Source organism: Phalacrocorax carbo, chromosome 1 (assembly GCF_963921805.1).
Source record: "Phalacrocorax carbo chromosome 1, bPhaCar2.1, whole genome shotgun sequence".
Taxonomy (NCBI): domain Eukaryota; kingdom Metazoa; phylum Chordata; class Aves; order Suliformes; family Phalacrocoracidae; genus Phalacrocorax; species Phalacrocorax carbo.
In genome coordinates this window covers 141,700,684-141,772,083 of record NC_087513.1, presented here as the reverse complement: position 1 = coordinate 141,772,083, position 71,400 = coordinate 141,700,684, and the positions used below count along the sequence as shown (strand labels likewise).

General features: G+C 41.8%; 2 protein-coding genes and 1 long non-coding RNA gene across 5 annotated transcripts; 2 read left to right on the top strand and 1 right to left on the bottom strand.

Annotated features, from left to right (window-relative positions):
• Positions 1-11,701: 11,701 nt before the first annotated feature.
• Positions 11,702-44,823, top strand: LOC104053324 (CD99 antigen). The gene is made up of 10 exons (XM_064437556.1): positions 11,702-11,991; positions 34,591-34,626; positions 34,989-35,036; positions 36,402-36,443; positions 36,583-36,624; positions 38,117-38,188; positions 39,495-39,536; positions 40,063-40,173; positions 40,872-40,928; positions 42,934-44,823. Exons 1-10 carry the CDS (start codon positions 11,931-11,933, stop codon positions 42,957-42,959), a joined length of 537 nt encoding a protein of 178 aa, XP_064293626.1. The 5' UTR covers positions 11,702-11,930; the 3' UTR covers positions 42,960-44,823.
• A 4,951-nt stretch (positions 44,824-49,774) lies between these two features.
• Positions 49,775-60,024, bottom strand: LOC135310320 (uncharacterized). Of its 3 annotated transcripts, none has more exons than XR_010370422.1 (4): positions 59,308-59,571; positions 58,914-59,094; positions 57,279-58,097; positions 49,775-54,289 (listed from the first exon to the last, which is right to left on the bottom strand). It is a non-coding gene; the product is annotated as an uncharacterized LOC135310320 (long non-coding RNA). The 3 variants fall into 3 exon arrangements; XR_010370423.1 differs by having other exon boundaries at positions 57,988-58,097; positions 59,308-59,568; XR_010370421.1 differs by lacking the exon at positions 49,775-54,289 and adding an exon at positions 59,927-60,024 and having other exon boundaries at positions 57,449-58,097; positions 59,308-59,500.
• A 97-nt stretch (positions 60,025-60,121) lies between these two features.
• LOC104050105 (Xg glycoprotein (Xg blood group)) lies at positions 60,122-70,999 on the top strand. The gene is made up of 9 exons (XM_009510906.2): positions 60,122-60,218; positions 60,309-60,350; positions 60,691-60,747; positions 64,629-64,664; positions 66,992-67,057; positions 68,005-68,061; positions 68,719-68,757; positions 69,046-69,165; positions 70,301-70,999. The coding sequence occupies exons 1-9, from the start codon at positions 60,122-60,124 to the stop codon at positions 70,315-70,317; spliced, it is 531 nt and encodes a 176-aa protein (XP_009509201.2). The 3' UTR covers positions 70,318-70,999.
• The last annotated feature ends 401 nt before the right edge of the window (positions 71,000-71,400 follow it).

Here is a 71,400-nt window from a genome sequence, read left to right as displayed (position 1 = left end):
GTCTTAAATGGTATTAGGTGAATAACTGACTTTATATATGTATATGTATATCAATTTAGTTGTGTGTACAAGTTTTACTTTTTACACTTGTTTATATTGTTACAGAAGAGCCTTACCGAAGAAATGCTGATAGCTGGGGAGAAGACAATTTATGGGAGAAGATAATTTACAGTATACTGTGAATTACTCCAGTAATTAGACATACCTGGAAACCCACAGGAACTAGGAATATGCTAAATGAAGAGGTAAAAGATTACATTGCCATTAATTTTCTAAATAAATAAATGCTGCTAGCCATGCGACTCTCTTTGGTAGTGGTATAAAAAGTTAAATAAGTTACATAAGTTATTATTTGTAAATAAAGATGAAGAGGCGTGTGCAAGAACAGCACAAACATGACATTCAGCTGTTGCCAAGTGAGGACAATAAAACAGTAGAACTGGTGTGCTGAGCTGATGTTTTCTTTAAATCCCATTGTGTCAAGCTTAAAAAGTTCACTGCAAAATCACCCGGCCAGAACAGAGCTTGTCAGGTCTGGTGCATGTTTGCCTGGCGCTTTACCCTCCTCATGCATCATCTCCTGCCCAGCATTACTTCTGAAGCAGAAAGTTAATTACCATAAGACAAATAGATAAACAAATCTCAATCTTCCTTCTCATCAGCCAGCTTTTAGGATGTGAACAACTAAGACTGGTGGGTAGAGTTAACGCAGCAGAGAAAAATACCATGGATGTGAAAGTGTTTCAAAACGTTTTCAGCTGTGCTTAAGACAGTAAGAAAGAGTTTATTCTACCTGCTTTTTTTCAGTGCTGTCTTCAGCAGCATGGAAGAGGAAGTGGGCTAGGGAGCTATTGTAGAGAGTGGCTGGTACAGGGTGGAGGAGACCTGATGTCTCTTTTGTACAAAGTTAAGCCTCTAGAAATCAGTGGCTCATTGTTGTTGCTATGTCAGAGAAACAACATGTTGTAAACATGTTTTTTTCTGGTGGTGTCTGTTTTGTGCTGCCCAATCCCCCCAGCACCAGAATGTAACAAGACACAGCTGAGGCTCAGCGTGCTGCATGCTCCTGCTAACTGCATAACCTCTGCAAAGATGTTGCAATAAAGTTTTGGTCAGCTTTTCATCTGTGCTAACTTAAACCGCAAAGGCTGAAATGTAGCTGTCCTGGTTCTGTACCCAGGAGGACAGAAACTACTTTTATGCCACCTGTGGTCTGCTCAAGTCATCCACTGCATCTGCCTTTGCTGCATCCAAGGATTGCACCTGGAACACTTTAGCTTGTTAAGAAAATTAGAGCTAAATTTTGAAAGTTTCAAGGATGTCAGTCCACTTGTAGAGCTAAGGAAAAAAACAAGAGGAAGAGACATGGATGTTTTCAAGATCACAAACCAGGATTAGAAACGGAAATCTCAACTACTAAGCTCCCTGTTTGCATCGCTAAACAATCGCTGTCTTTGGTTGAAATGTGGAGAGTCCTCTTTTGAACCTTTACACAAAACAAAAATCATTTTGTGCATTCTGTACTCTAATTTAAAGGTGGTGGTGCTCTGTAGGACTTGGCTACTTTAATTATGAAAGGACAGCTCATTCCCTGTAGTCACACTCCTTCACTGAATATTCACAGAGAGAGGCTAAGCGCACCTTTCTCTACTTTTCTGCTAAAATTCATCTAAACCATAGGCCACAACTGTCCCTCGTGTCCCATTACATGGCAGTCTCCTATATGAACCCATGCTAGCAGGATGCATCTGGAGGGAGGGGACTGAGGTGGCAAACATATATTTATCACTCAAAGCACAAAAGTGTACACACAATCAGTTCTTACTGATGAGCAGGAAGAAAGAAATTAGAGATTTATGTAGTATTTTGTACATTTTAAAAGATCCCCCAGCATATATACCAGCAAATGTCAACTAGAACTGGGGACCATCTATAGTAAAGTACATAATTATGGTAGAAATGTCCTGTACAGATCAATAAATTTTACCTCTCTTCTGAGATAGGAGATGTGCAACATGATACGTGCCACTATCTTAGCTGGTTTTAAAATACTAAAGTCTGTCACTGCACTCAACACAATGCAGACTGAAGCATAACAGACCACCTTAATCATTAGGGTTTGGCCTGGTTTTGCACAAGAAATGAGATACAGCATAGTCAGTGGCAATGCAAGACCTCATCAATACACACATTTTTGCTTTTGAACCCTCCTCCATGTCTGATACTGCTCTGTAGTTTTAGCTTGTTTTAAATCTCAGCAAGCATAAAGCTTCAGATTTTACATTACAAGGGTGTGGGGGAACGCTCTCCACACAAGTCTTATCCCAACGCGGTCTCCTCTCTGACTCCACAGTACTAGACGTAGCTGTGGGTGCTTGAAACTAAGGCCATAGTGGATTATTTTGCCAGCTTCTTTCTAGAGCTCTCAGCGGACAGCAAGGGCAAGCTTAAGTGACTTTTCCAATTACCCAGATACAGAAGAAAGAGATAAGGCAACAGAATGGAACAGTATATGGAAAATGGAGAAGAACGTGAAGCAATGATAAGAAAGGCAAGCAGCAGTAGCTTTGAGATTTTGAACCTGGTAATAACAAGCCCCATACACGAAAACTCTGGCCCTATCAGGACCAGTGAAACCTCACTCTAACTCACCATTCCACCCCCGCCAAAAAAAGGCAGGAGGATTTCCTCTCATTTGTTTAAGCTTTCTGATAGAACTCTTGCACTTAAGAAAAAAGCAGTGTAAAAATAAATGAGTCAGAAAAATGGATGTGGGAATGACAAATGCATGAGCTATTTTTCTCAAGTGACGCTTGCTTTCCACATGTCTTAAATTCTATGAAGAGGTTATTCACAGCTAGTGTTCCCAAGGCAGGTACAGATATGCTAGCTTGTTTTATGAACTCAAATTTTATGTGCTCAAATGGAAAACACTGTATTGTTTGACTTAACGACTTTTCCTAAACTACACAGACAGGAAAGGGGGCTGTTCCAGCTGTGTGGTTTGTATTTCACATACAATTTTTCCTTGTATTTCTTTTCTTTTTTGCCTTGATTTAATTTTTTTTCTTAGCTTTGCAAGGCAGTAAAAAAATTAGACAATCAAGAACATTTTAAGCTTAGTTTAGTAAGCTGTACTTCTTTCTTTTCTTTTAGATAATAAGAAAAAAAGAAGAATGCAATGTTGTGAACGTTCTTGCTCGGAATTACATTGTAGATCTGCCCACCCAGATCCCAGCATTAGCAACAAAATCACATATAAATAAGTCAATTTGTATTCATAAGATGACCTTTAAGGAAATAATAAAAAATAACTTGAATTATTTAGGCTTACTAAGTGCCTTTCCGTTATATGTGCTTTTTTTCTGTGAAGGAAGAAAGACAGAAGTGGGAAGGATGCAAATAAGTAGTAGAGAATTCTAGGAAAAACTCTGTCTCTGTAGTACAGAAAAAAAAATCTACAATATTAGTCCTGCCCTTCAACTGACTTTAAAACACCAGTTTCAAAAAAAGAAAGTCCAAGTATGAATCAACTGATTCATTTGTGAAATATATTATTGCTCTCTGTAAATTGAACCTTGGAATAATTTAAACTGCTTTTGGTTTCTTCTCAGCTGCACCACGACATCAATATCAGCAACTCCTCAACTTTTTCCTTTCTTCCATACAGACAAATATCTAGGCTTCCCTACCATTATACCTTTCTCTCTTCCACTGCTGTACAGACAGCTGCAAAGGAAAGGATACTAACAGTCATCTTTTGGGAACCAAGCTCAGGAAATCAAGTTTCTTCACCAACAAAGTGCACAAGAACAGCCACACATTTCTGTGTCATGGTCCAAAAAAAGCTCTAAGGGCTGAGGAGGGAGCCTCCTGAGCTGGCTAACTGGCATCATTTAGCACGAAGACACAGACTGTCATCTGCTCCTAAACAGATGACAAGAGAAATCACAAGAAAGATCCTAAAGCAGGAAATCCACTCTAATGCTGGAAATTATTCTTTGAAGAAGAATTTTGCAGTTTTCAAAAGGAAATAAGAACAACAGTTTCCTACCCACCTTTTTAAGCACCCACCCATAAGGGAGGCATTTGCCTATTTGGATTTATTTGTTCCTAAGACCAAGCATGACTAGCAATGCATTTAGCTCTCCTGTGTGTGAAAGGATTTTGATTCTGAGTGTTCCCCTATTTAAAGTATTGCAAGTTTTCTGCTGCCATGATTTTGCATTTATTTATATAGCTCTGTCTTTTTGAGAATGGACAGTATCTACCTGTCCTGGTGCACAGGCACCAAATTGAGTGTCTTTCCATACACATGCATGACTTAGTGACTTGAGCTTCTTTGGGTCACTGAGTCCATAGCCAGACTATGCAAAGATGGAGGCCACTGTCTTTCAAACTATGCCTGGGCCTGAAGTGTAAATTTAAAATATTTAATCACAGAATTATAGAATCACAGAACAGTTTGGGTTGGAAGGGACCTTAAAGATCATCTAGTTTCAATCCCCTCCTTTGGGCAGGGACACCTTCCACTAGATCAGACTCCACTAGACTACCCTTTGTCCTATCATGACACTCCCTGATAGAGAGTCCTTCCCCATCTTTCCTGTAGGCCCCCTTTAATGCCAAGTGCAACAACAGTACACTTCATAACAGACCGGAGCAGCTGCTTCTTTTATTCTGCAACACAAGACTAAAATAGCTTATGCCTGTCTTAGACTGTAGACGGCTGAAGCTGCCAACAGCATTTGCCATAGCATCTTAATGAAGGATTCCTATATGGAGATCTAAGCAAGAAATACAGAGATGTTTTTGTTTTATCAGTGCAGCTCAAAAGATTTTGCCCTGATGTGATGCATGTAGCATGCATACACAAAAATCATTATGAATAAAATGCCTTCACAACTGGCTACTAAATTCTTGCCATATTTGTCAGATCTGCTGGCCTCTTTCAAGAATCCAGCTACACCCTCACCTTGTTTATGAAACTGAGCAGTCACATAACCCATGCTACGTAACAGAGGTGGAGATACAGAAGACAAGACCATGGAAGAATAAGTAACTCTTATTAAACCTTAGCTTTCTTCCCTGCTCCAGACTGGTTGTTTCTAACCTGAGTCCTCAGCACAGCACGTAGCCTGGGGTTATCTCATCGGATAACCACTGAAATCCCTAAACCCTGGTCATCTTAAAGTTCATGCAGTTTGGTGTCAAACTAACCACGCCTCACAGCAACTGGCCCAACTCACATCTCTGGCGCAGGTGGCCTTGTGGCCCACACTGCAGGAGGCTTCAGATGAATGGATCAGAGGGCGCACAGGAAAGCAAGCCTAGGAAGCCCTAGTTACCCAGGGCTGCGTTCCCGAGGCAAGGAAGGGAAGGGGAGCACATGTGGTGACATGTATGACTGCTTCCCTCAATTTTTACAGGAAAGATATTCTTGGGAAACATGTAAACAAGCTGGAAAGGAAGGTTTTCAAGAACAGAGGAACCTTCTGCCTTTTTTTACTGTCCAGACAATGTCAGTACTGGTGGTATCACAAACGTCACGCTGTGGCTGAAAATGAAGGCATTCTAACTTTGTTTTACGCCTTGTGAATATAACAGTTCATGAAAGAGAGCTGTTTTTCCTTCAAGGAGAAAATATAAACAGCAAAACAAGTATTAAGCAGGATGTGTTCAGATAATATGGCAAGTGACAACAGTACCTGAACAACTAAAACATATACGCACATGTTCCTGTTTTAGAGAATAAAACACCTCTAATACATGTCAGGAGTGCCAAAATTGCATTCATTTAGATTTGGAAGGAGGCAGCCTAGTCAAATACTATAAACTGCCAGCAGGCAGCTAAGCACCACACAGCGTTCACTCACTCCCCAATCCCTGTGGGATGGGGGAGATAACTGAAAAAAAAGGTAAAACCTGTGGGTAGGGATAAAGGCAATTTAATAGGACAGAAAAGGAGGGGAAAAATAATAATGATAAAAGAATATATGAAACAAGTGATGCACAATGCAGTTGCTGACCATCTGCTGACTGATGGCCAGACAGTGCCCAAGCAGCAGCCCCGCCCCGGCCAACCTCCTCAGTTTTTGTTCAGTATGATGTCATGTGGTATGGAATATCCCTTTGGCCAGTTTGGATCAGCTGTCCTGGCTGTGCCCCCTCCCGGCTTCTTGTGCACCTCCAGCCTTTTCAGTTGGTAGAGCATGAGAAGCTGAAGCACTGCTCAGCAATAACTAAAACCTCAGTGTGTTATCAACATTATTCTCATCCTCAATCCAAAACACAGCACTATACCAGGTACTGGGAAGAAAATTAACTCTATCCCAGCTGAAACCAGGACAATCCTGAACAAATTCTGCAGAGGGCAATTACCTGGTCTTAGTTACCTTCTGTAAATGCCCTCTCTCTGTTGGTACCGCTTGTTCCCTTGCAGTATCAGCACTTATTGAAGTATGCCTACAGGACTTAAAGCACTAGCTTGGATCATAAGGCACCAAGTTCTATGGCAAGTGGCATCCCATGTTCTTGAAAGCTTGACCAAAAAACAACAAAACAAAGTATAAAGATCTACATATCTCCTGCAGTAGGTCCTTTCTGAAATGATCTTTGTTATTGAACAGGGCGGTTTTAAAGGAATCTAATTTGTTTCATTAGAAAGAAACACTTCGGCTGCAATGTCTTAATGTCTCTTCTGTGCTGCAAAGCAGAGAGCATCAGAAAGTGGCACACAGCAGGGGAGCCAGCAGAGGTTATGCAGCAGATTCTGGAGCCTCTTTGGACTCTGGCTCATTCTGAATGTACCCTTTGAACTGGAAACAATACTGCTGCTTCTTTAAAAAAGAAACAAACAACAAAAACCAACAAAACCAAAACTAAAACCAACTAACCAACCAACCAAACAAACAAAAAACCCAAAACCCCCAAACCCCAAACAAACCTGATGCAATTTTTATAACCTTTAACCAAAGATCAAACAGGTGTTAACTGTGTTTGTAATACACGCTTTATATTTCATCCTTTAAAAAAAACAACAACCCACAATTGTGTTGACTGACTATACCACATCAGTTTGTTTGTGGCCTTAAAACTCCAATGTGATGCTAAAATATTATGCTTATTTACAGGAAACTTTGCTGGTGGGACTAGTCCCTTCTCTTTCTCGCAGCTCAAGTATGAAAACATTGGGAGAAAATAAGGTTTCAGATGTTTGACTTTTATTTAAAAATAAAGATAAATGTGAACCTTTATATCCTCACAGCAAGAAGAATCATAAAGATCAGAACCCATGCTTCAGCAGATGCCATGACAGAAAGCAGCACCAAAACTCTGCCCTTCGGTTTGATTTCCAATTAATTAAAAAAAATAAGAGATGCCTCTGGCAAATAGCCTTCCAGTACACGCTGTTAAATGAGGCCACAACCACAACATCAACACAGCCAAATACACTCCTTACATAAGCGTGTTCTTGGCGTCAAAAACATTGCACCTGAAATAAAGAGTCATCGCAGAGTATTGCCAAATTCTGGTGAATAGTAAAAGCAAAGAAGGCAACATAATTTCCAGGGTTATTTTTGTACTCCTACCAACTTTGTAACAGTAACCGAATACGTATGTACATCAAAGGATAGCACTGCCAATACCGCCCACCTCCTTTCTTTTTTCCCCAGTGCTGTCTTTGCCCGTCTGCTTCACCATCCACTGGCAGCGGCTGTGGCCCTCTTTTTCCAAACAGTGTCCTCGAGGGACACAGCAATAAGGTTTTGACTGCTCCATGAAGACTTTTCTTTTAGCAAATAAAAATCTATTTGTCTTTTCTTTGCTTCTTTGAACATCTGGAAAGCTATGCTGTTTCTGGCATGGTTGAGAGCTCATAGGTAAAAGGGGCAAAAAAGTTATGCTGAGGCAGGAAAAGAGCTACAAGGATCTTACTTCAGAAGAAGAATTGGTGGAAACTGAGAAGAAAGGAACATTTATCTTCATAGCTCGCAAACAGCTGCAAAGGCAGCTTTTTAGCTGCTCACATCACTGAGTTTGTTCAAGAATGAAGAGTTTCATCGGGCTTTACAACTTCCAGCCTCCTTATTTTAATTCCGGCCAAACCACAGAACGTGCATGTCTTTTAAAGATACTGTTCTTTACAAATAAGTCTTAAGGTAACCTCCTCTCCTTCTGAGGCGTCTTCAGATCGAGCAAATGCCTGAGCTGTTTGCAGAGATTTCCTGGTAGAGGCTATGGGCAGGACACAGTGCGAACAACCTGCTAGGACAAGCATTGCAGGTTGAGTGGGGCGACAGGCACTATAGGAAGAAGTGGGTCTCAGATTATGCATATTACTCACACAAGCAGATAACCAGCCCTAGTACTAAATTATTTTTATTTTTACAGATCAGTTGGCTTTATGTGTGAAATGACAAAGCCTGGGTTTTTTTCTAACCAAAGTTCCACACACAGAAGAGCTGGTAACCACAAATAATGAAACTCATTTTCACAAAATGTCAGTGAAATCTTCAGATCAAAACATTAGTAAGATTGAAAAAAATTACCCAATAGTCATAAATCTGGAAATTTTATTAGCCACAAAGTGGCTAGTGCCAGCAAACTGGCACTTGCCTCAAGGATTGAACCAACTGGAAACGCCTAGCTCTAGTGCATAGAGTAGTTATCTAGAATCTGTTCTAACAGGAGGTTGCTTTTACCTCATCTGGAGATGGTAATTTTGACAAAGACTAATTTTGGAAACAGGAAGCAACAGGGCCCTGATCTGACGTGGTAATTCCAGTGAGGTAAAGAGGCTTTCTCTGTTAGTTCTGCAATCCTGGGGAAAAAAAGTGGTTTGGTATGATGTGGTTAAACAGGGAAGTGTGCAGTACTCTGAGGAGCACCAATTCTTGTTATTTGTCAAGAAAGCAACTTCTTAGATGATGCTTAACAACAGCTATAAACAAACACTCTGTTCGAAGAAATCCTTTGAGCTACATTATTAATTTCCTATGTTGCGCACACAGCATTAATGACTAGATCCACACTGCTTTATTACACAAAGCATGTGCATATATTCAACCTTACCTTCTAGGCTTGGAGTTCAGAGAAAAGGAAGATGCTAACAACGATGTAATGCTGACTTCTGTCATGGGGTAACCCCAGCCAGCAACCAAGCACCACACAGCTGCTCACTCACTCCCCCCGGTGGGATAGGGGAGAGAGTTGGGAGAGTAAAAGTGAGAAAACTTGTAGGTTGAGATAAAGACAGTTTAATAGGCAAAGCAAAAGCCACGTGCACAAGAAAAGCAAAACAAGGAATTAATTTGCTGCTTCCCATTGGCAGGCAGGTGTTCAGCCATCTCCAGGAAAGCAGGGCTCCATCACATGTTACTTGGGAAGACAAACATGATAACTCCAAACATCCCCCCCTTCCTCTTTCTTCCCCTAGATTTACATGCTGAGCATGATGTCATATGGTGTGGAATGTCCCTCTGGTCAGTTGGGGTCAGCTGTCCCAGCTGTGTCCCCTTCCAACTGCTTGTGCACCCCCAGCCCACTCGCTGGTGGGGTGGGGTAAGAAGCAGAAAAGGCCTTGGCTCTGTGTAAGCACTGCTCAGCAACGATGAAAACATCCCTGTGTTATCAACACTGTTTCCAGCACAAATCCAGAACACAGCCCCATACTGGCTGCTCTGAAGAAAATTAACTCTATCCCAGCCAAAACCAGGGCAACTCTATAAATGTTAGTGACTGGAAAAACCACCTCTTGCTGGACCTCCTGCCTACAGTCCTCAATGGACTTTCCAGTACTACTCCTGCAAAACTCAGATATTTTAAAGGAAAAGCTTAACCTTAACTTAAAATGCAGCATAATTTTAAGATTAAGTGTGTTCAAGTTTATTACTAAGTTGAACTCTTTATTGCCTCAGGTTAAGTCTAAAAATTACTTGACTAGGCACTGTCAAGGAGGAAAAAATATTACCATCAACTTATGAACTGGTGACAATGATTCACAAACTCTCTGACTTTCCACTTTTCCAGCTGGCAAGGTCCTACAAATGCTAGAGAAAAGGCACAGACCTCCCTGAGGAAGGTTTAGTCCTATGACCAGTGAATCCAAATCAACCGCTCATCTCCAGTTACCTTCTAAATCACATGCTGAGAGTCACCGAACTACTTATTATCCAGTCAACAATTGGCGCATACGTGGCAAGTGGAAAACCGGGATTTGGCAGAGGTGTTTTTCTCATACGTGCCCCTGAGCAGAGCTTAGCACAACTACATTGACACAGCTCCTGCCCTAACCTGCAGTGGCAGCACTCCAGGCTGCTACAGCAGCACGCAGGGGACTGACTGGCCCCCAGCCGAAGGTGTCTGACACAGGACATGAAACGGCCATTAGGAAAGGGGTTATAAGAAAACAAGATCTTTAACATCCATCTTCCACATCAGCAAAATTACTCAAGAAAACCCAGGGCTGTGCTGTGCGCAGGTTAACATTTGTACCTGTCAGCCGTGGGCCTGGTGTGGCATCGCTTGCAAATACAAGACTCAAAGCTATTTTACCGATTTTCTGTTCAATCAGAGAAAAAGCAAGCTTGTTACAGGCGAGATTATTAGCTGTCCTGGTGTGTTTTGCCGAGGACAAATAGGAAAAGAGAGTGCCTGGGTGAAGAGAGGGCAGCGGTGCAAGAGCGTGTGTCCCTGCTGTTAAAACCGATGGCCAGTGTTTAAGCCCTGGGGCTTATTCCATCCAGAAGACTGGGCTGCCTTTTGGGGCTTGCTGGTCAGGTGGCTCTGTGGCGCGGAAACAAACTCTACAACTCACAGAGAGTAATAAAGCAGATATACTTATTGCAGCACTGGGTGCAAGGGGATCACTCCTCCTAACTTGCACACTGTCAGATCTAATTGTGCCGGTTAAGTACATGCGCTACATACATATTCATTAGTTTTCTGAGAAAAGATATACATATTCATTATCATATGCAAATGTCATTTGCGTACACCTGTTGGCGTCTCCGGGTGGTCGTCAGGGGTCTCTGGATGAAGGATATACTCTTCCTCACTGTGTCCGCTACTTAACCCTTGCTTTCACGCAAACTCAGTTCTGAGATCACGTATATACTCTCCTTGAGGGATGGTCTGTTCTGGTTTAGTATTTGCTCTGCATTTCCTTATCTTTATGGTTCTGTACATCTGCTTTTCTTATGGTCAAATGTCGTCGTAACTTTTGTTTAGGCGCTTCCTACCTTGAGGCCTTTCTGACTCCCCCAAAGCAACAAGTTTTAGTCATCGTGCAGGCTGTTCCCCTTATCTTACAGCCCAAGGCTACCTCATTATCCTGGCTAAGTTTTGGCTCCGGGCCCCAACATCTGTTGAGCTACACTAGCTTGCATTAATAACGTTTAACTATTTATTCCTTGAATCACCCCCTTTTTGCCTAGGCAGGCTGCACAGGAGCCCTCAGGGCCGAGCAGCATCCGCCCGCACGCCCCGACGCCCTGCTCCTTCTCCGGCTCGCCAGAGCCGGGCGGGCTCGGCCCGGCCCACACGGGAAGCCCGGCTCCAGGCCGCAGCGCGACGCCTCCAGCCCGCCGGGGAACGGGGGCTCCGCCACCGCCCGTCCTCCCCGGGGGCTCGGCAACGGCGGGTAACGGCCGCCGCCCTGTCAGGCAGCGGGCGGTGCCACCGCCCGGCGGCGGGCAGGAGGGGCCGGCTCGCCCGGCGGGGAGCAGCCCCGGCGGGACGGGACCGGACGCTCTCCTCCTCCTCCTCCTCCTCCTCGTCCTGGTCCTCTTTCTCCTCCTCTTTCTCCCCCCGCGGCAAGGGGACAGCGCCCAGCCCGGCAGGGGCGGGGCCGGGCCAGGCGGGAGCGGCTGCGGCGGTTGTCGGGAGCGGCTGTCAGGGAGCGGGCGGCGTGTGCGGGGCGGGCAGCCATGCAGCGTTGGAGGCTCCTTCCCGCGGTGGTGCTCCTCGCCGTCCTGGTCCCTGCCAGAGGTGAGGAGGAGGAGGAGGTGGAGCGGGTGGGCGGCGAGGACACCCGCCGGGCTTGGGGAGGAACCGCTCCGCTGCCCTTCGTCCGCGGTGCCGCTGGGCACAGCGGCGGGAGGGCTCGGCGGAGCGGCCCCGGGGACGAGGGGAGCCCGGGGACGAGCCCGGGAGGGAGACGGGCGCCGGCTTCCCGTGTCTGTCCGGGGCAGGGAAACGGCGCTCTCTCCCTCCAGCCCTTTTTTGGGTTGTCTTGGTGGGGTTGGTTTTTTTTTTCCTCCCATTTTAACTAACTGGAAGTGTATTCCTGGGCTTTCCGCCCGCCTCCCGCCCTGGAAACCCTGCCTTGTTTTTAATCCCCCAGTGAAAGGGCGGTGCTGGCCCCCGCAGGGCCCTCGGGGGCGGGGGGGGTCCCTGGAGCAGGCTTTGAGGGGGTTTCGGGGCGGCGGGGAGCTCTGCTGGAACTCGGCTTCCATTTTAGGAAAGAAAGCGGAGTTACGGCAATTCCAGGGCATGGCCAGAAAGTCTGCTGTCACGCGATAGCCTTTTATTTATTTATTTTTTAATATTATGGCAAAACGCAGGGCAAAACACACCAGGGTATTTTTTGAGAAGCTTCTTATGGCTTCAGTGTGTGTCAGGGACGATTTTCTTGAACCCTGATCATTTGTGTGTGTGTAATAGCACGTTGGTATTTGGTATAAGGAAGCAGTTTGGGTGGGAGAGAAAAGTAGCAAAGTTCCCAATACCAAGGTTTTTTCCAGGAAGAAGACTCCTAAACTGGAATATGCAGTGTAAACTGTCATTTGCCATTTATATGACTTATTTCTAAGAAACTTTTTTACAATGTTAATAAGCATACTCAGTGCTATGCCTAGGTATTTCCTTTCAGGTGCTTTGTAAAAGCAACACCTCAAAACTTAAATATCTATCTCTTCACTGTAAGAAAGAAGGAAAAATACCTGTTCCTAGCTTTGACTGGAAGCTGTAGATACCGTGTGCAGGTTGCCAGATACGCAGTTTGGCATTAAGCCTGATTGAATTCAGTTCTTCTGCTGTGCCTTTATTGTGGTCTTAACTGCTAGGTTAGCAAAGCTGAGCTCACAGGAAAATAGTACAATTTTACAGTAATCATCTTTAAAATTGACAGATGATTCAGGCTGCTAACATTTAGATACCATCTTTGCTAAAGGACAAGCCCAGCCCGAGCATTCACACAGTATTCTGGGAGTCGCATACATGCCACTTGAGACTAACCGCTAGGACTGGAGTCCCTTCGCAGCGGGCAGCTCCACTGAGCCAGTGGGTGCCTCTTTTTGACTCCTCACTCACACACACTCACTCTCCAGCACTTTCTCTCCTGTCAGGCTCAACCCTAGTTTCCCTGGAGCAGAGCCTCTGACATGACGTACACCAGATTAATTGAGTGATACAGCAGTAAAGAACAGCTTGACCTGGGTGCCTCCAGAGAGGGACCCCTAACAAAGAAATCCCTGGGCATTTATACGCTTACAATCTAAGTTCCCCTCCCCTCACACGACAGTTCGGTCCAATAGCAATATTTGAATCTGGGGTCTTCTTGTTCCTTGTTGGATCCTTTCTGTGTCTCCAGACAGGACATTCCTTTTCTATTGTAATGGATGCAGTTTCTGCTGATGGATGTGGCTACCTTATCTGTCTGGTTTGCACCGCTTTCAGAGACTTCCTGCATGTAGCCAAGTAAAAGTTCAGTATATGGTCAGCATAAGTGAAGGTTCATAGCTTGCAGCCTAAGGCTTTAGCAAGCCTTGCTCCTAATGCTATATATTGGATTCTGTTTGAGCTAGAAAGTGACTTTTCCAACATTCTTACTACTTATGTGGAAAACTTGCTCCTCTATGTATACAAGCAGTCCTCACGGTCATGGACAGCAAGATCTTTGGTGAGATGCTTTTAAGATGTGGAAGTATTTGGAGTCACTCAAAAATAAATAGGCTTTCTAAACTTTCTGCCAAGAAGTTTGGAGATGAGGAGAGTCGGTCTGGTTTCTGCTTCACCAGAGGGAAGGTGTGCAAAAACTCCCTTCAGGGGTTTTGTTTTGAATTCTTAGGAAAATGATGCTACATTTTTAACAGATTGCTCTTAAAAAGCTGGTTAATTTATCTGGGTACTGGTTAATGCGAATAATACGAGCCAAGTAGATAGGTTATGATTAGTTTGGACACTTCTTCCTTAAACAAAATGCGTAAGAATTTGAGAACTGTTGGGAATGTCTGCCTGGGGAGGGTGGGGCACTTCAGAGGGATTTCAGATTTGTGGTGGTGCAGTCGTAAATTAAAATGAAGACAAAATCTGAATTACATACTTTTGAAAATTTTAATTCCACTGTTGGTAGGAATTTGCAGAACTGCTAGAGCAAGTTGAGGATCTTACCTTACAAGCAGTTCAGGTGGTGTGTGACAGTTTGGAGGTGGCTGGTTTCACCGGCACTGCTTGCTTTCACAATTTAAGAGGACCAGTCTGTGCCTCAGGACTGAGAAGTTCTTATGGGATTATCCATTTTAGGCATGTGAAAGCTGTTAATGTTAAAACAATATTCAACATATCATGAGGATTTGAATGTATTATTAAGCAAGGGTGGACTTTGTTATCTGAGCTTGCTTAGAAAAAGAGCTTGCAGTTTTATCCTCAGAACTGGTATTCAAGTGTTGTCTCATTTGCCAGGTACCAGCTCTGCAAGTCGGGCAAAGCTGGAATTTAGATATCATTGGGGCTGGATCTAGGGGAAGGTTGAACATGAGTTTTTATATCATCGGTTGCTATAGGCAGTCTTAACAGCTTGCCCCTGCTATGAAGTGGGATCTTTCCATTTCTCTCCTGTGTTTGGTCTGGTGCCCATGGGGCCTGTACTGAGATGATTCAGCTTGATAAATCAGCATGTTACTAATCTGGTGCATTGAGTTTGCTCTGTGGAGTGTTTGATGGGTGTCAGAACAAGCATAGGGGAGTGGCAAGGATGATCATCAGAGAATGGAAATGAGGTGGGGGCAGGAGGCTTCCTGCTTTGACTGGCTGTGACGTGTGAGACCGGTTCAGCCATCTTACATCTGCAAAACCACCAGGTTAGCCCAGCATCTAATCTTAGGCATCTGGTTTTCAAAACACAGCAAAAAAGGTATTAGGCAGCAGATCTTCTGTACAATTTATATGACGAGCACAGCAGAAGGAGAACAAAAAGGAGAAGGAACAAATAAAATTCCATACACGATGAGCGGCAGAAATCTGCTGCACACAAACACAAGGCTCAAAAGTTTCTCTTATCTACTGTAGAAAGATCAAGGCATACAAAGCTGTCTGCTTACTGAGGATCTCGAGTTTGGACTTGAGAACATATGCTTTAAGTATCCTGTGCAAGAATTGACTAGAGCTTGTTGACTGAAACACAGTTGCCACAAGAAATAGTTGTAGTGAACACTGGGAGGTGAGCAAAATACATGCTGAAAGCTGAGGTATCTGTGTGGTAAGATCAGTAGCCCAAGGTGAATTACAAGCGAAGATCCGTTATTCATAAGACTGCTGTAATTACAGTACTATGAGGAAAGGGAAGGAAACACTTGTGCCTGTCTTCGTGTTGAGGCAAGTCCATGTTGAGAAAAATGACTAGTTGGATGAAAGATGAAATGAGCCTGTCTGTAATGCAGTAGGTGGGGCAGGGAGGTGGCGCAGGGACTCGTAGAAACTGATTTCTGCTTTGTGGGCTCTGGAGTTGTTTTCCTCTTAAATCTGAGTAAAGAAAAAAAAAAAAACAAAAAAAAAAAACACCAGCAAAAAATGAAAACCAACCAGACAACTTTCTTTCAGTAAAACAATTTTAGTAGCAGTGCTAGCATGCATACATGGCAGCATGAACTTGAAAAGTTCAGCACATGTTTCTCCATTTTTCTATTTCTTCTAATTTGAAATGGGTAAAAGGGTTTTTTTATATGTTGTTATTTATATAAAATGGCCACTGCACTGCTACATCAAAATGACATGACTGCAACAATTCTTAAGCTTTCTGTAGTTACAGTGATTTAACTTGGCAAGAGTTAAGCATGACTCACTCAGCCTACTGCCATCCAGCCAAGACCAATTTCAATATTTTCCTGACGTTACTCTGGTGCATGTGATGGGGTCGCCTGCACTTGAGAAAGGACTCTGCTTTAACGCTTGCTGTCTTGGACCTCTCACTGCAATCAACTTGTAATTCATCAGGTGACAACTGTGTTAGTGAAATGCAGTAATAATAGTAATCTTCATCAGTTAAGATCATCTTGCCAGGGGCAAGCCTCTTTCTTTTAGCCAAACTGCTTTTCCATGCGCTGACACAGGAACCTACTCTTTGGAGTCTAGTAAAAGTGTTTTGAGAGAATGGACAAAACAGTCTCAACTTGGGGAACTTTTACTTCTGTCAGTTAACACAAACATCTAATCATGGATTTGGGAATTGAAAGAAAGAAAATCAAACCCCTAAGGTCCTCCCCCTTCCCTGCTTAAGCCAAACACCCCTACCCACTCCATCTCAGCTTCCTTGGGTTTTGCTGCAGGTTATGCTCAGCCTGTTCCCTGCTCCTTTGGTGAGGTGACAGGCAGAGCAGGAAGGTCATATGCCTAATGGTTTTTTTCTGGTGCTCCTCCTTGTTTCCTGCTGATTTTCCTGTGCTCTTTGCTTTTCAGTGTCCCTGCCCCAGTTAGTCGCTTATGGTGCCTCAGAACTGTCCCTGCCCTGGTGTGAGTGGCCCACAGCTGCAGTCCCTCAGGGGAGTCCTTGCCCTAATGTGGATGGCTCATAGCTGCAGTCCCTGTCAGCATGGAACCTCTCCTGCCCAGAGCAGATCTCCAGCCGCATGTCCCCTCTGCAGTCTCTCCCTCTGTGAGCCTCTCAGACCATCTCCTCATGTGTCTCCTGTCCCTGCTGGCTGATGATTTTTCTTAGGTGTGTTCAAGCAGGAATACTCTGTGCCTGTCTGACCAGTTGAAGGTTTGCTGCACACCATTGGTGTCAGTGCCAACATGATGTGACTTGTAAGCGGTGTGGGGCAGCGCACACCTCTTCCCAGACAGGGCACCCTGCGGCCCTTTGCTGCTGAAACCCTGCCCAGTTCATGCCCCGTATATTCTTGAGCAACATGTACCTAGGAGCTGTTTGGACACACATCTTATCTGCAAAGCCGTGTCTTGTGTCTCCAAAGCACATGGCACAGTTTATGAAGTAAAGTAAGGTTATTTATCATATGCAAGAGCTCATATTTAATTTCTTTGTCACTTTTCCAAAGGCTACCTAGTAGGTAATTCCTAATCCTCAAGTGATAAGGACTCCTTGCTTAGGGTTTTCAATTGCTGCAGGAGGATAGACACAAACTTGTGCCTCTATTCTGGTGTCCTCAGGGCTGGCTGGTACTTTGTCACCCAGGTGAACTTGAGTTATATGGTTTTCTGCAGGGCTGCTATGACAGGTTCCTGCGTTTATGCTGACTAGCTGCCCCCAGTTTCATAGAGGTGAGATTTCCTTTCCCTGGAGTGCAGTTTCAAGTGAGCCTTTGTATCATTCTACCTCTCCAGATGCCTGGGGATTAGAGGGAATATGATACACCCGCTCTGCTCCACAATCTTCCCCTCATTCTTGGACAGCTGTGGTTTTGAAATGACTACTTCTATCTGAGTCTAGTCAAGGCTGCATTCCATCATGCCAACAAATATGTTAGTTTGTTCCATCTAGGGTGCTGTCCACATTTTCTTTCCAAGTAGAAAAGCTTCTAGCAACCCATTGCTAGCTTTGCCACTGTGAGGACATAGCACCTGCCGGTGTTGCTGGAGAGAAGGGTGCTGATCTACTTGCCAGACTTCACCAAACTTCCCTTTCTCCCAGTGCACATACTGGTTCATCATTCATACTTTCCATGTGTGTCATATTATTCCACAGATCTCACACTGCCTAGTTGATTGCACTACAGCTTCCTGAGGCAACTCTAAGCTGTGTTCTCTGCCACAGCACATGAGCAGCAGTTTTGTGGACCTACCTGGCTAAAAATAGCTTTCCTTTGTGCTCACACCCTAAATCTATGCTGGCAAGTTGAGCTACCCGGTCAGCCTGGTTATTATGTTTCTCAGATTGCCTTTGAATTTCAGATACGTGCATTAACACCATGCTTTCAAATAGATGTTTCTCTGAGTAGCTGTTGTATTACTTTCCATTCTGCTGCTGCTGAAGGTAGTTTCCTCACTGCTGCTGATTATCATGATTCCAATCTTTCAGCCATTTCTGCACCACATTAGTGATTGCTCAGGAGTCTGTGTATACCCAGGGCCACTGATGCTCCTGAGCATGTTCCAAGGTGACTCTGAAGGCCAGGACTTCTGCAAACTGATGGCAGCCTCTTGTCCCTTTGCAGGTGGCAGCCTCCCCTGTGGAGCGGCTCCAAGCGGCTTGGAGCCCTGTTCCCTGCTGTGATTTTACAGGATCCATCAGTAAACAAACTCCATTGGTTATTTTCAGCATATAACTCATCATATGCTGGGGCATTTTGTAGCCTGAGGAGTTCAGTCTTAAATTGTTGATTTGCTGGCCACGGACTAATCAGTTAAAGTTGGGAAAGATAAAGATTACAGGTTGCCCGTTACTTGGTAGTACTTTGAGAGTTTTTCTTCTAATCAATGCATCATCAATGCAGTGGAATTCTCTGGAGGTATGTTACTTTAAGGTTTTGTGGATGATGCCACGGCAGACAGTAGGGCAGTTTTTCCACCCCCTGCAACAGCCAGTTCCAGACATATTGCACGCCATTGCAGGTGATGGCAATTGAGGTCTTGCTTCTTCAGCCAGAGGGATTGAAAAGAATGCATTTGCAACAGCAGTTGTAACATACCAGGTACATTCTCTGGCTTCTGGCTCACGCGAGAGCTACAGCACGCCTGGAACTACAGCTGCTAGTGTAGTAGCTATGTCATTCAAAGCTCTGATGTCTGCCATTCTCCAGTATGCTTCTGGACAGGCTCAACGGGACTATTGTAAGGTAAATGTGTTTCAGAGCCTCCCTCTGCTTGTTTTTCCAGGGAATCAGTTACTAATTACTTTTAAAATCTCACTAGTGGCCCCTTAATCAGTTCAATACCTCTTTCAGCAAATTATTTGGGTTGCTAAGGGAAGAACAACTGGGTCTATCTGAGTACATGCAACAATGTTGGGGTCAGTAAGAGTCCTGTAGCTGGTTCCCTCCTGTACAAAGCACACTGCCTATACCAAAAGCCCAATGCCTTCCTGTCCCATCTGTCTGTCTACAGTGGTCAAGAAAGTCAAGGCCAAGGAGGGCAGGGGCAGTAGGGGTGGTGGCAACAGGTAGGGGCCACCATCTTGTCTATTCAAACAGAGGCTCCCTTCCACTAGAGGCAGGCATGTGTCTTCTCCTCTCACTCTGTGAATAACTACTGATTCATCGTTGCTACACAAGGGCAATAAGGTGCACTGAGCACCAGTATCCATTAGTGCATAATGTAGGTGAGGCCAGGTGGTACCTGGCCACCTTAGCCAGACAGTCCAATAAATCTGATTATCTGCGCCTGCTGCCAGGCTAGCAACAGGTGCCCCCCAGGGCAGTGAATTTAGATGGGTTGTCAGAACAGTATGCGATCTGGAGGCTGGGGCAGAAGGCAAGGGTTGAAGCAAGCTCTGACTCTGCCCTGTGCTCACAAGTCCTCAGCTGGTGATGCTGCTCGCTGAAGGTCCTTCCATTTGACCTGGTCATACCCTCTCCTTTTCCATTCAGGGAGACTGGTAAGTCCCAGAATCTAGGACAGGGGCATGCAGAATTCCCATTCTTTCCAGGCATTTTTCCCCAAGATTTACCGTACTGGCAGGATCTTGGTATTATCCCTGGCCTTGCTGTGAATCCTACGGCATGCTACCTCCAGTATGGTACATAGTAGGTTATTCCTTGGTCAACAGGGGTCCCACCATGTTATCAGTCCCTGCTACTCAGGCCCTGCAAGTTTTTCTCAATACAGAGAAACAGCGTTGCAGCTTGTGTGTATTGCCCTTTCCCTGTCTGTCTGCATCTTATCGGCTGCCGCCGGAGGTCTCTGTGCCGCCTTGCAAAAGGATGTAGTGGCAACAACAGTGCTGAGTCATCTTTTTTGCAGATTTGGGATCAACAGTGCAAAAGCTCATGTTTGGAAGGTTGCCTGGTATCATACAAACTAGTTATAGTTTGCTTTTTCATTAAAAAAAGAAAAAAGTCTTGCTTTCTTTATATGCTTGCAAATTCTAGTCTGGGAAATATTTCCCTGCTTGCTGCAGGAAAGCACATTTTTCACATCTTGAAAATAAAAATTATTGCAGTCATCCTCATCACAAACTCCTTTTCAGTTGGTTTAGTCTCTTCATTTTATGTGACTGGGAAGCTCAGAAGAATAATATCTAGAAGATTTTCTATGAAAAATTAAAAAAAAATTATAAGGCAAATTCCTGTGACAGTCCAAGAACTTAGTTCTTCATGGCGTAATGCCTATTTACAATAGTTTCTCTAAATATAGAACAGTTTTTCTAAATACAGAACAGTTCCTTTAAAATACATATTTAACACATCAAATGCAGGAATCATTCTAACATGTTTTGGGAAAAGGATCATTTTAAAAGAAAACATTTACTTTTTAAGTCAGGTCTCATCACACAACATCATTGACTGTATAACAAACGCAGTTGGTTTCCTCTGTACAGATTTCAGTTTTCTCTGAAGAGTTCACATACTATAAGCATCTAAGAAATGCCATCTTTAACTGTACTTGTAAAACAAAACCCACCTGTTGACTGAGGTAACTGTTAATTAACTGTAAATGTTAATTCTGCTTTACTTTCCTCATAGCTTGACTCTTGTAAAACTCCCATTGGATCTCTTGTTTCTTTGAAAATTTTTACAAGAAATGGTATTCATTTCTTGATGTGTGTAAAGTATCTGCAAAAGCCAATTTTAGTTTGAGCTGAAGCATTTTAATCTAGGTAAAATCAAACTTTGTTTTTAGGATAGCAGGTTTTTTTTCATCAGGTAAATCTTATGACTCAGCATACAAGTTAATTTTCCATGAAGTAGTAGTTCTTTTTGATTGAACATCCATGAGTTTCATTGGTAAAACTGTCATTGTAAATATCAGATTTTAATTGTAAAACTGTCTTTGTATGCTTTTTTTTGCTTAACCACAGAAAATATTGCTCGCATCTTTTCTGTTTGTGAAGAAGTCCAATATTTTGAACATTTGTTAAACTCTGATATTTCCAGGACAGACAGCCAATTCTGCAAGTCTGGTTATACTTTGCAATATTGGCAGTATTACTGTTTTTATTACTGCCACAAAAATACTATAAACCTTTTCTATCTGGAAAAAATGCGGTAGCAGTGTTTAGACTTACATTTTACCACCATTTGTTTCTTCCCTATGATTTGGAGGGAAATATTGAACCTGTGTGAAGAGGGAAGGGGCTAGTGGTGATAGTAGTAGTAGAGTGATGTGGTGAATTAAAAATAAGTGATGCAAACGTGTTGGGTAGGATACAGTTTTTATTAGAGCTGATGCTATTGTTGGACAAAACAGCTCTGGAGGCGCACAAGTCCTTGTTAAATTTAGAAACAAGGAGTTGCAGGATAAAGTTTGGAGGAAGGGTTTGGGGAAGCCATGTGGAAAGCTTTTGGATAAGGCTATCTTCTCCTATATTTCTGTGTTTATCTTTCAGTCTTCTGTTTCTTCCCTTGCCTCCAGCTATCCATGCCTCTCTGGATTCTCCCTCTGATGCCAGAAATCTCTGCCTGCCTCTGTGTTTCTCAGTACATCCTGGATGCCAGGCATCTTGCCATTGAATCCCAAATTCAGTAGTTACTCCAACAACTGTTCCTTGCCCTCTCCCTGCCCAAACATTGCAAAGTAGGCATCGCTTCTTCAGATCAGAGCTGTCCCTGCTTGTCTTAGCCAGCAAGTTTGCAATCTGATTTATGACATTGTTCCCCCCACCCCTTTTCACAAAAACTTCCAGCTTTCCTTTTTGCTGTTTTGGTCTTCTGTAAAGGCCAGCTCTTTACTGTGATAAGCAGAGATGTGGGCCTTTTCCCCTCCAAAACTTCAGGCAAGAGCTGTGATTCTGAAGCTTGTGGCTGTAGCGAGCTGACAATTTCACTGCATCCTGACCTCTCTCATTCTCTCCTCCTTCCTCTTCTCTGCCCGCTGCTTCTTCTACTCCTCTCCCTTGGGTGTTGCCATTGCATCTTTGTCATTCTCTCCACTGCTAGTGCTATACCCGGGCATGGCTCCCTTCAACTTGCAATTCTTACCTGTCCTGAGAGCATTTTTGCCATCTATTCTGATTGCTTTCCTGTGGTGTTCTACCAAATGAGTAAATTTATAGTGCAGACTAAGGTCTGGCATGTGTAATGGCTGCCTTAAAGTGATAACACTAGAATATAAAATCCAGTTTGCGTTAGAAGATGGTACAGAATCCAAGTGGAGACGGTGAAACTATTTCTTAGGATGGACATGGAGAATTCCTGATGAAAGTTTTTGCCTACATATAGTAGAATAGTAGTACTTTCACAAGATGCTCTTAAACTAGAAATGCTTAAGGTTTCACTGTGAATGTGCTATAGATATTTTGCTGAGCACATGAACATGTTGCCATAGCTAAGAACGAAGCCTTGGTACAGAAGGGAACATTTATCTTGTTTCTCAAGTAACAATAATGAAGAATGGGAAGTAAAAAAAATATCTTTTTTGATGAGAAACAAAAAATAAACCCTCATCTGTGGCTGCCAGATTGTTAGAATTAGTTGGATTCTAACTAATCTATTTAGTTTTTTATCTGCCTGGCTTGGGCAACTAAAACCAGTCACATTGACCTGGGTGCGTGCAGTATCTCTGAGTATATGGCTGTGCTTCAGAAGTATTTTTTTAGGTAGTAATTTTAAATGATACGAAGTTAGTTGAAGTAGAAAAAAATGAGCCTTCTCCTCCAAAGTTCCCCATCGCCCAGAGAAGCGGGCTGCTGTCACATCACACGCCCTGTGGCTGAAGCTAGCCTGCACATTTCCAACCCAGCGCTGGAGTGGTGCAGTGGAGCACAAACTGGGAATTCCTGGCTCACTGAATTGTCACGTAATGCAACTCTGTCTCAATTAATTCTTTAACAGTAAATACTTGCAGGAAGAAAAGTGTCATTGGTGCTACTGAAACGTGTCAACATTTGAAGTTTGAGCAGAACAATAGGTTTTGTTATGAAATTAGTTGACTAGTGCCAGAACTGATTCAGCCTCAGAGCAATGGATTAAATTCAGTTGAATCATTGCAAACCACTGTACTGGGTCTTGTTTCCTCTACCCATGCCTTCCCCACAGGAAACCCTCATTGTAAAACCCAAAGTCTTCCTCTTCTTTCTTTTAGCAAAAGCTGTGGTAGCAATTTTTAAGTATGCAAACTGAAAAGACTGAAAAATCTTTTTAGCCACAGCAGAAAAAGCCATGAAGAAAAAGAGCCTAGAAAAGCAAAGTCAAATTTACTGTTCAGTTAATGTTGCTGACTAGATTACAGATATTTTGTTTGAAATTTGCTACTAGTATACAAATTGTTTTGAACTGGTAAGACTTCTGGTGAGGAAGGTAAAAGAAGCAGGCTGCAAAATGAAATTGTCTGCAGACTTAAAACAGTTCTACTTACTACAAGCCATCATTTTGGTGTACTGCTGTAAAGATAAGAGTCTTCTTGACTTAGTTCTGTGCACATTGCAAGTGTATATTTGGACTAAATTTTCTTTTAAAGAAGGAATTGATAAATGGAAGGTCATGTTCCATTTACTTTTTCATCATAAGTTATAATTTAAATTCTTTTTCCCTGATCAGAGTGAGGATAATTTGCCACACTAACTGTTGGGGGCTAAATTTTGGGGCTTTTACTTCACTGGCTGCCAGATCACAAATCTTGGTTTCTTAATACTTCCTTCTTCCTTGTGCTGAAGTTTTACCATCTTTCATCTAGTGCAGACCTCCATAACCTTTCTGCAGCTGAACCTTGCTGCTGTGGTTCCCTTTTCCTCTGAGGCCCCTCTGAGACTGCGTTTCCCTCTGTTTCTCCCTGCCCCAATCCCAGAGGCTACCAGAGGTGCAGAGCATGAGCAAATAAGGATGCAGGCAAAACAAAATACTGGTGACTCCTGACCGTTTGGTGGGGAGGGAAGCCTCCACTCTATCATCTGTTTATTGCTGTGTAAAGTGTTTTCCTGAATATTGGGCTGACCAGAGAAAACGTGCAACTCTCAATGCCATGGCTCTGGTGATCACACGATTGCCCTGAAATAACTTCTCCCTTTCTCTGCACAGTGCTGGGCAGCATATTGAACTGTACAGATGCATATAGAGGTTTTCAGTGCAAAGAGAGTTTAGAATGTTATTATCTGAATAGGAGTATAGATAAACTTCTGGCAATAAAATAGCATTAAGTTACTTGATGCCAGTTGTAGTTACTTTCAAGAGTAACTACATTCAAGAGATTAATTTATTACATTATACAATACTGAAGAGTTTGCAACCTGCTTGGATAAAACAGGCTTCTTAAATTTGAGACTAATCTTTTGATTAACCACTATTGTAGTCTATCCAGTGTATTTAACTGCTAATTTGTAGGGCTGGCTGTGATTTGGGTTGTTATCCCAGTGAGGCTTAACATTCATGAACCTGTTCATGAATGTGAGAAGGCTGAGCGTTCAAGGGGCCTTGAATTCACACCCCTTCGCAGACCCACCATCTCCTCTGGTGTCTATCTTAGTGCCATCAGTGTGTATATTGCTCCACGGTTTTCTCCAAAATATAGTTTTGACTGCTTGTGTTATGCCTGCTGTTTTGAAGTATGTGCTACAGAGCAAGAGGTTTCACAGATGTCGGTCAACTGCAGAAAGGTTCTTGCCAAGAACTGCTGAAGCTATTGCTATTGCTAGGTGTCTGCTAGTGAGAGGTTAGGACCAAAATACAGAATTACAAGGGTAATTATTTATTCATGTGCATGAGGTGTCCAAGCCAAAATGGGGCGCCCCAAATGTGGTTTTACACAGGATTCTTACACCCTTCAAATGTTCAGGTACAACTTGATTTGACTAATCGCTAGCACCCACACTACTGATTACTCATCATAGTAAAATTTTGCAAAGTACCTATATTTCTGCAGCATTCTTGCTGCTTGTCTATTGATGCAGACATCCCTGGCGTCAGTCTTGCTATAGTTACTTACCTATGATGCCAGCCAACGCTGGGAGGGTTTCAAAGAGGTGTTAGAGGGGCTAGGATGCGGTGCCAACATCTTGGTTGTCCAGGGGTGTCTTTTATTCTTCATGGACAGCTCTAAGCTTCCAAGACGCAAAGACCTTATTTACAGGGCCAAGCTGTCCTTTGGTTTCTTTTTGGTGTTGTTCATGCTTAAGTGAGTCTCCAGTAAAATTCACTGCCTCACTACATTGCAATGTATAATGTGAACTTGGATCTATTAACAAAGTTAATACACTTACATACTGTAAAGACTGATTAATGTAATAGGGAAGGGAACTTTCATAAGGAGTAAATGAAAGCCTTGTGGTAAGACAGCACCTGGTTATGGAAATTTAGGCTATGTGAGTAGTAGCTGCAAGGCTTGTCAGCTTTGTGATAGCTTAGAGTCCAGTCTATGAAGCAGCTTAAACTGAAGCTCTGGACTGTGAGCAACATGTACTTAAAGGAATTGGGTTTCTTAGGCTTACAAAAATTTAGTTACTGACATTTCTTATGCCAAGACGTAATTTCAAAAGTGGCTGAATGCAAAGTAGGTGCAAACTGCCTGCTTGATCTTGGTGAGATTTGAGAACAGGCTTTCCTAATACTGCTTCAAAGCTCCCAGTCCAGACTTGGCACAGGTTTCTGAAGAGGCAATGATGGAGAGCAGAGGTGTCTCTGCCTGTTATGCTTGTTCCATGAGACCGTTCCTGGGAGAACAGTGATTGTGCCAGCACCTGAGACTTGGGAAGACGGGCAGGGAGTGCTCCTTGCCTGCCCCAGGAACAGAAGGACAGGGCTGGCTTCCGTAGGTGCTGTGTTGAAGCAAGAGAAGGCAGTGGCAGTGGTGGCCCCAGGTGTGGGGTGATACTGCACAGCTGGGGACCCGCATTGCTGGCATCAAGTAGCTTCATGCTTAATGCACAGAGTGACGCCTCTGTGGTTTAGGGCTACTACAAGGAACAGTACCAAGAACTCAAGAGCCGTTACCTAGCACTTGTGGGTACAAGTACAAACACGCAGGCTTTAAATAATGTAAGGGTAGGCAATATTTAATTGAACACCTGCAGCCTTCGTCAAGAGTATGCTGCACTTGAATGCAGACAAGACCGTGCTTCTGTTTGCTGGTTGTATTTTGCCTTAGTCCCTGAATTTGCATGAGAGAAAACTTAGCATTTGCTTTTTAGAAAATACTTTATTAAAACATTTATTTTAGTAATGCATTTATGTTTGGTAAGGTCAAGTACTTAGATGAAATAGCAATAAGCATAGTATATGACATTTGCAGTCTTGAAGCATGGTCAAGCCATCCTGAAGTTACAGATAAGAAGAAATGACTGAATATCAAATAAATATCTTTGATATCTTTTTATTTGTTGCTATCTGGATTCAGCACCTTTATTAAAGCACCCCATATTTCAAAATTTTCCCATACTTTTTGATTCAGAAAAAAACCACACTTTTTGCAAAACCCTTTTTCTCTGTTCCGGCTTCCTATCCAAGTGCCCCTAAACTTCGCTTTTCTTGATGCAAGTGCTATGCTTCTGTCACCCAAATGTTCTACTAACAGCCTTTGTTAATATTGCTTAGGTTTCTGCTTAGAAACTTCATGAGACAGAGCAATGTACTTCAGTTCGCATCTGTAAGAAGAATTGCAGAGGGACGGAGTGATTTACTTTATCTGCAGTTATATGAGTTTTGTAGCACAAGGAATTTAGTCCAGTGACTAGTACTGGCCCAGGTCACAGAATCACAAGGTGCTGAGGCTGGAGCACACCTCTGGAGACCTTCCAGTCCCACCACCTGCTCCAGCAGGGTCAGCCACTGCAGGTTGCCCAGGTCAGCTGGGTTTTGAATATTATTTTGAATATGTGGGAGAGGTACTCTCTGCAACAAACAACTTTCTCCGAACCATTGAAAAGACTTGAGCTCTTTCCAAGCTGCTGTTAGTGACAGTGCCTTGGAAGCTCTTTTAAGCTTAAGGAGGAGATCTGGGACCTGTGGCTCTGCCATTTGATATTTGATGTTCATTTGCTAGCGAGGGTTGTAAGCAGAATAGAATCACCAAGCATCCAGACCATTGCTTGGAGGGAAAGTGGCCACATCAGCTGTGGACATGCAGAATTACAAACTGTAAGAAAACAACCAGACTGTGGTATACAACTTGTCACTGAGCAGGTTGCGGTTAAGATGCCAAATATTTGCTTTTATCTTCACTACTTGATTGAAGGGACTCAGGTGTTCTCAGACCTTTTGTAACTATCGCGTAGTTCTCTCATATGTGTTGTCATTTCTGGATAAGCAGCTCAGCATTTGGCAGCACTGTTGCCATTGTGTTAATTCTCTAGCTTCATGGTTGACTCGGTTCTTCTGTATGCTTTCTGCTGATTTAGATCTATTCATTCCGTCCTCTTATTCCTACATGAAAGCCACCCCAGAAAACTCTGCTTGTAGCTAATGTTTAGAGCCCCATTGTATTTTCCTACTTTCTACCACTCGAAGGGGCAACAAAAGTTGCCCAGTGCATGGGAGACTTTTAGACAGGCAGAATTCCCCGAACTGTGCATCAAAATATGGGGTTTTGTTCTCCAGTAAATGGCTTGTTTTACTGTGTTCTGTTAAAAAGCCTTCACATGACTACAGTTATTTAAGTAAATAGTTTTGTGTAAAAAATGTGACCATGTAGGCATTTTTCTGTGTTTATATAAAATATTAAATTGCCATTTTTTGGGTGGAAGGAATACTTAGTAATTAAAATTTTAAAATAAATCACAGATGAGTCTAAAAGCTATTTTCTAGCAGTCAGATCAGGAAAAGATTAGGCCACATAACAGCCTAATTTTTTCTAGTACTGTATTTTCAAGATTGGTGCAAATAAATAATTTTTCAGAGAAGTAGCTTTTGGATCAGTGTGAAAAATAAATATGGTATTTATTATGGTAGTCTTATGCATATTTTTGAAGAGGAAATAAATCTTTTTATTGGTTGCAGTGGAGGCTTAGCTGACACTATTCCCATCAGATACGTTAGTGAATGCTCCAGATGTGCAGAAAGCAGACATTCCCCAGATGTAAAAAATTATCTGTGTTTTTTTGGCTGATTTACAGTCGATATTTGTGTTAGGACCATATTTATTTTAGGAAGGAAGGGGCTTCATTCTTCTGAACAGAACTTTATGCAAAGCTTTTTGTTTTCTCTTGCTCTGCAGAGAAACTAAACTTGAAAAGCAGCATTGATAAGTGGGTGCTTATAGGAAGAACAGGGTTTGAAAACAACTGTGTGGGATTTAATTTCATGAGACTCCAGGCAGGGCTAATTATAAACTGCTGCTTGGCAGTGGGAGTAAACATCCCATCTGCGTTGCCTGACGCAGAGGGATCTTGCCTGCAAACCTCTGCCCTGGCTGAGAGGAGGAGTACAGTTTTCAGTACATTCCTCCACCCATAGTGAGTGGTTTCCATGTTCCAGGTTCTCAGTTTAAAACTCTAGAAAGGCAGTTCTTACAGCAAGGTATGGATAACCAAGTCACCTTTCTCCCAGGCTTTTTGTGGTTAAAATGTTCCTCTTGGACATATTGGAAAATAAGTGTCAGAATGTGAAGTGAGCAGTAGAAGTCTTTTATTGTAGGTAACTAATACTGGCGTGGCAAAGCCTGGATTGGAATCAAGTGCTGGTAAGCTTAAAAAGCAATTGTAAGGGATGTGACGGCATTGCTCTATTATTTAGACTGTTTCATGAACAAGTTTCAATGCGTTGGCCTTTCTGTATTTTCTGTAGCTTCTCTTATGGTTAGATGTTGAATATTTCTGCTTGTCCTATTTTCAGTCCCCCAAGGGGAAGGAGTACAAGACATGGGATTATAAAATCCAGTTTTCCTCCTGGAAGTTGGAGAACCTGCTTTTTGGCAGCATTCTCATCCCCCAAGAGGGCTGCCAAACCTCGTGTAAACTCTGCAGAGGTGAGAGGCCTCCCTGAGCTCAAGATTTTTGCAGTTTCAGTGAAAGAGTGGCTAGGCAGCAGGGCAGACCCAAGCTGGGCAATCACCAACCATATGAAATTTAACAAGAGCAAGTGCTAGATTCTGCACCTGGGAAGGGATAATCCTGGTAATATGTACAAACTGGGGGACAAAAGGCTGGAGAGCCAGAAAGAGACCTGGGGGTTTGGGTTGATGGCAAGTTGAACATGAGCCAACAGTATGCCCTGGCAGCCAAAAGGGCCAGCCATGTCCTGGGGTGCATCAAGCACAGCACAGCTCAGCGAGCCAGTTGAAGGAGGTGATTGCCCCACCCTACTCTGCACTGGTGTGGCCCCACTGATATGGCTTCCAAAGAACATACAGCCCCATCTAATTGGAGCAACATTGCTAAGATTGAAATAGTTGGAATACTTTACGAATAAGATAGTCTTAGAATTTGCTATATGTAATTAGATAGAAGGGAGCCTGGAGACACTGTATCCTTGAATAGAATAAATAAGGGAAGTGTACTAGAATAAGTTAGTTTTGTGTCAGTAAGAATTGTACAAGTAAGCCAAAAATGAACTGAGCATGCCCAGAGACTGAGTTCAACCAGTAGACATGGTGAGGATGACTATCGATGACCACCAGAGGACCCTGGAAGACCACTAAGGAACATGAATGCACATGCATTAAGGTCATTTGCATATGTTAATAAGTCACACGAATAGTATTAATACGGTAATTATTTCCTAGAAAATTAATGAATATGTATGTTTTGATTGCATATAATCCCTGTAGTAGAGAACTTGGTGCACACACTAGGTGGAGCAATCCCCTGTGCACCCGGTGCCGCAATAAAGAATGCTTGTTTTCTAAAACTACAAATTGAGTTTTAGAGCGTTCTTATATTTGCCGACTTATGGTGTCACCACCTCAAGTACTGTGTGCAGTTTTGGGCACGTCAATAAAAGGGCATCAAATGGTTGGACTCAATGATCTTAAGGGTCTTTTCCAACCTAAAGGATTCGATGAAACTATTAGAGTGTGTTCAGAGGTGGGCAACCAAGATGGTGAAAGGCCTTGAGGGCAAGACTTATGAGGAGCAGCTGGTCACTTGGTTTGTTCAGCTTGGAGAGGAGAAGGCTGAGCAGTGACCTCACCGTAGCCCACAGCTTCCTCAAGTGGGGCAGCAGAGAGGGAGGTGCTGATCTCCTCTCTTGGGTGACCAGCTATAGGACACAAGGAAATGGAATGAGGCTGCCTCAGGGGAAGTTCAGATTGGACATTAGGGAAAGGTTCTTCACTGAGAGAGTGATCTGTCACTGGCACAGGCTCCTCAGGGAAGTGGTCACAGCACCAAGCCTGTCAGAGTTCAAGGAGCATCTGGGCAATGCTCTTAGTCATATGGTTTAGTGTTAGGTAGTCCTGCGAGGAGCAGGGAGTTGGGCTCGATGATCCTTATGGGTCCCTTCCAACTCAAGGTATTCTGTGATTGTAAGTTACTCGGCAGGTAACGTCCAGCGGTGGGACGGGGCAAGCTGACCACTCTCACCTAGTCCATAGGCCTACAACTGGAGGACCAGCTGCAGCATGCAGGCTCTGTGGCACCCTGTGATGTGCAGGGTGCTGCGGTGGGGAGGCAGGGAAGGACAAGAGCGCCAGTATTTTTAGAAAAACAAAATTCTGTTGCTCAAGTCAGAAAGTTATGTTTGTGGTGATTCATCACAAGTCTCATTTCTTGGTGTGTCGACATACACGTGACTAACAGAGGAACTTTCCAAAGCTCATGTTGGCTTCTGCAGTGGAATGTAAATATGACTAATACCATAGCAATAAGTGTCTGAGGGCAGTGATGGGTCTTTGCAGAGGACACCTATTTGCATAGTTACTTGGCTGTCTTGAATACCCTGTAGCTCATCAGCTTTTCAAAAGCTTGTTTGCTCTTTTGGTTTACCTGCTGGTTTTCCCCCATCTGACAAAAACTATGCATGTTACTGGGCACAGCCTGCTGAAGATCTGTCTCTTAAGATCCTGGTATTTGAGCTACGGATGTGGAAGGAAAGTAGTGTAGGCAATTCTGAAATGTTCTTGAATCTGCTTGTGCCCAAATGAGCTAGAAATACCTGCTGTGTTGTGCTTTATACACAATATAATATCTGCTTTATTTGCAATTATCCTTGCTTGGACTAAGAAAATGCTCAGAAGCTCTGTTATACTGGTAGATCCTTAAACCTCTAGGGAGTGCAGCATATTATAGCTGACTTTTTCTTCTTGGATCCTGCTACTACCTTTATTCTAGTTCTGTAGCTTTATCTCTGTTGTCTGATTGTTTCTTACCTGGAACCAGCTGAACCCCTAGTTCTGAGCCTCTCATTTCAAGCTAAGTAATTGAACTTCTTGTTCAGCTGGACCCACCCATAGTAAAAACGAATGAGAATGTGAGAAAGTGCTTTAAAGACATATGAAGGTTTGTCATGAACAGTGGAGGAACAACCAGTCTTTGCTGGGAAAGGAGACTTCCAGCACTGCAGAGTGCGTATGATGGTAATGAGTTTCATAAGCTAGGTTTTGACATTTTCTACTACCATTATTGAGATAAAGTAATGTGTTTGAAGAGCCTGACATTGTGCACCATGCTTGGAAAACAGAATTGTCATTGCAGAATATGGAATAATTCCAGTCAATATAGAATGATATTTTTCTTTTATTAACTCTGAAATTTGTTTATTGCTTGTCTTACGTGAGATTGGCAGTCAGCAGTCTCATCCTCAATTATTTCTCCATGAAGATTATGTGTGAAAACAATCTCTTAAAATAGCAATGTCACAGATTGCACACTCTTTTAAAGTGGTTTCCTCCTCTTGAGGGAAACTACTGCAGCTGGAAGCATTCAGAGTTCTTGGACTAAGTTTCATGGTAGCAGCATGAAACTTCAAATAACCTCTTTTCTGCTCCAGGTACAACTTCAGCTGCACCAAAGCTTAATGTTGAGTATATGTGCTTGTTTTTCCCTCTGGCAGTCCTTCTAAAAAGAAGTACTGCTGTTGAAGTACCCCCACCAATGTAACATTCTTTGATATATCTTTAACCTTGAGAGAGATGGTGTTAACAGATAGTGGTGGTCTATCCTCTGGTTGCTACTCCGGTAGAGTGTTTTGAGGGGCGTGCATCTTCAACAGATCCTTCTGCCAGCCTTCTGAGAGTTAGGCTAGCAAATTCCTGGTCAGGTCCTCTCTTAGGCATTCCTCCTAGGAGGACTGTAGCCTGGGAGGTGTATGTACTGCACAAAACAAACCAACTGGAATTCAAGTTTGAGGAACAGCTATGAAAATACCTGTTTAATTTTCTCTTGAGTGTTTTGACCTTTCTTGCCTGTTAACATGGGGGTTTCTTGATGCAGTCTAAACAAAGGGGTGACGTCAGAGTTAACTGAGATTTGGGTCTTAGCAACTGCTCATTTTACTGACATTTTTAAGATTGTATTGCAAGATGATATAGGCTTCAGATAAACAACTTGCAAATATTTTGCATTCTGTGAAACAGTTTTTCATGAGCTAAGTATATAAAAGAGTTTATGGTCTCCACCTGGAGTGAGGAACACCAGGTATAATATCTTCTTGCTTTCTATCCAAGATCTATGCCTAAAGACTATCCAGGAGGTTCTAAATGCATTTTGCTCGTGCACCACAATAAAGACATGAATTGCCTCTGTTTCCATGAAGCGGTCTGTTACTGACCAGGCAGTGCTGCCTCCCTACTTGGCTGTGAGCAAGGTGGTACTCAGTTCAGATTTTACTGTATGGAATCGCTGCTTATACTTCAGATTTCAGTTTCTGCTGTAGCAGTTCAGCTGGCCACACTGAAGACTAGCTTGAAGGATGTTTTCAGGAAACTGTAAGCTTGCCTTTGATTTTTTTTATTCCAGTTGTCATTCCTTGCTTCCATATTAAAAAAAAATGTATCTTAGTCTCATTTCTTCTCTGGGGGAAAAAAAATTGCATTATTAATGCAGGTATTCGAGAAGGAAAAGAGATATAAATTTTGACCTCAGTTGAGATGAAAGATGTCACCAATTATATGAGCATCCGTCATTCCTGGTGCTAGACTCATGAGTTCTCCTTGACTTAACTTGGCCTGTCATGTAAGCAGAAAGAACATTCTGTGCGGTTTGATTTTTGATGTTTGTTCTTCATTCCTCTCTTCAGACTTTGGAGTAGCCAGTTCTGATCCCTTTTCCGTAGCTACATTCTTAGAGGAAAAGCCAGGCACATCAATGCTTTATGTATGTATCTTCTGAATTAAGGTAGCTCTGGCTGGAATTAAGTTCAGCTCTGGCTGGCTTGATACTCAGGAGGTAGAAAAAGTCTTCCAGCTTCTTTGGGGCTGGAGCAGTATATTTGGATGTCTTTTTCTTGAATAGCTGGTATCTGCTTTCATAGCTTTTTCTTTTTCCTAGTTCATCTTCCTACTTTCACTGAAGTATCAGAAATATTCCAAGCAGTTGTTATAGCTGTCCATTTGTCTTACAAGCCTCTGCTGCTGAGATCACAGTACTATATTCTGCTGTGAAACCAGTTTGTATCATGAATATATTGAGTTCGTGTGTTTGCAGTTGGCTGGGTAAGCAGCAGTAGCTCTAGTAACTGACCTAATACAGCAAGGTAGAATGTTCTTTTCCTAAGGGCTGACAATGAAGCTTAAGCTACCCACAGTGGAGAGCCCAGAATGGTGACAGCTGCATTTCGCTGTCTTTTAGGAAGTTCAGGAGACTGGTCAAGATCATCTGTGCTAATAACTTAACCACCTTTATCCTGTTAACCACTCTTAGGGGAAAAGATAAGTCCTATAAACCCATGAAAATTAATTTTTAATGCCAAGGTATTAAATCCATCACTTGTTCATATAACTTTCATATCGGCTTTTGTGCTCCAAGGCTTTTCTTCACACTTGAATCTTGTAAATTCTCGTGATTGGAGCTGTACCCCTGCTCATTTTGTGGTTCATTGGAAAGAAGGCTGGGAAAGAATATTCTGTGGATGGCACTAAGAAAGCATGCAATAGCATTGGCAAGAATAACAGACTAAGTGCATTATATTGACTGTAGCAATATATGTTCTGGCCCTCCAGATCCTTTCTGTAGAGACAATTTTTTGTGCTGTTCCTTTTTTTTCCAAAGAGCTGTGTGGATGGTGGTCTGGAGAAATAGAGAAGAATGTCTTCAGCCCTGACTTAAAATATTCTAGTCTGATGCAGGAAGCAGAGAACACACCTCAAGATAGATCAAAGACATGTTTATGGCTGTAATAAATATTGGGTTTGAGTGAGAAAAAATAGTGTTCTTACTGTTGCTTTCATCTTCTACAGGCAATGTTGACGACTTCAGCTTAGAAGATGCACTTGGTAATTATTACACTCTTGCAAATTTTGGGGAGGTAGGCGGGAAAATAGTGGCTGTTCTTTTGACTTGTTTGATTCTGAGTATCACCGCATGACTGAGCACGACACCTTCCCCACACAGTTTGTGTAACCTCAGTGGAACAATTCAGCTATGGGTATGTCAAAATGTTAAATGCATAGAACTGAAATTCGTCTTTGGGAACACTCAGGGATTCCTCTCAAGGGGAAAATGTCTTGCCGATTAGACTTGATCTTGTTCTTTTCATTGTATATACATAGGCTTACATTTGTCCTTCATGTATCTTCTGAACAGTGTATTAAATAGTATTTAAACTTTTTTTTTTCCTAACCGTTCCTGACATAAGCTACAAATGAGCCTGTTCCATCTCAGAAGCCAGCATCATCGGATTCTGGTGAGATCTAATTCTGTAGTAATGCCTTTTACTGTGAAGTCAAGTGTAGCTGTACATACTAATTTGAGAGCCTGAATTTTTCAATTTAGTGGCACACAAAGTTGTGATATTTCTATAAAAGATGGCAGTTCCCTAACAGCATTTTGGTCACAAATTTACTTTGTGATTTCACAAGCTTAAAGACCCTGTGAGAATCTTTTCTGTTGGCTTTCAGTCTGCATGTTTTGAGCTTGGTTACCTTGAGCTGGCCCTTTGTATGTACCATGATCACCAAAAGCCACGTGTAGTTTGGCAGAGAATGCCCAGTAACTCTGTGGTGGTTTTCCATGGGCCTTTACATTCTTAGTGAATATATTGTGAGGTGCATTTTGTGTGAAAATAGTCTAAAACCAGTTCACGGAGTTGATTAAGGTAACAGACGGCACATAAAAATAATTGCAGTCTAATTATGTTTATTTACCTTCATTTTTAAGGGTCTAGATCACAAAAACTGGGTGTATTTCACTCATTTCGTAGCCAAGCCCTACTTGATTCATTGCTGTGTCTTCGCTAGATGGCACTAATTCTATAAACTATTACTTATGGAAGTAGTTTATAAATCTGAAGTAATCTCTTCCTTTCCAGGAAGTAATTATAGTAGCACAAGGAAATACTAATCTGTTTGAAATAATATGAGGGAAGGTATTCTTTCTAATGCTCTTCAGCTCTGCAATGCGGGCAGCAGCAGAAACTGCTGTATTGTTTTCACTTGGCCAGTAAAAGGTGCCTCCAGTTAGGGAGATAATGCACAGTAGCTTTTTGAGAACCATCACTAGACCTGTTGCAGTATAGACGGCTTTCCTAACACAGGAGATACAGCTGTAGGACTGTAGCGCTGTTTGCTGCTCTGTTTGATTTAGCCCTTTGAAGTTTTGTCTCTCTTAAAGCAGTCTGTTTCCAACTACTGACATTTTTGAAATCAAAGTTGGCTAATTGAGAAACAGTAGGCTGAATGAATCAGATGGTTCAGGTAAGTGAAGAGAGAGTAGCCTTTATAGGATGGCAAGCCTAAGTTGGGGTCTTAGAACTGTGCTCTGGAGGTGCCTGTCTCTTTACTTTGAATATACCGAGAACCTAAGGAGAACTGATCTGACTTGTACTAGAGCTGGGAGGAGACAACACCATGCAAAATCAAGAAGTAGCACATGGAAGAAATGGGCCACTGGACTGGTTCAGCTGTTGCTGAAAACACAGTTTTAGAAAACTTCTGTTGGTATATTGATTTGATGTAGGCAACAAAGACTGTGAGCAAACAGTACACAGATAATCACTAAGATCTCTTATTCTTCACACAAGTAACTTTGGCCACTTTATTCTTGTCTGCAGATGACCCCAAGCCAGGTCCACCTGCAAAACCCAGAGACACTGGTAAGACTGACCTAACAGGAATTTCTGAACAGTAGAAAAGTATTTGTTAATCTTTCCCAGTCCCTTTCAAAGTGACTGTATTATAGACTGCTTTTGATCTTTTAACCTTTTTCTTCCTAAATCTCTCTCGTGTGTGTAGATAACCCCAAGCCAGGTCCACCTGCGCAACCTAAAGACACTGGTAAGGCTTCTAGGACAAGTTCCTGAATTGTGACATGGTTTTACTATCTCAGTTAAACTTACAATAATTGCACCATGTTAACTGGCTGCTATGTATGTCAGATGTTGCACTGGGTAAACACTGAGGACTGAGGAAAAAATGTCGTGCAAATAAGCTTTGCAGCAGTCTTGAAATTCCATAACAAACCTGTTGAGTCACTTTCCTTTCACTTAAAAGTGGGATGAGATGTGGAGGAGGAAGGATGGGACAGAGTGTGTGTGCTTGGGGCAGTGCTGTTCTTAGCTGCCTGTGGTGGAGCACCTGTGTATTGGATTGAGTCCTTTCATCTTTACAGACTGAATCCCTGCTAGTCGTCCTAGAAAGTCAGTAGTAAAAAAGCCTGTGAACTGTATTCTTAAAGCATCTAAATTAAAGGTAAAGTTCAAAGTTAAAGGTTGGTTTGTTTGGGGTTTTTTTAGTTTTTCTTTTAAAGGCCCCAGTTAAGAAATACAGTTCTTTTGTGTTTGAAAGGTAGGCTTAAAATACATGTCATTCCCTGCTTAATGCACTGTAGAGGTCTTCTCTAAATCAGAACAAAACAGTTTCAGATGGATGCAGCTGTGATGATGCTATTACCCAGGAATATGGTGGTAAAGAGTCCTTACCTGAAATGCAAGCTCTGGTTCTTGTTCCTTCTCCTGCCTGATTTGCAGCAGATATTTGAATTCAGGTCTTGCATGCAGTGCTTTTGCCACCCAACTAAAACATCCTCTGATGCAATGCATTTAGTTTTGCTGCTTGAAACAAATTTGCTTTGCATAAACTAAAGATTCATTTGGTAGCAGAGGGAAGGAGGAGAACTCAGGCCCCGTGAGGTAGGGTCCAGTGGAAATGGAGAGGGACTGGTTCAATATCCTGCAATAAACAGAGGAGGGAATGACATTTGTATCTTCCTGTTGTCAGGCAAATACAGCAGCCAGTGGAGTGTGGCATGTAGAACTCTTGGGGTTTGTTTTGCTGTTTTTTTTTTAATCTCTAGCTACTGTGTTGTAAAGGTTCAAAAGATTGGTTGTAACTTAGAAGCCCAGTTCTAAAGAAACGTTCACGGGTGCAGCCTTGAAAAGGAAGGGTCCTTTCCTGCCCATGTCCTTTCTCTGCTTTAACAGGATAATGAGACTTGGGCTGTTTCACTTAAGTATCTTACAGGGCTTTTCGCTTGCTTAGCCTATGACTCATGCAGTACTACCTGCTCTTGGACACTGACTTCTTGCAGTTGTTCAGGAAGTCCAGAGGCAACAGTGGTGCTATCAAACTGTATAGTGCTGAGCTGAAGGGACTTGAGATTGGTATGGCTTTTGAAGCGTGAACGTGTTGAGATTATGACGCTGAGCCTAAAACCACCACAAACTCAGCTGAACTACCTAGAGAAAACTTCCATGTCATTATGTGCCTTGAGGTGTCTTTTCACTGAACTTAAAACATGTAAGGTAACATTATTTTTACTTTTTTGTAGGCAACCTTGATGATTCGGATCTATTAGATGGCAGTTTACCAAAAGGAGGAGGCGGTGGTAGTGGCAGCAATGGTAAGATAGTGGATTGTGTTTCATATTGATCCTATCAATATGTAGGATTTGATAAAAGCTTGCTTACAAGCTGGTTAACATGGTCTAACTTGTAACACTATTGGTTCTGGTATCTGAAACTTGAGAGCATACCTTCCAGTTCAAAAGGAATGTGTTCCATCTGTGCCAAAAAAACCCAGATAATGAAGAGGTAAAACTGGTCTAGGAATCTTCAATGACTTTCACTGTTATGCTAAGAAAGATGGGTTTTAAAACTGGGATGTGAATGTGGTACTTATTTCAAAATTCACCACGAATACAGTTCTTAAAGGCATTCAGGTGTTATTTTCAGACCTTCTGTGATATTCTCAGTTTCTTTTAATTCTTGTGGTTGGGAAGCCCAGGGGTAGGCCAGAAGAGGATCCACCTTGTGCTCTCAAAGATTTCTTCCATCCCACAGGATGAATTGATCCTTAGACTTCCAAGTGATGTAGGTTATATCTTCTCTGAGTAGTATAAAAACCAAGCTTGTTTTGACTAACCTGCCATGCCTCATTGTTACGGCACAGCTCAGTACAGAGGTGGTCACTGGGACCAAGCTGTGGTAATGGTCATCATTAGGATAGGGTTAGTTGTCCCTGTGTGCATTACTGCAACTTTATTATTTCCAGATCAGAGTCAGGTTAAGTATCTTGATGTGACGTTGAGACGTGCTGCTGGTTACTGACTTCGTCAGAGAGTTGTCCCAGACAGAGATTACTGAAGCTAATTTTTTTGGAATCTTTCACCTTCCAAGGTTCATTTGGGGCAGTAACTTGAAAATTGGCAGGAGCAAGAAGCATCTGTTGAGACTTGTGTGGTGTTTTCATCTGCACAGGTTCCTGCTTCAGTGGTGGAAGTTGCATATTGCCCATCTGTGTCTGAAACTTCTGTCTCATTTGTTAAAAGAATTGCAAAAACATTTAGTAAATGCAGCTGGGAATTTAGGAAAAGATAGTTGTTTCCGTGGAAATACAGTTGAATGCTACTCTGAAATTGTATGCTGTTTCTCTCCACTGAGTATTCTGTGGTGGTGGGCAAGCTGATTAAACCAGATTTCACGTGTGCTGTGCTCATTTTGTAGAAGTACCAAGCTCCCAAGGCTGAAGTTGGCATCACCATGAGCTGTGCTTTGAAAATAGAATGTTTTAGTGCCAGAGACCTTAGCAGTATGGATGTATTAGATGGCTCATATTTTTGCATGATTAACTGACAAAAAGGTTGTCAATTATGATATGACTGTTCTTTAGACATGTAAAATCTAAACCTTTTTTCTTAATTTTTACAGAACGAAAGGGCCCAAGTCCAAATAATAATGAAGACACTGAGGGTAAGTGCAGAACTTTAGTGTATGATGGTGTTTGCATGCCTGACGCTTATTTTCCGGGTTTTTCTGTATTGCTAATATTCTGCTAGAATGGCCACTGCTGGTAGTGGGTTTCAGCTTAATAATTTTTGTGGAATCTGGAATTTTACTTTCAAGCTCTGCTTTCATAATTCTTTAAAATCTCTATGTGGCAAATGATGCAAAAGTGTTAAGGTCTCAGAGGTGCTGGTGCAGTCACTGCATGCGTACCGCTTAGATTTGGCTATGAAAGGATAGCTGCTTTTAAGCAGTGGAACTTACAACAGGCATGCTTAAGTTGTTTAACAATAGGTATTGCTAACAAATCAATGGTTATAAAATTAGAGGATTCACTTTTCATTATTCACAAAAACAGAAAGAGTCGATTACTACAGTTTCATGTAATAATTTCAGTTTATTGTTTTATTGGAAGAATTCACAGGGTTTACAAGAGAATACAAGTTTGACATTGCTTTCAAATCTGAAAATATATGCAAACCTCTTTTTTCAGCTTCTCAGGGAGCAATAGCTGGAATTGTAAGTGCTGTGGTTGCTACTGTAATTGGAGCAGTATCTAGTTTCATTGCTTACCAGAAGAAGAAACTCTGTTTCAAACAAAGCGGTAAGAATTCTAAATTAGTTTTGTTTTCTGGTGCCTAAAGAGATGTGTTTTTGTATTTATATGGGGGCTAGAAATTAATCTTATGCATAAGGTACTTTCAATAGCACAGTGAATTTGTGTTCACAGGGAGTAACTTCTCTTACTAGTCATCTAAGACAGGGTGTCTGAACTGAATTAGAGACTGTTTTCATGCTGGAAAATGCCTTGTCATTTCTAATTTTGTAAATCATCTTGCCTTTGTGTCTTTACAAGATACTTGCCTACATATTAGGTTTCTGACAACTACCTGGATGTTCATCCCCAAATGATTCTTTCTTCTGAAGTTGTCTATTGCGTGCTATCTACATCCTTTCCATTTAAACAAGATATAACTTGGATCAGAGAACTTGGGGTGTACTGTGGGTGATAGGTGGGGCAGAAGCTTTGTTTTTGCCCTTTCTAGTCTTTCTGAGTGGTTGATGAAGGGAGATGATAGAGCACCTGTTCAGCCAGGCACTGCTATTTTGTAATTTGGGAAGGTTGGAAACTAAGTAACATCCATCATGCACATCAACATTAACATGCAGGCAACACAAGTGAAACTCAACTACTCTCAGTAGCCCAGTTTCTTCCATGCTGTTTCTGCTCTCAAATTATCTCTATTAATCAACAACTTTGAGGATAAAAGAATTCGAATGCTAAATGCCTTTATTTCCCAGCAGATGAAGAGAATGTGAATATGGACAGCCATCGGGGAGCACAATCTGAGCCACCTGGTAAGAGAAGGATCTAGATGGAAGTTCAACCTTTTGGTGGGGATCCTATTAGATGCACTTTATAGACATCTAACTTAGTGGAGAAAATTACTTGCACTGTTTTGTTTGTTTTTTTTTTTAAAAAAAGTTTGTAACTACCATGACAACTAACTTAGAACTGAATCAAGACTTCAGTTCTGATAATGGCCACTCTTCTCTGGTTTTTTTTATTCTTTGAACAGATTGGTTTATTGCCTTGAGGAGACCTTGAAATACAGGAGCTTAGAGGAAGTAAAGAACTGAATTATTTCTGCAAAAGTCTTATTAAAGACAGTTAGGAAAACACAAGCCTGATCCTTTAGTGTGATTTATAACTGCAAGTAGCTGACAGGTGTTTCATTAGCATATGTTATGTGTGATCAGAATCTGATCTCTTTTTTGATTGTAAACCCATACAGAACCCTGCCAGAATCCATATTAAAAATGTTAATAGTGTTTGGGCAGAGATTAAACTACACTGAAGGCAAGGAGGACTGAACTTACTAGCGTGTTGTTGTAACTAGAACATTCTCTGTCGTGTACAGAGAATGATTCTTGTATGAAAGAATCATCAAATAACAAATCTTTCTACAATGGTGACAGCTGCGGAAGGATCTCTGTTAAAGCAACAAAAACCCTAACAACCTCACCCTTCCAAGTACGGTTGCTAGGGCACTTGGCTGATGGAACAGGTGATTATTTCTAGGAAAGCCATTGATAGATCTGGAGGAAACAGTATAGGTGAATACTTGGCCTTCTAGCCCTTGTGACTGGTCAACAAAGGAAGAAGCCGTACACCCTCATGCTTAAGTTTGTTGAGTGTCTTTGAGACACTGAATATTAAAATCTCAAAGCAGTATAAATTTGCAACATATTCTTCTGTAAGCTTAATCTAAACCCCACAGAACTAGGTTTTTTTTTGGTTTGTTTTTTTTTTTTTATAATGTAACAAAAGAATTTTTATACCTTATTTCTTTCAGGTATTTCATCAGTTTGCTAAAAGCTTCCATCTGGCTCATGATCCTTTTTATAGAGGTTTTCTCTTTAATCTGTTAAATAAAACCTCTCAGGGAGAAAGCATTTTCTTGTGACTGGCCGTTGAAGTCAGGACTGGAGATAGGCATGTGTCCTCAATTCAGCTATGCATTAGTGAAGCAAGCAGTCTTGTCCAAAGACCTCTACCAAAGGCAGTTAACATATGAGTTGGAGTCAGGATATGCTAAAATTTTGGCCAAGATTCACCAGAACTCAGGTGTGAAATGCATCAAATGATGCATCCTTTATTTTAACTGATAAAGTCAAACGTGGGATATTATCATAAGTGATTACTCCTGCCTATACATCCCAAATTTCATACCTCTGTTATATTTTGCAGGCAAGCATGAGCATATTTTGAGCCAAGAAACTGGGCACCATGGTCAACATGGTGCTAATCCTGATTTAAGTTCTCGGAGTCAGCAGACATTAGCTCTGCTTTTGGTAATACAGTGTTGAGGTACCTACATAGCTTCTAGTTAGAAGCAGTCTTGCATTCAGGCAGGTCAGGTGGCATGAGAGAACAGGTTTGCGTTTTTAAAATTTTATGTAGACTTAGCTTTGACTTCCTGAAAAAGTGGATAACCTAGGCTAGCACTTTCTTTCAATAACCCACTTTTTCCATCAGCTATGCAGACTGTACTCCATTTCATTTTTGCATCCACAAAACTGCAAGTCTGAAACTGCATGCTGGGTTATACTGCAAGTGTAGATAGCTACACAGATCTAGTAGGATGTGGTTATTTGAGTGAGAAATCTGGTATGTAATATACCCTTGGTATGCAGGGTACTGGCTACACAGAATCAGGCCTCTGCTTGCCTGAATTTATTCCACAGTTTCAAATGCCTACTGAAAAAGTCTGCTGTCCACATCTATGGTTATATAGTAATATATAACTTAAAATGTATACTAACTTAGCGTACTAATCTTGAGTTCTTTTTCACTTCTTAGTTCAGCGCACACTTCTGGAGAACTAAATTGAAGACAACGTGATGAAGAACTGGCTATTGAAACTGAATAGAGAACGTGCATTCTGCCTGAAAAAAATAAAGGAAACAAAAAAGCATAATAAAAAAGCAGAGTCTGAAGTTGCATGAGAAAACAGTTGCTGTATGAAACACCTCTGGCAGTGTGACTTAGACCTGAGTACTCCTGTATGGTTAGCCCTGTGAAGCATTGTTGCACACCAAGATGTGGCCTTAATGACAGGAGTGTAGAAGTATGTCGTGCCTTTACATTCTTTCCTGTACTCCTGTGACAAATGGGTGTGTCTCAAGTGCATTCAGTATGTTTGACTTTTCCTTACCTCTCCAAAAGCAATAAGCGATTAATGTTTTGTTACATCATTGCTTTCAGGCAGTGCAATCATTGTTTTAATATCCTGTATGCAGTGAGCTTACCAACCAACCAACTTGCTATACGGTGTGGGCACCTGAAAGCACATGGCTCACTGTGTGTGTGGGGGGTGCTGCTGATACAATCTGCGTAGCTGCCTGGGTCAGCCACCAGGGAAGAGATACTTGTTCTTGCGCATCCAAGAGACAAAAATTCGGAGTTATGTTTTTGCATATTTTTTTTGTTGCATCTGTCTGGTACAGATTCAGAACACCCAAACTAGTGCACACAGACCCTTCATCCTTTCTGGCTTTTTCTGCTTAACAAGTGCTGAGCTGGTCAGATGTGGAAAAGCCTGATTAGCAAATCAGAACCGTAACCGGATTTTGTACATCTGATGTGATTGATATTTGGCAGGTGTCTGAACAGTTGTGGATGAAATAGTGGGGAGTGGGGATTAACATCTTCAGACTTCCATAAGCGAAAACTTCACAGAAAATAATGTGATACTTTGAATTTGGAAGGCTTATCATACGCATTTAAAAGGCAGAAACAGTACTACAATTCAAAAGTACGTAACAGCAAGACTGATGAGAACAAGCCAGCCTCACTCCACAAGCATCCATTGAACAGTATAAATAACGTATGTGTGAAGAATGCTTTTCGACTTGTGAAGGATTGCCATCAGGATGAGGGCCCATGATTGCATCCTCAACTGAAAGCACTTGTCAGCTTTGCTGTGGCTCTTGAAAGCCACAGGAAGGTTTCAAGGATCTGTGGAAACATGGAAAACTGTGCAACTCATAACTCATAAGTTAAAGGACTAAGTCTGGAATAATAACTAGTTCTGTCTGGAAGGGATAGTCTGACCAGTCCTGTTGGCTTTCATTCTAATTGTTTCCAATTTACATGCAATTTTACAGTCTGTCTTACTAATGTGCTTCAGCCACCTGGCAAAGTTCTACCGAAAGATGACATTTCATGGAACGTCTTAGAAGTCATTATGAATCTGGATATTAAACATGTAAATATATCTGTGCATTCAGATATGAATGTATGCCAAGGATAATTCATTTAAGAATTTCTTGTACATGTTTCTTAGCTTGCAACAAAGCTTTACATAGATTTTAGTATTTTGTTATGGAATTAATTTGTAAACCTCTTTTTGCCCCACTTCGGCTTTTAGTATAAAAGTACTAAAACCTCTAAGTGTGTTTGAGGGTGGAAAATTGATTTTTATACAAACATTTGATCTATGTAAATGCACAGAAATGAAATGTACTGCTTACCGGCTTGAATAAACAGGTATCTCATATCAATGCCAAGTGTAGAGAAAACAGAAATAAGCCAGTGTTTGTAACGGATAGAATGGCAGGGGAAGCTCAAACGAGCTAACCAGACTCTTGAATCCTTCTTCAGCTTTTGCAAGCCTAAAAATTACTTATTGAAACCTCCTACCAACATTGTGATTTTTCTAGAAATAAATAAAAAAAAAAAAAAAGGAAATGTTTGTATATTTTCCTTCTTAGTAGCATTAGAAATACAAAATTTTGTTGGTCTACCAGCAAAGCAGTCTTCAAAGGGAGTTTGTCTTCCTGCTCCATCAGCAAGTCAGGTTTATTTCTTACAGACATTTTAATCATTTTAGGAGGATGTTGGCCAGTAGCAACGAAGCTGTGAGCTGCTTTCACAAGGCACTTACCAGTGCAAAGTGCAGAGAAGACATCTGTCTCTGTGAAGGACAGGCACGGCTTTTGGCTTTTGAATTTGGTAACACAGAATCTACTGAAAATATGCACAGCGATAGAAGGCTTAGTACGGGCAAACTTAACCATGTGTGTGTTGAGAAGGAAGAAAGACTGGCTGCTGCCACCTAGGAAGCCAGGCTAAAGAGAAGGCTTGAAATTTCAGGCTGTTCTTTTGCAGTGGGCAAGAAACTGGCAATTTATGGGTTTCTGTTACTTATCTGTGGATAAATCTGTTCACTTATTTTTCAGTTACCAGGGTATTAATCGCTACGTTACTATTTGTCTCTCTACCCCTTGAGACTTTGATCTTGTGCCTTCCTGGCTCAACTGCTCTTGCATTGCTTTACTAAATATCCTAATTCATTAGTTCTTACATTCATTGGGTCAAGAATCATGATCAATTAACAGTTATTCATCATCCTACTAAAATATCTTTATGGTCATCTCCCACGGATCAGCTGCTGCCCACTGTGGTCTTATGGGCTGTTGGTGACATTCAGGTCCCAATCTGGGAATTAACATTCTAGTTTCCGTAAAGGTTTTGATCAGACTCTGCAGTGGGATGAAAAATTCCTGTCCTTTCCAGGCCCAAACTGCAAGTTCACTCCTGGTGAGGCACCTTCACCACTGAATTGAGTTTAAATGGATGGCAACGGAGAGCTCTGCAGTATTCCCGTGGCACACCCTCCTCGGTTCCATTTTTTTCTCTAGCCTACCTCCTTTGAGGAGGAGGAGTTACCTTCAGCTATAGGAGGAAAAAAGCAAAGCAGGGTCTTTTTCTAGGATACCGTATCACTTTAGCTTCTACAAGGGAGCTGAGGTGGCAGTTTAATTCATCCTAACTCTCAGTGAAAAGGACTGCTTGAAAAATGTTTTGACGGTTTTCAAACGCAATGTCCATTTCAAATGCTTATCTAAACTTATCCGAACAAATCCACTGGGCTGTGGAAATGAAAGCAGGCAGTTCTTAAGCATAAAATTTGGCAGATTTTTACTGTAGCTCCTATTCATGCTCATTTCAATACCTGTGCCAAATTTTGAATGCTGAGGAAAATTCTTTCTGTTGCACTCAGCTTTCAGTGTACTTTGGGCTGAATTACACTCCCAGTTGTGCATTTCGGTATTTTTCTTGCTAATTGTTTTAAGCCACTATCTAAGCGGTGTGTTTTTCACTTGACAAGGTTATGAAACAAACCTTGACCTTTTTCCCAAACTGAAAAGATTATTTTCTTTTTGCTGTTTTCTGTTACACAGATGTAAAAGACACATTTGAAAGAAAGCGGAGAGGTGATTAGGAATAGGAAAAAGACTTGAATGGAGAAAAAATACAGTTTTTTTTCAAACCCCTGCATTTGGAGTACTTTAAGAACCACAAGGATAAAATACTAAAATGCATGTTCCTCCATCTGCTTATGAAAAACCATTGAATTTTTAGCTAGCATGTAGTCATTTTATTCTTCCATTGCCAACAAATTCTATCAGTGATTCACTTGTGTATTTGGCTTATATTTACATTAATGTCTAATATTACCAGATGTTTCAATATTTTAATTAAAATGCTTCCGTTTTTATGACAAAAGATGAATGCTGTAGGATATTAGTGGATTCCCCAGTAGTTCTAGTGTATAATTTGGTTCTTTCATCTCCGATAGACTCATACAGCAGGTCGCCGTGCCAGAGAGCGCAATGGCTAACCTCTGCCCACAGGAAGGATGGGGCTGTAACTGCGGTCAGCTGTGACTGCCCTCTTCTTCTCTTTTAGCTTGTCTCACCTAAAAGAGGCCCTGATGAGCTATAAACAGATGGTGTAGAGAATAGACAGACACACTGGCTCCATTTTTCCATCCATTTGCTATTTCTTAAATATATGCTTTTTTCTTGACAGAACAAGCAAAAAAAAAAAAAAATAGGCAAGTCATCCACCTTGTCAAGTGAATATGACGCAGAACTGTTTTCCCTTTAAATAGAAAAAGATGAGTCAATGATTTCTCAAAGTGATGATACTGCAGTTTATGGTCAGGTGTAAGGCCTTATATTTGTTTTTAATATATAATATTGTTCACTTGATATCTCGGGCAATCACTTGCACGTCTTTTGACAAAGGTTAAGAGGTTCCTGCAATGCCCCAAGAACAGAAGTGGGGTAAGTATTTGAGACATCCTGACTCCAGTGCAGGTCCACTCCTTCAGTTTGCCCTGCCTGTGCCACCTTCATACTGTTTTTATGCAGTGAGACAGAGCAGTAGCTGGCTTCAGAAGAACTAGCTTCAGAGGAACAAGACAAGGGGTGTATCAGCTTCAAACTTAATTTCACAATCTTCAATATCCCAAAGAACTAGTATCAGCAGAGAGACAAGATTAAGGAGATCTTTTGGGAAGACTTCACTTATAAGCACAACTGTTTTGAAGGAAAGGTACTGAACATTCGTGAGCTGCTTGGACTTGCCTGGGACTAGTACATAGCCTGGCTAACTTTCCTGTTCCCTTCAGGCAAATTCATCACTGATACAAAGATTAGCACATGTGTGCCTGCTAGTATGGAAACAAATAAACAGTGGACTTATGGGATTGCTCATGTCATGGTATAATTCTTGTTTTCCCTGGCTGACAAAGTCACCTCTTAAACCTAAATCTCCTTTACTGTTCTGAGATTGAGCAATTGGCTCCGACAAGGAGAATTTTGATGCATAAAATGAGCTATAGAGCATCTATTACTAGTTTAAAAATAGCTAAGCGGTGTGATACAATAAGCTAGGCCTTTAGAAACAGTTCTACTGGTTCAAATTTGGCAGGGGAGGGGAAGCTGACCCACTTGAACATCAAGCTTCGTGAAGATCCGGTATCATTGGGTTTTATCAGTCTAGTTTATGCTGTTGCATCAGTTTTCTTGTAGTTAGCATAAAAGGATGAATTCAGTGCACACGCTGTATGGTATGTTCTAGGTAACTCAACAGAAATGCACTTGGGGCCAGCCTGTGCCCCACATCCGACTCGATCACCCAGCAACACCACGAGCGCACAGATCGGCCTTTCATGGTAGCAGAGTATTTGCTGCCCTAGTCAAAAGAGTGCTGACAAAAACGCCTGCAGCTTACCCCGCAGCAAAAGGGAGGACGCACACCAGTCTCCTTGCTGGCGCCAGGCGATAGTGTGAGGGTGGCAGTCCAGTTCAACAGACAAGTGCGCTGGCACACGTTTGCTAGAGAGAGGCTACAACAAAACTGGATTTAAATCATATCAGTGATTTTTAAATATGTTCATGTATGGATGGGTACATGATTTTTTGTTCATTTTCCAAAGCTTTGTGTTCTGGCACTCAGCACTATGAGACGTTTCTCCATGTGGGATATGCATGGATGTTTATATTTGAAAATATATCTAGATCAATGCAAAAAATCATGGCAGACAACATTTACTTTGTGGAGATAAGCATCCAACAGGGGGCTGAGCGCTCTTCACTTTGCTAGTCCAAAATCACATTTTAAGTTTCTAAAATTAGGGGGTTTTGTCATCCCTCTGTGGTCAATTCCCAAGTCTCTGCAAAGGACTTCCTTCACCCAACAGCTTGAGTTAGCAGTTAGGACTCTGACAGGATTGCTTTTATCAACAGTTATTGCTCAGCCAAAAACTGAGCAGGGAAGCAGCGCTTTGAGGAGAGAGTATATCTGAGACATGTTTTTTCAAGCACTCTTCGGAGAAGGCTGGTCTCCTCTCACAAGCTACTTGAGCTCCCACAGCACCACACCCTGCTTTGAAGGTGAGGATGTCAAACAGGTTGGCTTTCCCTCCGGGGAGGAGGCGGATTCAGGGTGTGCTGGCTCCCTGCTCATTGGGTGCTGCCGCTGGTTCCCTGGCTCTCCATGCGCCCTGCCTGGGAGATAAATAGATTTCTTAGCGGGCAGGTGGCACCTACGGTGCTGCTCAAGGCTTGGCCGTAGAGGGGTCGTCTGCTATTGTTACTTGTCTAGCAGAGGTTTTTAGGGACTTCTCTCTCTTCCTTGCTTAATTGTGATGGTGAGGGAACTGTTTGGACAGAGCCGCTGATCCCAAGCATCTCCCTCAAACCTTGGCACTGCAGTTGCAACATCTACCGTCGTTGCTTGGAGAAAAACAACCAGTACAATCAAGGCACTGCAGAGAAGACCATGGGGAAATTCAGAAGTATCCTTCTTTTGTGCCTTGGTTTTCTTCTAGTCCAAGTAAGAGGTAAGTGACCTTTGCCTTGGCTTATGTCTAGTGTGAGATTATTAAAAATGAAAAAAGAAATGCCAGAAACCTAAACCCAACCCCTAAAAAATATGCTTGTTTATTTAGAAATGCTTGCTGGCGTTACTTTTGTTGCTACTCTTTCAGAAGAAGCATTCAAGCGTGTTTAGTTAAGTACTTCTGCAGTTTCTAAAAAGATAGATATCTTTTGGATGGTAGCTCATAACAGCCATGCTAGTTGGAGTTTGTTTGTCATAATTTCTTATTTTCTCTTCAGTGTTGCTCCCCTACAATTATTCACAAGCTTGGACTTGAGTATAAACTTTTTAAATGGAAGCTGTAAAACAAGAGCTTCCAGGGGAACTTAAAGTTTCCAAAGAGATCCTTAGTCAAATGCTAACTTCATGTTTTTAAAGTTTTTCTTTGTTGTTGGTATTTTGAAACATAGTAGTTATATTGTTAAAACGAATTCTCATTCAGTTTAAAGATGCTTATGCTTTCATATCAGTGCTCATGCTTTAATTATTATAAATTAATAATTTATTAACCTTAGCCAACATATTCCTGAATATATAAAATACACACACACATTTTTTTTTCATGCAGAATTAATGAAGAATTGAATACATTTTGTATGTATTTTTGATGAATGAATAGCAATTGGGAAAATGCAGTCCCTTCATATTGAGTTGTTTTTCTATATTCTAACATAATTTTCTTTTACCAAAACATTGTGTAAAACTTTTTTTGACATCAAACCAAATAGGATCATCCTCGTGTGCATCTCCCATGTAGTGTGCCTGTAACCTTTTGGCTTTTGTAGATCAGCATTGCTTCAAAAACTTGTAGCGCAGTGTTTGACTGCAGGAAGAAATCAGTCATTAACCACTAGTTCCAAAATTGCTGCTGCTGCTCATCCTCCCACCACTCCTGATTTAAATGGAGTCCTTAGGAGATCTTGCAGTGATGGGCAGTGAAAAAAACCTTGCATTAAATTAGTGCCATAGTTCCATTTTAACAAATGAGGAATTATTTGGAGGCCCCCAGCAAGTAACGTGGAATAGAAACAGCAGAGCAGGACTGTGCTGGCCTTGTGAACAGCAATGATTCACCTGGTGTCTCATCACTGGCATGCAGACTTTCTGGTTCTGGAGGACTGTCTTATGTTGAGTATTTCTGTTCAAACAATCTGAGCATGGGCAAGCCAATTTCCATACACTCTATCACTTTAATTAGAAGGACAGTCAGCCCAACCGTTCTTGCTTGACACATGTGCTAATTTAGAGCCAGTTCAGGCCCTGCTTGGCGGAAGAAGTCATTGCTGAAGGCTGCTGTGGGCTTTGGCCACAGTCTTATGACTGAGGAAACTATTTAATCCACTTTAAAAAGCAAAATGAATTATCTTAAGTCTATGGCAACAGCCACTGGATTTTATCATCAAAGTATTTACCATGTTTCAGGGGACATTTACAGGAACCACTTCTCAGTCCTAATGAAGACAAGATATGAGAAAGGCTTGACCATGCTGGTGAAAAGCTGGTCTAAGTTCTTACAATAGGAAGGTCTATGGCATGATCCATCTTTTTATATGCAGCTTTAATTCTTACTGAAGCTGTACCCACCTGTGGTAGCTTCTAGAAACTACTGTGCCACCACGGCCAGGCCAGGCCAGGTCACATCACTCCCCTTACCATCTAGCATTTCCTTTATGTCCGGCTATCTTCAGTTAGTTGGCTAGACTACCTTGACGAACACATCTCAACAGAAGGGTGGCACAACCGAGGACCACATTGCACATGGAAAGTGAGACCTGATACAGTTCAGAATCTTACATGCTCACTCCAGTCTTCCACACTTTAATCTGCACTCCTGGCTTTTGTTACTTCCAAGCTTACACAGGTTACATGACGTCTCCCATACAAATTGAGCTGCAACAACTAATTGTCAGAGCAGCTTTTAGCCCAACCCAAATGAAAGAAACTTCATAGAAACCTCTTCCACTGCAGTTCATGCTAACGCCCCACATCGGTTACCGCGGCTCGGCTGGCCTGTGGCAATTCAGCCTTGGCTGCGCCCACACTGCCCGCTTACGGTGTGGTAAGGCACAGCTTAGGGCCTAGTCTCCCAGTAACTGAGATCGCGCACCTGTTTGAAACATACTGCAGGTCCCGTTTGGGCCATGCACCTGTGTGTGTACCTGCAGTGGGGAAGCAGTGCGGCCTCAGGGCTCTCTCCTACACGGGGCTGGAAAGCAGCGGAGACTCACTCTGATCTGACTGCTCAGAAATGCTCCTCAGGTTCACAGTATAAATATAATCTACATATCCATGGTCTTTAAGACCAACTGATAGGTCACATGTTTAGTCAGTAACAAAACCAGCACAAAGGCTGATGATGTTTAAGACACGCCGACTTTACTGCATCAAGCATTGCATGCTACACAGGTAAAAGGAACAGCATTTATTGCTAGCCAGTAAACAATGTGCCACTGTCCAGCTAAGGCTTATGAAGATGTTGACTCAAAACTAATTGTGTTCTTGGTTAATTAGCTAGGCACTTTATGGGGAGAAAATTACAGACCTATTTGGATTTGAGACACTATATGACTTAGTTTTATGAATAATGTCGTTTTCACTGGAGTTAAAAGACAGAATGGGAGAGATGAAAAACATAGTCCTGTTTTTCTTATACCACTCCATCGAGCTCCAGTCCTTGCTGTTGCTCCGTGTGAGGTCCCTGCGTACATGCCGAAGCACTCGTGGTATCAGCAGGGATGTATCAGACAATGAATTCTCTTGTTGCTGGGTGCCAAAACTATTCCACTCCCAATACCAGAGCTGCTGTCATCTGTAGGCATGTCAGCGCTATCGTCCAAGGTTCTGATTACAGTTTGATAAATAGACATACCTGAACTGGTTGAAACACTAGCAACAGCAGAGCTGTTGCCACACTAGAGCTTGGGAAGAGCTAACAACCGTTGTCGTTACTCAGCTTCTCCGGTTCACTTTCCACACATTGCTGCCACATTGCACGCCTGGCAGCGGTGCCCAAACTGCCTGCTTCCAGTACGTATTTCTCCCTCATTTGCATCAGCGATTGTCAATCCCTTTCCATCCCATTCAGGGTAATAAACAAACAAAAAAATGTCCTAATTCTTTCAAGATTAAAAATCAGTAAGAATATGCCTTTCTGTGGCATTTTGCCTTGTGGTTAGGAGGAGAGAGATTGAGATTGTTTTGATCAGTGCCTTCCTGCTTTTCCACAGGGGGGCTGACATCTATGAATGCTATGGGAAAATGCTATCTAAATTCTGATCTGTAGCACAATATCTCATGAAGGCAAATAGGCCATCCCAACTGAAAGAAAGAGCTCGAATGGTTATGAAAATATAACAGTTCCATTTCCACTGTATAAGCTTTGCCTGTCACCAGTGCATTTTTTAATTCCCGAGGAATTTATTTAAAAAGCTAAATTGCAGCAAAATATTTTCAAAGGGCAACAATGCTCCAGATTAAATGAAAACAAAGACCAGAGCAGGCACTAAGATTAGCAGACAAATTAAAGCGAAGTCCCTCCTTATGTCCTAGGTCTTATAACAGCAGTGGTAAAGGAACCAGGAGTATATACTCCACACCAGGAACCATCCTGAGTTAAAAGCAACAAAGCCTCCTGGATCACAAACTGTATTGCATCAAAACTGCAATTCTGCCTTGCAGGTTACCATTGAGATATGAGCAGGTATTTCTGTTCACAAAGATCATACAGACCATTTTGTTTCCTGAGCACGATGGTAGCAAAAAGGCGGCTGGCTCTTTCTTCAGAAATCCAACCCAGATTTGCAGAGCATTCTGCATGCCAGCGCTCTTGATTTCTGTTTCCTCCAAAGGCTGAGCCGCCAGATCCTCTTCTGAGTCTCCTGCTTTTGAAGTTCAGATACCAACTGAGGCTCCATCACCCTTTGCCCAGGGTCATTCAGAGAGGCTTCTCTGTGCACTCCGGTGGCATGTGCAGAGGCTTCTTCAGCTCTGCAAAGGGAGCCTAATTGCTTTTCTCAGTCCAAATGAGATGATAGGTGGCTTCTGAGAGTCTGCAGAGACTTTGTTGCTTAACAGACCTGCTTGCTGATGTCCAGCAACTCTTTCCAGCATTATTCTTTTCCAGAAAACACGTTCTTGATGGCACGAAACAGGGAAGATTCGGGCCATGCTTCTTTGCTGTCTTGCATCTTAAACGCATGTGCAAATAATGTGTACGAAATGCCCTGATCATCCACTTTGACTTGGCATTATTGCTAACCCCCTTGGGAGCAATATAAATAATTATGCCAATGGGCTACTGACTTCAGCGGGCACAGGATTAGTTATACAACAGAATTTCTGAGACAAATTCAACTCGATGTCTGTTACAGAATAGCACTACTGAGATCTAGGCTACCCGTACTGAGGAGCTAAAGGTATTTTGCGTGTATATTACCAGTGTACTTGGGATGAAGGTGGGATGAGGAACATTAAAAGACACTCTGTGAGCAACAGAAATAACAAAGCCTGGCATCTGCCTGACCTCCCGCGTTGCCATCAGCTCCCTCTTGTCTCTAAACTACCAGCTGGGGGAAGTGTGGATTAGCCAGCTGGTACTTAGGCAGTGAGCGGTCACCCAGAGAGCGCAGCACAGCTGTTGCTTGTGCCACACTACAGGGTTTCAGTAGGAAAACTCATATAGGTCTCTTGTCTGAGCCTATCTATGTGCACAGTTCTCACGTAACGTGTCCATCACTAAGCCTGACACTCTCAGACCGAATGGCTGAAAAGGGCTGACAGCTTCCCGAACTGCACAGGGACAGAGAGAAGTTTTGGCTGAACAGCCCAGGCCGTGGCCTAAGCTCTGCTTCCTCGTGACAGGAAGCTGAAAATCTGAGTATCAGTAAGGTGTGCGGACGTAATGTGTTCCTTCATCAAAGACCCCAACTCCTTTGCTCTGCCTGTAATTTTACAGCACGCACCAGCTTCTTCTGCACTCACCCTGAAACAAAATATAGAAAATTATATATATAATATATATTATATATATAAAATATTTTAAATGTATTTTTTAATGTATGCAGGACATAGCCTACCATAAAGAACAGCAGCTACCTTTGAACAGCTGTTGTTTGTCCACAGCAAAGCAAACACCATCGAACTATAAGATTTTCTTTCATGTTTGATGAGACCATGCTGCACAGACCTAAAGCAGTACTGCCACTGTTGCTTTATTAGTCCATCTTATTTGCTGGTAATTATTTAAATGTGTTCTTGTATGAATAAGTGAGAGAGACCTTCTAATTTCCCTTTAATTCAAACTATAAACAGAAGTGGCCTAGAAAAAAACATGAAGCCAATAATCAGCTCCATATGCTGTGTTTGATGGACTGGAACGTAGATCTTAATTACAGATTTTAAAGCATACTCATTTTTAACCCCAACACCAAGGGGTTATAATGGCAATCATTGTTTATAGAACGAAAGGGCCATGATGGGAAAAAAAGCTACAGCAACCTTAACCTCACCAGGAAATACGGATCATGACAGTATTACATCAAAGAAATAGTACCGCTCATTGAGATTTTGTCCGAAGTGTCCACTCTGGGGCGTAAACCTTTATGTTCTCCCACAACTCTTCTTACGTGAGTAATTTCCTTTAAACAAATGTAATTGCTTCCTGAATAAAGTTGGACCAGTAAACGGGTATGTTCTGAATCACACACCTGGGAGAACACATCCTATTTTCTCATTACATGAGAAATATGTCTCATGATTGTATAATAATCTGAAATTATCTATACAAAGAATAATTTACCATTTCAGCTGAAAAGAACATAAAATGGCTCCCATGAGCAATTTTGGTAACATATTGTTCCTTTTTAGAAATGTTTTGTTCTCATTTGTGAGTCACCCACTTCTTCCTCAGTCTCTGCCAGCTTTATAACATTTAAAGCTCATTGTATTCACAAAACAATTCTTATTTAGTTAGTCCTCTGAAGAAATATTTTTTGTTCTTGATTTAAATAATGTAAAATCAAGTTATTTTCCCCTTCTACCTAGCTCACATTTCTAAGTTAGTTGCTTCTAATTTATTTGCAACACAGGTAATCTCATCCCAATCATATGACTGCTAGCAATGCACTCAAAGCCCATTAATTTTGTCATATTAATGTCGATTTATCTAACACTCATGTGCATGTATGCATTTAAGATGTATGCCCACATACATGTATATACACAGAGACACATTTCCTCACAGGTCTTAGCTTCATTTTTAATACTAGACTATGCATCTCAAATGCCTGACAAGTTCTTCTCCTTTGTTGCAGAACCTGACTCTCATTTAGCAATATTCATACCGTCTTATTTAAATGTGTGTCACTTTAATGGCCACAAGCTGTATTCATATGGATCCACTGCAGGACTGAGCCTACTTATGGAGATTAAAAATTGCAGAGTCATTCCATGGCAGCCTTTTGTCAGAAAACATCTGACTTCAGTTGTAATGACGAACAGGTAACATCCACCTGCAGAATCCAGCCTTGTTCCTTGTAAACCCTCCTCAGAAACTGTGGGACCTCAGACCCTTGTGATCAGGTGGCTCACAGTTACAGGGCGATGGATCCATTTAACATTTAGGTCACGAATTCAACAGTAGGCAAAAGACGCTGCTGACTGCATTTTAGTGACGGGATATTTGGGTCACGTTTTCAGAAAACTAATACAGGCAAAAGTTTGCAGACATGAAATGTGCATGTTCCTGAGGACACGACTTTGCAGGGGACTGCCTTGGTGGGGTAAGATGACCTCAGCTCTATGATGCTTCAGAAGGATATGTCTTATAGTCAAAGGAAGTTACTAAAAACTGGCTCCATGTGTCTGTGGCAAACAACAACCATAACAGTCTCCATAGTAGAGCAAGAGGACTAACAATGATTTTATATCACCAGCCTTCCACAAGTTATATTTGAAGGGCTCATAGAAAGTATGGGCATTAGTGACAGCAAATGTCCTACCTGGAAGAATCATGCCTGTAAAAATAAACACAGTAACTTTGAAATTTAAGCTACTATGTTTTGATGCTTGGCTTTATGGAGTCTATTCTTCCCTGACTGGCTGCTACAGAGAAGTCTACTGTTAGCTTCTTAGGCCAGGTCTACGCTTCAGATTTTTATAGGCACAGCTACATGTGTTGGGTGGAGATGAGGAAATTACATCCTAAATAAGGCTGGCAGTGCCAGCCAAGGTCCTGCTGTTAGTATAGTTCATTGTGTTTGAGCAGCTAGTATAGACATAACTAGACAGGTCTTTCACGATACAAACTGTATATCCATCTGAAAGGCTTGCTTTCTTAGCTTAGCATTTTCTCATTTGCGGATGAGGACTGTTCTGTGGTGTCAGGAAGGAGCTTATAAGCATTTTCTCACATTCTCTGTTATGAATCATTGTGGGCCACCCAACCAAAACCACTATAAGAATAATTTTATTTCTATGTAAAAAAACAGGGACACTCCCAGAAGAAAGGCTAGAAGTGATGCCAAGAAATAGCATACTAGCCCAAAGCAGTAACAACAGCGATAACGCTGAGATAATACCTCCTGCATAGCTGAATCTCTTCATAACTGTATCCAGGTTAAAAAAAACCCAAACAAACAAGCAACAAAATCCACACACATACACACACAGCCCCCACCCCCCCAACCAAATAAAAAAACTCGAAGGAACAAAGCTGTTTCCTCCCCACTAAAATTTCTTTCGCTCTCATTTTCATCAGTATATTTCCAGCTGTTTCTATTATGCAAGTTAGTCCAAAAAAAGGCCATTTTTATATGTGGAAAATTAATTTCTTTCAGTCTGTTTGTTCTGCGAAGAAACTCGACTAATTTATTTCTGCAGTCATTTATCTTCAGAGTTCCCTGAAGTGACTGTAGTTCCTACCGAGCTAAATACTCTCTGAGTCTCTAATGTGTTTTTGTTTTGACACCCACCACTTTGCGGATGAAATCTGGGCTGTTCAGCTATTTAACCATCTGTTATCCTCCCAAAATAGATTCTTAAAATGTCTCAGAAACAGTAATGAGCGTTCAAAATTCTGATCCACAAAACCTTACTCCTTGTGGTCATTTGACGTTATTATCAGAGAAAGTCGGGACAGAAGTCCAAGCAATGTTTTGGTTTACTGGAATATCATTTACCATGCTGCATAGATACCCACATACAATCTGCCCGTCTGTCAAGGTGTATATTTCCACAGCCAAAGAGATTTAAGTGTAGATTCCTGTCTTATTCTCAATCAGGTTTCTGTGTTGGGGTCTGTTAATTTTATTATTTGGTTTATCATGAGAAATAATAAGAAAAAAATCAATCTGAATCATTTTGGCAGGGGATTTTCAGGCTTCTTACTTCTCTTCTTAGAATTTCTGTAGTTGTCTTCTATTTCTCACTTGCTGCCTCAGAAGAACACCTCTTGTTTCTTCCCACTTTTTCAGTAACAGAGCAGACATACAATAGGAGAGGGAGGCGTTGGTGTTGTCCAGGAGAAGGGCAGATGGTAGTAACTGTTTCAGTATGCTGTTTTGCTTTGGTTCTTATGCAACTGGAAGCATCTGCATCATCTTGTTTGAATTCCATAATCTCTTTTGATTAGATTCCTCCTTCTATTTTTTTGTTTCCCTTAACTTCAAAGAAATATTATACCTGGAAGTTTTCCAAAGTCATCCTTCACAAGACGACTTTGTCACATTCTCTTTACGGCATTAGGACCTTGGTAGCTGCTTTCCATATCGTTAGTTCCTGCGTGTCAGGACCTGTAACAAAGGAGCTGGTTTGGCCAACAGCTCTTAGGTGTTACAAAATTGTTTTTGATGACTCAATCTGATGAGAACTGGTTTGAATCCTGCCAGGAGTATCCTGCAGCAGCAGGGCTCAGGTCAGACAGCCTCCTTCAGCACTCAGGATGCTGATGAAGAATTAAGGTTTATCCAGAGGGCAAAATCAAAGCACAGTCAAACTTAAGTTGCCTGTATTGTTGGTACTGAAGGAATGCTTAGGGAAAATATAATTTGACCATATAAGTTGAGGCAATGCCAGGCTGTCAGGCTGTGCGTAGGGGTCTGCGTCAGGATCAAATAGCCCCGTGGCTGGGCAGCAGCATGGCTGTGACAGCCCACAGGCAGGGGCTCAGGGCCAGTAAGGGCTGGTGATGTCCTCAGGGCTCTGGCAGGAATATCTCTGAGGAAGCCACTTGTCAGTTGTATGTATTTATGTATTTTGTATTTGAACAAATTCATATTAAAAAAAAAAAAACTGTCAGGATTTTGTTACCCATCTCAGGACCCAGTCCAGAGGTGGACTTAGCCAGGTTGGCTGAGCAGCCAGGACAGGGGAAGGAGAGGTTCTTGGATGAGGTGACACTCCAAGATCAGTTCAAATAAGAGAGAAAATGCTACTCTAATAACACTAACGGGAAAGCTTTATGCTGTTATCTGCTTTTCATTTCCAAACACAGGATTGTTATAATATTTTATAGGGACAGGGCTTTAGAAGCCATTCACTATTTTGCATTCCAGCCTCATTTTATCTTTCCCGTCAGACACCAGCTATAATTAAGTTAACAGACTTACGTGAAAATCCTCATAGGAATCAAAATATTTCTGCTTTATGTTCCTGTGCTGATTTTTATCTGAGGATCACAGAGTGTTTTGCCACTGATAATTAATCTTTCCAGGAGCTCTTCGACACAGACAAGAGCTATTATTCAGGAACAGTAATTCATGTGAAGAATGCCATGAAGATGGACAGCACCTGTCAAGAACGGAGGGCAGAGCTGAACTCAGAGTGCTGTCATGCTGGAGAGCTTCTGACGGCCTTTCTCTGTTCCTCAGTTTCCCTGCTTGAACAATGATCCCTTTGTTGTTGTGAAGCGTTCAAGATTTACCAAGATAAACACTTCATGGAAGAGTTAGGTATTAAGCCTTTTAGACAGGGTAGTAAATAGATGCAGATCAAGAGGGTTACTTGAGAGGGCGCAGTAAAACATTTCTGCTTAGGGAAGCGACGGCACGTCATGACTTTTTGTGGGTTCGTGCAGGCTGATCCTTGGTGTGCAGACACGAGGATGGTGAAGTTTCAGTCTGGATGAAATCTAATGGATACGTACCCTGCAGAGAGGTGTTTCACGGAGGCTGTGTATTAAAAGGGAAGTGGCAGACTGTAGAGAGTGGAAAGTAAAACTCACATGAATAACTCATGAAACACCTGAAACACTCTCATGTGTTTGTTCGGTTCAAAGTCCTATGCTTCAGTTTATACAGTTTAAATATTTTCCAGTTTTATTTACCTGCTAACTTCAAAGGTCAGGATGCTAATTGCCCTGCTGAGACATTTAAAGACATCATTGTCACCTAACACAGAACAGGAAGGGTTCTTTGCTCCCCTCTCAGATTTTTTTGAAGTACAGTGGAAACTAAGTTATGTAAACACATCTTTATGTATTTTACTGCTGGCACATGTTACAGGAGGAATAAAAAAGAAAAGTCAATTCGTGTTACAAGTGATCACAAGGCAGGCTTGCCAGTAAAGCTGCTCTCTGAGGCTGAGCTAATAAAACAATAATGAAGATATTAAAAGTTCTCACCTAATGATTCTGGCTTGTAAGTACCGTGCTGAACACTACGTTCTCCTGGCAATAGCCCTTGTGCCCTGTAACAGGCAACGCGTGTTCTTCAAAGGCATGTTTGCACAGCGGCTAAATATGGATAACATGAGATAGCAGCTTCTCTTTGCTCTACCTGAACGAATAGCTTCTTTGATTTACATGAGGCCATCTCACATGGTCATCCAGGACTGCATGGCCCAGGGACAACAGCTGACATCCTGCTCTACGCCTGCTCCTGTTTGGATGGATTTTCCTTTTGCCTCTTACTGGTGTTCTGGCTCTGTCCAGAGCCCTCAGACCAGGAGGTCATGGAAACCTGCCCACTGACTTAGTCTCTTTCCTTCTGTCACCTTCCTTCTAGGTCAACATGATTTTGATTTAGCTGATGCTCTTGATCACCCAGGTAGGTAAATCTCCCACCCTTATTTTACCATGGCATTTAGACCCTATAATGAATCTTAGATCCTTTTCCTTGAGGGCCGGAATATGAATTTGGCTAGTACTTAAGTTAATGATACACAGAACTGAGAAATGCTAGGCTTCAATGTTTCTGTTATAAAATTAAAATTTTCTTTAAAGCAAAAAAATAATGGTTTTGAAAACATATCCCTTCATTTTTTGCTTCTGTCATGATACGTAAAGGTTTACTGAATGCATCTTTCTAGATTTGCAGATACCTTATGCTGATAAGTTGAAAAAGTTTAAGCTGTTATTGTTTACTGGTATGTCGTTGTGTCCCACAGAGGACATAATTACGAGGAAGCCTACAGTGATCAGAAGACCGACAAGGCCTGTGCTGAGTGAGTAATGAGGACAACGGGTCATAACTGATTTTAGATATGCAGAAACAGTCTCCCATGAGATTCTTGATGACACTTGCTAATGTACGGTAGCTGAGATCATTTGTGTGAATCCTAGCTGTCTTCTGTATATAAAGTAAGTGCTTTTTGGACAATTACCAATTACATGCCTTTACTGCTTCCAGTAAGGTTTTAGAGCATGACTGGCCACTGATGGAATTTATTTCCTGAAGATCTTCTTAACACTTTTCCAGCCTGTGTTGAACTCCCTGGGGAGTATAACTATGGGTAACTGTTGCTAAAAATGGGTAACTGCTCCTCTACTTCTTTTGCTATTATCTTTTCTTTTAGCATAAATATTCATGATGCCTGATAATGGACTTGGAAAAAAATGAGAAGGAATTTGGGTATTCTTTCTTCTGCCTGTGTATTTACTTAATATTATCTAGTATTGATTGCTATAAAGGCCTGTGTCAGCAGGGAAGAAAGGCTCTGAACAGCAGAAAAGATCAAAAGGTTTTACCTGTAGTCCTGAGGATGACAAATTACGATCTCCAACAAACACTTGTTATTGTTGAAAAAACCCAGACCCCAAACAACAACAAAACTACACATGCATTTATGATGGAACATTTTATGATAACATAGAAGTTTTTCAACTAAACTATACCGAAATAAATTTGTGGCTGTCAAACAAAATGCTTGAATCAGGAAATGCTGGATAACATTAGCCCACACAACAACTTTCAGACTTTTTCTGGTTAACCATTGCAATAAGTCTTTAGGTACACAAACCCAGTTACATTTTCCACATGATTCTCTAGCTTGGTCTTTGAACAAACAAGGCAGTGTTTTGCAAATGTGGTAGCTACTAATTCCTGTAATGGTTGCATTCTTCCTTCCCTGCTTCATTTTGCAAAAACCCGTGTTTTGCCTAAACCAGAAGTGTCTGTTGTAAAGTACTGCTAAGCCACTGCCCTCTACTCAGCCAACTGCCCTGGCTTCCTTTAAAGTCTGTGGGAAGAAATCAGCATGACTAGGGACAGCTCATATCACTCTAAATGTGGATTTGTTCCCATCCTAATATAGATATTTTAAGTAGGTTACTTGAACTGTGCCCTAAAAGACTCTGTCCTCAGTCATGTTTAAAGGTGATCTAGGGATGCCAGTTTCTACAGTGAAGCTGCCTTAGTCCGGTGAAAGGAATTTGAGTTTTAGGAACTCCTTAATCTGTTAGAGATATGACTGTCAGACGACTACTTGTCCTATCTGAATCAACTTCATTAATCCTCGGGAGTGAAGAATTCCATGTTTTCCAGACTGTTTTGGAATCTCTTTCTGTACTGAAGTGGATTGCAGGGAGTTTAAATGCAATTAAAACTAATTTGAAAAAAACAGTGTTAAAAAATCAATTACTGGATTTGGAAACATGTGCAGAAAGATGATACAAAAGTATGTCCTAGCATCTGCCTGATGCTTCATCTTAACCTCAGGGTTTCCTCTATGCCTCATTCAGCCAGTATCATTGAGAAATGAGGCTGGCTGAGATGATGATTTTGGTTGATCCGGGGCCAATTACTGTACAAGCCATGTCCTCTGGGCATCACTTCCCACACAGAAACCTCTGCCTGAGTTGAAGCTCTCCTGTAGGCACCTCCCATCTAGTGTAACAAAGTTCAACACAAAACTTAATGGAAGGATGTGATGTTTATTTACAAAATCTCTAAATAAGTTGATTTTACCCACTCACATTCATCCTGCCATTGATTTAAGTCAATTTTGAATGAAATTCATGAATGAATTAATGATGAAGTTTAATGAAAATGAGCCATACTCTCAAACCCACATACGAGCACCAAGATGTGTGAGCTCTGGATGTCTCGTGAGTATGATGTGCAACACGGGACAAGGTATGCCAGGTGCTGACACTTTATCCTGTCTCTGTGGTTCTTCTCAGTCAGAAATGACAAGCTAGTTTATGTATAGAACTTTTATACCCTTTAGGAGTCATCAGCTATTATGGAGAGGTCCTTTGCCTCATAATCTTGCTTACTTCAGCGCCTCTGAACCCTAGGCCAGGCTGCTGCCCACTATCTGGTTTTGCTTGTCTGGGGTACACCGAGTATGCCTACAGTCTATTTTCTGGGTGGGCGAACAGGAAAAGTAATGGAATAGGTGATATGCTGCAACCCTGGGCTTTAGAGCACCCTTCTGTTTTTCCTCTGCTGACAAGTCATCTGTGCTGTCATCTTATCGGAGCACAGGCCTGCTGGTTTTGACAGAAACAACACGTTCCTCAATTTTACTGCGGGGAATGGTGACTTTTATTGTCTGTTCTTTTAACCCTTTGCTCTGCTGTTTCTTCTGGTCCCTATGGACATTTGTTTTCCATTTGTATTTAATTCATACCAACCTTGGCATTTCTGCAACAAATACCTGCATGAACCCTCCAGAGTGGGACCCTGCATTTTACCTGAATTCTTCATCTCGATAACAAATTGAATCCAGTTTGCAATTTATTGCTTGTTACAGTGTTAGTATTTGACACATAAAGGTACTTTTGAAATGCAACCCTCTGCTGGCCAGACACAGACATTATCAACACCTGGCTTGACAAGAACAAACCAAGTCATGAATTTGATTATCTTGCTGCCAGATTTCCTGGCGACATCAAAGCGTTTCTGAGTTGATACACAAATGAGACTAGATACTGTGCAAAAGCAGCTTCCCACTCCCTCTGGATATAAAGAACACATGAAGGCAGACTTCTGCACAGTGATGCATTTGGATGGCTTTTCCTGGGTTTCGGGAATTCTGACACAATTATAATGAAAAAAATATATTTGACTGAGTGTCTATCTAATTTTCTGTGGCAATAAGCATCGGTATAAAAATGTAGGTAGATTTTGCTGTCCCTTCTGATTCATTCCAGCACTCCACATTTATACGGAGCAAGAAAGGCATCCTTGGAGTTGTGACATCCATCTAATGTATTTCTGCCTATTACCTGGAGACCTTTCAGAGCTCACCGTCATTCCACACGCACCCTAAAATATCACCCACATGCTCATATCCACACCTGCGTGTTGGAAATGGAGTTGCTCTTGTTTATGCATCTGCAGCTCACTGACAAACTGTTTATTGGAAGGAAAATTCCGTCCCAGGTACAGTGAGACACGTGTACAGTGCTGGGGGAATGGCAGTAGCCTGTTGTTTCGCTGCGTAACATGCACATGCAGACATTTAAGTATATTTTAAAACCTTTATAGCTCAGCCAAAGAAAAACCTGACTGTCACCCAACCTCAGACAGGCACGTATGATCACTCGAAGCAAAAATTTTTATGTCACCATGACCCTTACATAAACTAGTTGATTCAATTCTCTCCCTAACTAGGTCTATTACTTCCCAATATTTGTTCTTCAAAAGGGTATTCAGTTTTTACAGTTCAACAAATTACACTTGAGCCAAACATGCATATACCAGTTTCAACCAGACACAAATGTTAATAAGTATATTTAAACAATAGCTACATTTTAGTATCTTAACATAGCTGATTTTACTAATGTACTTGCAAATACATTAAGGAGGTATTGATCTTGTTTCCATTACGAGATTTATTCTCAGCTTATTTAAAGCAGGAATAAATCTATTGTATTTTGAGTAGAAAATACTGTGTCATTTTTCAGTTATTCTGTGGGCAAATATTAAAATCTATAAGAATTTTCAAGAAAAGTGTAATACCTTATTTGAATTTGTGGGACTGACCTGAAAAAGTTGCTTGTCAAACATTCAGTTGTACGTTTTCTACTAAAACTAACATCTCATTCCCCACAAGAATTGTAACTCAGTTCTCTACATCTTCCTCCTTTTCATTTTTAGACAATGATCTGCATTTAGGAGATGCTCTTGGTGGGGGTGAGTACTCCCTCATTTTCTCAAATATAATGGCTGGGGGGTTTTGCAGTCTTTTTCTGAAGTCTGCTTAATTTGTGAAGAGAGATTTCAAGACTGCAGGAGGAACTGTACTAATGGGAGGCATTACAACTCATGTACGTGCAGCCCTTTTGCCAGAGGCCATCATGCAGAGTGGGGAGAGCAGGCTGGGCTGTGTCTGGTGGCCAGCTACGGGAGCGTGCAGGCTGCCCTGCCTGTGTGAACTAAGTCACCTACAGTTTACATTACCATGCCAGGCTACCACAGTCATGGCTGAGGAGGGGATGTTCTGTGAATGAATGGTCAGCTGTGATGGCTCAGGGTGGTGGCCTCTTGCAGAGGTTGAAGACAACAGGTGACGGCCGCAGTTTCTTCAGATACCAAAAATGAGTCTGCCTAAGAACAGGAATCGGAGGTAACAGTGGATAGAGAGAGGTGTGAGCTTGTTGTAGCTCTGCTGACCCCTAATCAGAAATGCAGGAAGGAAAGTTTCAGAGACAAGAACTGATGGACAAGACATAGCTTAAGCTGGAAGCAGTCAAGCTGTTGTAACCTGCTATTACTTCCAGGTATTTCTAGAAACATCCAGAACTGACTCGGGAAGTACTCACCGTACTGTGCTGAGCTGTGTGGATCTATGAAATCCTTGACTTTGGGAATTTTTGCACCACATTTTGCTTAGTGTGTTTAGAGGGATACCAAGGATGTGAAGTACTCTAGAAAGGTTCTTGTACACCAAAATCACCTAAAATGCAAGTAGTTCTGAGCCAAAGCCTAAAAGTCCTCATGAATCAAAGCTACACAAAGGAAAAATTACTTCTCAGCCCATTGCACAGAACCTCTCAATTACAACTCCAGTTGCAGTGGTCTGGTTTACTCATGTTCCAGTCTTAGAGAATCATAACTTTTGTATTATTCTTTCCCATTTCCAGGGCTTTCTGAATTTCCATGTTCCCCTGTGGCATTTCGTAACTGTGTTTGAATGACATGTTAACCCACACTTTATAAAGCTGAATCTAATTTTGTTTATAATTCCCACGTTTATACTTTCACTTCTTCCTGACCGTTCTAATTGTTCTGTTCTTGCAAGTTTTTAATGGGTACTTTTATGAGACGATGGGTTTAGTATGTTGATTAAATTATTCATGAATAGCTCAAGTATCTTCAGAAACCCCACCTTTTCATTCAGAGAATGGCAAATGATGTTTTTGCTCAGTTTTTATTTCTTTGCTCCATTTTTAGTTCAGGTTCTTAACTGACATTCATACACGGTATAATGGGATTAATGATATGTACTTCATTATCAATGGCCCTAAAGACATTATTTCTTCACTAGCTATGCCATAGCGTATATCTTCTTATGCTTAGAGAAGACTGAATAAGTGCAGCATTATAACAGAAATGAATAATGGGATCGGTAGTTTTCTGCTTTTGTGGCATGGTGAGTCTTAGTTTGTTACACAGGGTTCTGGAATAGCACAAGTCTCTTCTTCTGTTGACTGGAATTAATTGGGCAAAATCTGATTCAGCAAAGCTTTAAGACTCTACCTAAAATCCATTGACTGCAGTAGACTAAACTCACCTGAAGTTAAACATATATCCAAATGATTTGCTGAATCATAATGTAAACGTTACTCACAAACAGAAGCATTATATTTAGCAGCTAAACAAGAAGTAAACATGATAAAAGGGCATCTGGAAGGTGAAAGAAAGATTCAAGGAGAGGGAGAGAAATTAGTATTTGTTTCTGTGACCTAACTTTGATTTTATTCAGAGCTAAATTCACTGTCTGGCTATAACAGCAATTAAATAGGCAACCGAACTGGTTGGAGAAAAGACAGCAACAGGGGACATACTCTATATACGCAGAGCAACAGCACTGGGCATTAACTTTGGCAGGTTTTGACCTGAGTCAGCTCTTGCTACTCCAGCACCGTATGTGCAGTTTGGAAACTGCTATTAGTCATCAGATCTCCCTCTCTACCCAAGGTATCTCTTCCTAACACTTTGGCAAAAATTAAGACCAAATAGTAGTACAATGTCCTAAACAACAAAGCTGAAGTCTGAGTTCATTTTTCACTGTTCTCATTTTAATTTTGAAAATATTCCCTTTTCACTTTCTAATTAGTTTTAGTAGCTAGCTATTTCTTGATATAGTGCTGGAGACTTTTTATCTAGTGACAAGGTCTTTTTCTTAATTCATTGGAGGACAAACTAGAAGTAGGTATAAAATCTCAGGTTATCATACTCTTTATTTCCAGCTCTCAGTTTTGCCTGTCCAATTACCTAACAGTATTAATTATCAACAGGTGACATCCCAAGAAAACCTTTATACCCACCTCTTCCACCACGACCAGGAAGCCATATTAATTCTGGTAAGAATATTTTCTCCCAAGAAAATCTAGCGCTATGAGCTGTTCAGAGCAGATATTTTGAGTAGTTGACTCTCTTATTTTTTTTTATTAATAGTTTTTATCACCCCTTCCCTCCATCTCCCTTTTGTAATCGCTCTTCCTAACCCTGTGTTTGGAAAGATTTTCTGAGTTTTAGTGTTGGTACCATAAAGCTTTTATGTCTGCCCAAAATGTGAGACATTGACTCCTAAGTGGTACCAGACTAACACTCATCTTCTTTGCCTTTTCATTTTGGGTATGTATAGACAGAACCATGCTAAGGTTCAAATTTGACACCTAGCCACAGGGCGTAGATAAGCCTATGTTCAAATCCATACTGAGATGTGCATCTAAGATGGCCCTGGGCCATACAATGGGTGGGACTGGGGAGATGGATGTATGCCTGTATTGCTTTTGAGAGTGGTCCCAGACACCCACTTAAAAAAAGTGGAAATGGCACATCTGTCCCAGCTACCACCTCGTACCCCGTATATTCTTCTGGTATGATTGCAGTGGTAAGCTGTGGACAGGTCCTTCTGGAGTCCTTCTGGAGTCTTTCCTGGAAAGCATCTACTGAATTCCTGCTCCAGGAACCGCTGGGATTTGAGATGTCCATATTGCATAAGGATTTGTGCTACTGAGAGCTCAAGCTCACACGTCCCACAGGTGCTAACACAGATCATCCCACAGGTGCTAACACAGATGCAGAATGAGTAGGCACCAACAGTTTTAGCACTCTAGCTTCCTGGTGAATTTGAACAGGTGAGCATTCAGTGGGAGAGACCTGATCCATTCACCATGTCAAAGCTGGGATTTCAAAGGTCCCTCACCCCTCCCTAGTACATTACAAAAAGACTGGACAAGGGAACTGAAGGGGTTACCATTGCTCAGATGATTTTACAACAGAAATCCTAATCTTTATCTTGCAGGAGGTTTTGATGACTCAGATCTCCTTGATGGGAAGCCTTTACCACCGCACATAACAGGTAGTATTTGCCAATTCTCCTTGCAGCTTCTCCCTAATACTTGTATCTTGCAACCGGCTGGTTGTGCTTTAGTGCTAATCTGTTTGTCACTGAAGGTATAGGACAAGACTTTGCTATTTTTATTCAGATTAGTTATCCTTATCCACAAACCATGGCTTTGAGCCTGAAGCTCAAACCTGAAACATAGTCCTAAACTTTTTGTAGTGTTCTGGCATATGCCAGACCCTTGCAGGATTAGTCCCTTTGAATTCACCTAGGAGTCCCAAAGCAAGGGGCTTCTGCCAAGAACTGAAAGTAGATGCATTGGGCCTATGATCTTAAGTTATTGGTAAATTATCTGATTGTCTGGCAGTAGAGAATAGCCAGAGTATATTGGCCTCCCACTCCCTGTGAAATCAGCTTGATGTAGACTGCTAAGTATTATCATTTTCTTAGAAGATAATATTCTTCTCCAAAACCAAAGTGTCAGGAGGATGGACGGTTATTCCTCCGGCCGGTGCAGCTGTCAGCCAGGACTAGAAGGGGAGCTCCTCTCTCACAGTCCTGCTGAGCCACCCCCTTTCGCCTTCTGTATGAAATCACACTTTGCTGAGTAAAGACTTTGTTCTCAAGACAAGATGAAAACATTTCTTGATGAAACTTCACCCTCTGTTCCAGGAGAAGATGAGTACCATTTCAATCATGGAGGAAACACGGGTATAGTAAATAATTTATTCTATCATTTGTTTCTGATCATCATAAAATAGTAAGAAAATGTTAGCCTTATAAAAGTAGTACGTATACTAAATTAGGCTTTAAGACATGATTTTCACACCAGCTGTACTGTAACATAATTTATAGTCTTCTGCTAAATTTTATTTAATGAATTTCCAATGTTTCACTAAACAATTCTAACAGTTTGGCAAAAGCATACCTTAGCAGACAATATGCTTAAGCCAAACCATTTCACTACCTCTGAAGAAAATTCTCTCACTCTTTCCACAGATTCAGGATTAATAGCTGGAGTTACGTCTCCTATAATTTCTGCTTTTGTAATATTAGTTGTTGGATCGATAGCGGCCTACTCTGCTTATAAGAACAAGAAACTTTGTTTCAAACCACATGGTAAGACCAAACTGGTTTCCAGTTTTCTGAGGTGATTTAGCACTGGAGTAGATGGGAATTTTACAAACAATTTCAGTAGGGGCAGAAATAGGTCAGGGATGACGGCATTTGAAAATCTCATCCTAAACCACCTCACTGGTCTGTAAGAGATACTGGTAATTCATGTTCTTCATCAAGGACAAGTATAGGAATCTGTAATGTGCCCGGAAGATGTTTGTACATCACTTTATGAAGGAAATCACATGCCGTGAGGTCTCTGCCATGGCTGTCATGGCCCTGCGTGTGGAAACCAGTCAGTGTGGCCCAGATCAGCCCTGCCTGGGGCATTCTGATGTATCCTTTGGCCAGGGCCCCATTTCAGCTCTGGCCTGGGTGGACACATCTTCCCTGGCTGTGAGCCCGGATGGCTGGCTGGGTTTCCTGGACTGGCCCTGGGACAATGACTGGCCCATCCATGGGGCCCATTTGCCATCACCGCCCCTCCGTGTGTGCCCACCAGTGGGGAGGCGCCGGCGTGGGGTTCCCTGTGGCTGCCCTTGGCTCCTGGCTCTTCAGGAACAGCCCAGCCCTAGCCCTTGGCTGCCACAGAAGTCAATTTAAAACTCTTATTCATGTTATTTTTTCCATAATGGGTCTAACGACTAAGACATGAGCGAAAAGCAGGAGGTTGTGGGGAAGCTTCACAGTAATTTCTGAGAGATCTGGGATCCCCCTGTGCTTCGGAAAGCCTCAGCCTGGGGCTGCCATAGTGGGCTGGGAGATGGCTGCTGCTGGCTGGGCGCCAGGGGAAGGCTGGGGCAGGGTGACACAGGACATCCAGCCAGAGCACGGCCCAGGGTGGCCCAGTGGAGGCCAGTCAGGACCCCTCCAGTGAAGGCTGTTTGTGCCCTCAAGGTCTGACAGTCACTTATTTTCCTCTGTTTCTATGGCCAGGGCATAGATAACTAAAGCATCAGGTCAGCGACCCTGTGGCCCTCTGGAAATGGGGAGTGAGCCAAATGGAGAAGGCTGTCTATATGTCGCTGGGGATACGAGGTTCCCACATGCTGCCTCAAAAGGACTGGAGAAAAAAAAACCCAGAAGGGCAAAGGGCATCTGTGGTGGAAATGCTGAATGTTCAATCTTCATTTTTCAGGTGGGGCTACAGTGTAAACCGCTGAATGAAGAATTGCCCTCTGATCACAGGCTCCTTTGGTTGGTGACATTAGGCCCATAAATCCAACACTTTTTTTCTACTTTATCATTCTGACAGAAGAAAATCTTCCTGTAATGAACGTTTTGTTGAGACATTGCAATCCTACTTTCTTTTACCTGACATCGCTCTTGCATCTTGAGATTTACGTTATAAAGATGTGTTTAAAACATCCGAGGATGGTACTGAACTACCCGACCTGCATTCATAAAGGTTGGATATACATTTTGTTTCAGAAGTTATTTTAAATAACAAAGAAATCGTGTTTAATACAAGCCAAAAATTGAAAGATTTTAGTTTGTGAGCATCTGAGTCACCGAACAATTTTTTTTCCTGTTTTCAAAATCGGCCAAAATACTTAGTCCTTCTGATAGAATAGGAATAAGGAAACTGCTGTTTCCGTTCATGCATGTTGGGCATCTTTAGTGTATTTCTGTATTGTCTATAATGTTTAAGGCAAAGTTGGAAGTTGTATAAAAGATTACAAATTTTAATGCCTTTACTTGGTATTTATGTCTGAATTCTAGCAAAGTGAAAGGAGCTATAGATGGAAAATTCATTCTTAATTTGAAAGTATACCACGAAAAGAATATGTACATTGATGTACCACTGGTTAAAAAAAATAAAAATAAGAGAAACACACGCTGATTTTATTTATTTATTTATTTATTTATTTGTTACTTAAATGGTGTTTAGCTCTTCTCTGGATCTGGAACTGGCCATAAATTTTGTTTCTCTTCTTGAAAATTTAGGTCCTGCTCTAGGACCCTTAACAGGGCTTAATCTTGCAGGCTGTACTTTTTTTAAGAACCACACTATCCATAATTTCTGTTAAGGGAAAATAGGTACGATGTTTTCAGAGTGAGTCCTTTAGAATGAGTCTGTGAGACTTTGTTCCATAAAATCTACGTCACCAACTTTTAAACTTCATACATGTGCAAAGGAACGGTTGATACAGTTTTGCTACCAAGGCTGTTTCATCTTTTTCCCTTGTTCCTGATCAACCTTGCTGTGCTAATGAATGTCCCTACGTAGACAAATCT

Excerpts from the sequence above, each read along its gene's own strand:
- LOC104050105 (XM_009510906.2), top strand. The coding sequence starts at position 60,122 with ATGGTCATCCAGGACTGCATGGCCCAGGGACAACAGCTGACATCCTGC. Across the intron at positions 67,058-68,004 it reads AGGAAGCCATATTAATTCTG|GAGGTTTTGATGACTCAGAT; the intron begins GTAAGAATATTT and ends TTTATCTTGCAG. Across the intron at positions 68,062-68,718 it reads TTTACCACCGCACATAACAG|GAGAAGATGAGTACCATTTC; the intron begins GTAGTATTTGCC and ends CCTCTGTTCCAG.
- LOC104053324 (XM_064437556.1), top strand. The coding sequence starts at position 11,931 with ATGCAGCGTTGGAGGCTCCTTCCCGCGGTGGTGCTCCTCGCCGTCCTG. Across the intron at positions 39,537-40,062 it reads TAATAATGAAGACACTGAGG|CTTCTCAGGGAGCAATAGCT; the intron begins GTAAGTGCAGAA and ends CTCTTTTTTCAG. Across the intron at positions 40,929-42,933 it reads AGCACAATCTGAGCCACCTG|TTCAGCGCACACTTCTGGAG; the intron begins GTAAGAGAAGGA and ends TTCACTTCTTAG.